The sequence below is a fragment of the Nicotiana tabacum genome, chromosome 10, assembly GCF_000715075.1.
Source record: "Nicotiana tabacum cultivar K326 chromosome 10, ASM71507v2, whole genome shotgun sequence".
Taxonomy (NCBI): Eukaryota; Viridiplantae; Streptophyta; class Magnoliopsida; order Solanales; family Solanaceae; genus Nicotiana; species Nicotiana tabacum.
Window position 1 is genome coordinate 18,031,808 of NC_134089.1, and position 72,089 is coordinate 18,103,896.

The 72,089-nt window shown below is 37.7% G+C and overlaps 1 protein-coding gene and 1 pseudogene across 6 annotated transcripts; both read left to right on the forward strand.

The window, feature by feature from the left end:
* The first annotated feature begins 11,999 nt into the window (after positions 1-11,999).
* Positions 12,000-25,199, forward strand: LOC107820224 (tRNA ligase 1-like; annotated as a pseudogene).
* A 1,845-nt stretch (positions 25,200-27,044) lies between these two features.
* Positions 27,045-46,457, forward strand: LOC107800984 (putative serine/threonine-protein kinase PBL7). Of its 6 annotated transcripts, XR_012695383.1 has the most exons (4): positions 27,045-27,272; positions 43,854-44,034; positions 45,076-45,832; positions 45,949-46,457. XR_012695383.1 is itself a non-coding variant. In XM_075222645.1 (3 exons), exons 1-3 carry the CDS (start codon positions 27,120-27,122, stop codon positions 45,264-45,266), a joined length of 525 nt encoding a protein of 174 aa, XP_075078746.1. In that variant the 5' UTR covers positions 27,045-27,119; the 3' UTR covers positions 45,267-46,457. The 6 variants fall into 6 exon arrangements, 4 of the variants coding, with proteins under 4 accessions (XP_075078746.1, XP_075078743.1, XP_075078744.1 ...); XM_075222645.1 differs by having other exon boundaries at positions 45,076-46,457; XM_075222642.1 differs by lacking the exons at positions 45,076-45,832; positions 45,949-46,457 and adding an exon at positions 44,302-45,069.
* Positions 46,458-72,089: the final 25,632 nt, after the last annotated feature.

Here is a 72,089-nt window from a genome sequence, read left to right on the forward strand (position 1 = left end):
TTGATATTGGTTACTCAATATAATACAAGAGGTCCTATTTATAGTTGTACTCTACAAAGTACATATTACTCTGATTCCAATGTGGGACTGCACATAACTAACAACCTGTAAAGCCTTTTGATGTTGCTAACCTGTAAAGCCTTTTGATGTTGCTAACCTGTATGTTTTCTGTCTTAGTTTACTGAGAGGACTTGTCAGGGATTTGGCCAAAACTATTCATTCTCCATAGAGTTAAGAGGATGCTTCTTTCTCTTCTGGAAGTAAATGAGCAGTCTCATTGCTGGTGCTTGAGATGACGTGAAACTTTCTGTTAGTCCAATTTAAGAACAAAGTTGTAGTATTAGAAAATGCATATAAAATTCTAATGCAAGGACAATTTTAAGACTCTCTTCTAGAAGAACAAAGACCTACATAGTCATCATGTCTGAACGATCTATTAGGGACATCAACCAATTCATCAGTGATCTGCATTTGATTTTTGGACCATATGGGAAGAAAGGAACAATGTTTGCTTTGAGGGCAAGAGGAATCACATTGCTAGAATACAAAATACTCGTCTTCAAAATTTATCTTTGGTGTAAGAAATGTTTAGTTGAAAGTCTAGATAAATATATGGAGTTTTTGGATGTGCTAAGCAACTTGTAACTGGAAGTATGCTATTATAAGTGTTGTCTGATCTTGGTGTAATCTTATGTACCATCTTGATATTTTTATAGATAAAATCTGGGAAAATGGTCAAATATACCCCTCTACTTTGGTATATTATTCATATCTACCCTCCGTTATACTATCCGGTCACATATACCCTTAACGTTAGCCAAACTTCTTAAAAATATCCTCCACCTAACGGAAAGCCACCAAATTAAAAAATAACCTGTTTTTTTAAAAACCCATTAATAACCCGTTAAATCCCTTTTATTTAATGCACTTCTTCCTTATAGATTAGTCATCTCCTTCGTAGTCATTTCTTGAACTTAAAAAGTGAGACATAAAAATACCGACAATCATATATTCTTTTATATATTGAGTCACGATTCTTTTAATATCCTTATTGTATGTTTATTATATTCTACCTTTTCAATTTCTTTTTTTCTTCTTCTAGCTTTTCTCTTTGTTTTTTTCCCCACCATGTCGAATTATGCCGAGTATTCACCATGATTTTTTCCCACCACGACTTGAATGTTTATAGCATCTTATTAGGTTATTATGAAGTCTTAAGGCAGTTACCGAGGTATTTCTTCCTCCAACAATGAGCCTTTGTTGATGAGTATTCACGCACCATATTTTCTTATTTTGCTTTAAGCATTTGAGCAACGAGTAATTGTCGCCAAATCACGCCTTAACAATCAAAGTTAGATTTCAACCTATGGGATGAGATACTCATAATTCTTAGTAACAACTGAACTCATAAGAAACAAAAGTTAGAAAATAATTAAAGGAGATTCAATTTAATATCAAGCTAGAGTCTAAGAAAATCATCAAGAATGAAAGAAAGTACACCAACAAGTTGGAAAGTAACTTAACAACCTAAGTACACTAACTTCATGCATTAACCAAAGTCCAAACACAAATATTGATAAAGTATATATTAGTTATTACCGACATACAAACCAGCTATTAAGTGTGCATTGCATTAGACAAAGGGATGCCATATTATAACCATAAAAAATACAACCAAAAGTGATAACATGACATTTAACGCCACCATGAACAACTAAGAACCAAAAATATAAGTTTTTACTGGTCCTATTGCCACCATTATTCTCGGTCTCTCTAAATGAATAAAATGTGTTAAGACGTCTCAGAAATTTGGGTTCCGTATTTTTATATGATGGGTTTAACGGGTTATGGGTTAATGAATTTTTAAAATTTTTTGTTAACGGTAGATGTGAACAATATACCAAAGTAGAGGGGTATCTTTGGCCCTTTTCCCATTAAATCTTTACGTTATCGAAAAAAAAAAGAGTAGAAAAGCTAGCTGAATATTTGCTCTCAGAAAGTTCATGATTATTTCTGTGGAGATATAAAGAAGTAGAAATTTAAATCGCCGATGCTCATACCTTTCTTGTCTTCTAGGTCATGAACCTTGTAAGTATCAGTTCGCAGAAAATTATCTGCTTTAGAGCTCTATTTTATCCTTCCTGCTCCCTCTGTTTCCTGCTTCATGGTTGATATCTTCATTCATTTTTTCCAGTTCTTCACCACCTATCTTCTTTTATGTTCATTAGAAGGGTAGGGTAGTCACCACTAAGTGAGGGTCCCCTCTTATTCATAGCATCACCTTTTGCACTGTGAGTTGCTGATGTAGGTTTTCACAGGGGTTTTCGTTGACCTGGATTTATTCAAGGCCAATGAGGAGAAAGCTGCTGAAATGGTACAATGTAGCTGGTGAAAATCTGATGGTCAAGTTGAAATTTCTTACTTACAAGGTAATGCAGTTCATTAACAATGAGTTGATGTCACGCTTGCTGTTTGTGAGTTGAAACTGGTCGTTCTGCTGCTACTAGGGGCATATATTTTCAAGTTGTAGTTATCTTTTTTTAATTCAATTGTTATATCAGAATGCATGGCTCATGCAGAATAGAGCAGTGGATGAAATAGGTTTCCAATATTTTGTGATTACCAACTATAACCAAAACAATTAGCTTATATGATACTGGAACCAAAGTTGGCCGCTCGGAGATAGTTAGATATCTTCCTAGTCTCAACCACAAATGTTGCTGACCAAGGATTCACAGTATGAGAAATCACAGTTTGTGGGTTCCAGGACGGAGTATGTCTCAAGGCTAAAACTTTAAGGAAATGACGAAGGGGTACCGCCAGATGTGGAACCTGCTACTTAATTTTTTTTAAAAGCTTAGGTGATACTGCATTAATCATGTCAATGCAGGGTAATTTTCTGATTTTGTAATTTGATGCCCTTGACGGAGGCTGGGCTGATGAGGGCGGTCAAACAGGACCGGCAGACTTCTAGGCTAGCAAGCTTTGAAGAAATGGTGTGTATGTCACCTTAGGCGAATCCCACATCGAAATGGGAGAGGAAAGTGAAGAGCTTTATGAGGCATGACATAAGTTCACATGGTATGCGCGCTTTTGGGGCTCAAGATGGTGTAGCCCAAAAAGACAAATCCGTGCGGACCTAGGCCCAAAGAGGACAATACGTACCATGTGCTTAGGCCGTGACAAATATGGTATCAGAGCTGAATCTCCCTCGGTGCGTTGGTGAGGCAAACCTCAGCGAGGACGCTGAGTCCCAAGGGGTGAATGTGATGCCCATGACAGAGGGTGGGCTGCTAGGGCGGGTCAAGCGAAACTGACAGGCTTCTAGGCTAGCAAGCTTCTGAAGAAAGGGTGCACATGTCACCTTAGGTGAATCCAACCTCAGAATGGGAGAGGAAAGTGAAGAGCCATATAAGGCATGAATTAAGTTCACATGAATGTACATAATCAACGCTTACCAATGAAATGGTTGTGGAGATATGACAAGGAGATTAGGAGGTTGTGGAGAAGAGTGATCTCTCCTAAGTACTGTAAACACTAAACAGAGAGTTCGATTACACGTACTATCGATTCACATGCTTTGTGTCTATGGAAACACATTTGCAGTTTATGGTCGGAGTTCGAAGCTTATACAAAAGTTAATGTTGGATATGGCTGGAATCAGGGATGGCAAATAGGCGGGTTGGACTGAATTTGGGCGGGTCAAGATGAATTAGGCCAATAAATGGGTCATTGCCCAACCCAGCCCAAAGTGTACTTGGGCTAAGATGGGCTGGGTCAAGATGGGATAAACAGTGAGTCATGGCCCAACCCGTCTAACTTGACCCATATTTTAGAACCATGCTCATCTTGCATAAACAAAACATTTTACCTTTTATACACCTACGTATAAAAAGTAAATAAATACTATTAGTATTTTGAGAATCAAAAATATATTTTTTTAAATAACAAATTAGTATTTAAAATGTGTAAGTTAAAAAATATTTTGTGGGTAGGGGTTGGAGTGGGTGGGTGGGGTAGAAAAACGAAAAAATAGAAAACAGAAAATTGAAAATACAAAAAAAGTAAAAAAGAAATAAAAATTGAGGGGGTTTGCGCGGGGTGGGGTGGATGAATGGTGCAGAAAAACGAAAAAAACAGAAAATTAAAAATACAAAAAAGAAAGTGAGGGGGTTTGCGGTGGGTGGGGGTGCGGGAAACGAATAAACAGAAAGGTGAAAATACAAAAAAAAAAAAGTAAAATTGGGGAAACTAAGTGAATTTCTAGATAAGTTGGGTTGAGATCCATTTGTTTTGGATGAGCTTCATAGGTTGTATTTGGGCTACTTCATGAGTCAGAATGAACTATAAAAAATAATGGGTTAACTTGCGCTCAACCCAAATAGACCCATGAGCTAAAATATTTGTAGCTCAACCATTAATCTCTGGCCGGGTTCGGTGGGTTGGATGGGTTGCCCTAGCTGGAATACAAGATTCTGGTAGGATTCCGGGAATGGTTATACTCTCTTATGATAGCATGTAATGATCTTTTTAGCTTCTCAAAGGGTTGTTTCTGAATCTTGGAATGGAAGCAGCTGGTGCATAAACTTTACAAGACTTTGATTTGACTGGGAAGTACAAAGGACGGCCCTTTTGTTAATAGAGCTGAAGCAGGTATCAGTAAGTGCAGAAGAAGATCATCTTAGTTGGAGGTGGCAACAGAAATTCTTTTCAGTGTCTCATGCTGTAGACAGTGGAACAAAGAGCTGCCCAGTAATCTCAGTTGCCACAAACAGTTATGGAAAACCATATGCCCCTCACAAGGTAGCATGTTTGATGTGGCGGCTCACTCATGATGCTTGTCTTACTCAAAGAGACTTGAAGCGACGGGGAATGATGATGTGGCAGATGCTATTTGTGTAACAAGGAGGAAGAGAGCAACAATCATCTTTTGAACAGCTGCACAGTAGCAAAACAACTATGGAGCCTTTTCTTCAACCTGTTCAGTCTGCCGTTTGTGATGCCTTGTTCTCTGTAACATTTGCTGTTAGGTCAGGGCTGTGGTGGTATTAGAAAGTCTCTGAAAAGAAAATGGAACAGAGTGCCAGCTTGTGTCTATTTGGTCACGTGGGGAGAGGAATATCAGGTTTTTTGAAGGGAAAGACAACCCGGTGAAGTTGCGAAGGTACAGATGTTTGTGGTTTTTGTCTTTGTAGTGTAGCATTCGAGATGTAAGTGATGAAGACAGCTGTTAGAGTTCATCAGCTCACTACGGGATTAGAGTTTCTTTTTGTGTACAGATGTGATCCCTTCTTTTCGTTCTTGTGGAAGGAATCCCAGAACTGGTAACTCACAAGCATTATCTTAGTGCTTGGCTGTTGTCATTTAAGAATTACTACATAACAGTTTCCAAAAAAAAGAAGAGGTGAAGTAAGAACGATGGAGAAGTAATGCCATATACTCGCGCATGCTTGTTGACTTCCCAAAAGAGGAGCTGCTTGTGCGCGGGGTTTCTAGTACCACATATGCATTTTTGGGCCTTCTGACCTAAATGTATATCATATCTATATTTCCTAGCTGGTATTGACAAAGTCTTGGGTTGTACATGAAGGATAAAGAAATGATGTGAACACGAGCACTCAAAGGTGCGCCAAATGTTGATGAAGTTGGAAGCCGACCACATAGACCAAGGCTCAAATTTTTGTGAAGGCAAAAGATAAAATTAAGCGATTTCCATCTCAAGTGTTTGTGAGTAGAGTTTCGCGGTGTTTGTACTTGTGGGAGAATGCTAGTGCTAGTGGAATATAGAGGGACACACAAGTTGCTTTAAACACCACAAAATGATGTAAAGGCGAGGAAGGGGTTAGATACAGAGTTCATGGTTAAGATCACATAGCTGGAAGCAGGATGTGCCCTCTATGGGGTTCTTTATATGTTAAGCCCGCGAAGTGAATTAAAATAGTGAAAGTGACAGTAGCGGAAACTCAATTTTATATTTTTGTAAAGTAATATGATACTTAATAAAATCAAAATTCTGAACATAATTGGTTAGCATGCTATGTTGCATTGAAAGTTATCACATGTTGAGCAAAGAAATTTCGTGTTATTTTTGTTTCTTTACTGTGCAGTTGAGAACTTTTCTGATCCGTGATGGCTTGTCGGCTCTTTTAAAAGAAGGTCCCTCTGCTTACAGTGATTATAACATGAGGTGAGGTTCATCTTATCGTGTAAGTCAAATGTATATAGTGTGAATAAGTCACAATTACTATACCAAAAATTATGACAGCCACCAAATAATAAATAAGACAATAAAGCAACAATAAAAAGAACACGAGAATTTACGAGGTTCGGCTAATTTTGCCTACTCCTCGGACACAACCAATATTTTATTACACTCCAAAATACAAGTGAAATAATACTAAAGAGAGAAGATACAAATGTCTTAAGAAGATAAGAAGGCAAATAAGAGGTGTGTTTAAATCCTAAACATTAGGCCTCCTTTTATAGGGAAAAATTCTCAACCCCAAATTGTCACCAACCGATGTGGGACTTTTGACAATCAACAAATCTCCACCTTGGCAAAATTCCACATCTTCAATTTTCTCTCAATAACAAATTTTGGTTGTGTCTTCATCTTCAATCTTCAGTGTTCAACAATGTTGATCAAATCCAAATAATGTTGAAACTTGACCGCAGTCACCACCTTTGTCAGCATATCAGCAGGATTCTCTGTAGTATGAATTTTCTTCACCGTGCCTCCACCTTCTTCTATGATTTCTCGTACAAAATGATATCGAACATCAATGTGTTTCGTCCTTGCATGATAAACTTGGTTCTTCGCTAATTGAATAGCACTTTGACTATCACAAAAAATTGTGATACTTTTTTGTTCAACACCAAGCTCCTTTAGCAACCCTTGAAGCCAAATTGCCTCCTTCACAGCCTCTGTAATAGCCATGTACTCTGCCTCTGTTGTAGACAAAACAACTGTTGACTGCAAAGTAGACTTCCAACTAACTGGTGCCTTTGCAAAAGTAAACACATAACCAGTAGTTGATCTTCGTTTGTCCAGATCACCCGCAAAATCTGAGTCACAATATCCAACTACATACTGATTGCCTTCCTGCTCAAAAACTAACCCAATATCTACAGTATTATGAACATACCGTATAATCCACTTCACAACTTGTCAATGCTCCTTTCCTGGATTATGCATATATCTGCTAATAACTCCAACAACTTGTGAAATGTCAGGTCTCGTGCAAATCATTGCATACATCAAGCTACCAACAACATTTGCGTATGGTACTTTTGACATATACTCTCGTTCAGCTTCATCCTTTGGCGACATAGTATTACTTAGCTTAAAATGGGGAGCAAGTGGAGTACTAACTCTCTTAGTATTTTCTTCTATGCCAAAACGTTGTAGTACTCTTTTCAAATAGTCTTTCTGAGATAAACAGAGTTTCTTTGAACGTCTATCTCTTATTATCTCCATGCCAAGAATTTTCTTTGTCTCACCTAAATCCTTCATCTCGAACTCCTTCTTCAGTTGAATCTTTAACTTATCAATTTCTTCCGAATTCTTTGAAGCTATCAACATATCATCAACATATAGGAGAAGATATACAAAGGAACCATCTTTAAGCTTGCGCAAATATACACAATGATCGTATTTGCTTCTCTTGTACCCTTGCCGCAACATAAACTCGTCAAATCGCTTGTACCATTGTCTAGAAGATTGTTTCAATCCGTACAACGATTTTTCAAGTTTGCACACCATATTTTCTTTTCCAACAACTTTGAATCCTTCTGGCTGAGTCATGTAGATTTTCTCCTCCAATTTTCCATGTAAAAATCCATCTGAACTAGTTCCAAATCCAACTGTGCTACTAAAGCCAACATAATTCTAATGGAGGAATGTTTTACAACTGGAGAAAATACTTCATTGTAATCAATTCCCTCCTTTTGAGTATATCATTTGGCCACCAATCTTGCTTTGTAGCGAACATCTTCTTAGTTAGGAAATCCTTCTTTCTTTGCAAATACTCATTTGCACCCAATTGCTTTCTTTCCCTTCGGGAGATTGGCCAATCTCCATCTATGATTCTGATGAAGGGACTGCATTTCATCATTCATGTCAATCCTCCACTTATCTTCTTCTGAACTTTAGACTGCATCTTTATAAGTGGTAGGAACATCATCAGCTACAATTGAGGTGACACAAGCAACTGTCTCTATGAGACAAACAAGTTTTGTTATTGTCCTTTTTGGCCTGCTGGTTGCTATTGATTCAAGTTGTTGTTGAGGTTCCTGAGTTGGAATCTCCCTCTCTACTGGCTCTTCTTCCAGAGGATAATCTTCATTTGTTCTTCTTGTGTAGGAAAAATAAATTTTCCCTCAAACTCCACCTGCTTAGAAGCACCCTCATTTTGTTTGGTATCTTCTGTTACCTTATTTACCATAGCAGATTCATCAAAGGTAACATCCCTGGTGAATATTACTTTCTTTATCATAGGACACCATAAGAGATATCCTTTGACTCCAGAAGTAATCCCCATAAAAATAGCCTTCTTTGCTCTTGGATCTAATTTTGACTCTGTCACATTTTAATATGCGGTTGAGCCAAACACGTGCAAAGAGTCATAATCTACAGCAGGCTTTCTATACCATTTTTCAAATGGTGTCTTGCCATCAATAACAGCAGATGGTAGACAATTAATGAGGTGGCATGCATATGTAATTGCCTCAGCCCAAAATTCTTTGCCCAAGCCAGCATTGGACAACATACACCATACCTTCTCCAGCAAGGTCCGGTTCATACGTTCTGCCATTCCATTCTGTTGTGGTGTATGTCTAACAGTGAAGTGTCGGACGATGCCATTATTTTCACAGACCTTATTGAAATGGTCATTTTTGTATTCACCTCCATTGTCTGTGCGAATACACTTGATCCTTCTGCCTGTTTGATTCTCCACCATCGTCTTCCATTTGAGAAAAATTCTCAGCACTTCATCTTTGCTTTTCATTGTATACACCCGTACTCTTCGGGAAAAATCATCAACAAAGGTTACAAAATAGTGCTTCCCACCCAATGAAGGTGTTTTGGAAGGACCCCAAACATCAGAGTGTACATAATCCAAAATGCCTTTAGTATTATGGATCGCTGTACTAAATTTAACCCTTGTCTGTTTCCCTTTGACACAATGCTCACAAAACTCCAAGTTGCAAGCCTTTACTCCTTTTAATAATCCTTGATCTGATAAAGTTTTCAAGGATTTTCCTCCAGCATGTCCTAAGCGCATGTGCCATAGCTTGGTTGCTTCTGCCTCTTTTTCGTCACTGGATGTTACTATCGCTGTCCCAATAACTGTACTACCGCGATAACGGTACATGTTATTGTTCTTCCAATTGGCCTTCATTACCACTAGTGCACCAGAGCATACTCTCATCACTCCATTTTCTGCAATGATTTTGAACCCTTTTGATTCTAGGGCTCCCACAGAGATGAGATTCTTCTTCAAATCCGGTACATATCGAACATCTGTTAATGTTTTGATCATTCCATCATGGTTCCTTAATCGTATTGAACCAATGCCATATGAGGTAAGAGGGCTGTTATCCGCTGTGTGGATGACTCCATATTCTCCTTCTTGAAATTCCACGAACCAGTCCCTGTTGGGACACATATGATAGCTACAAGCTGAGTCCATCAACCATATGTCTGATGATGTTGATGACTCTTTTGTAACTAATGAGAAGTCTGAATCATCACAATCAGCTACATTTGAATCCATAATGGCCTTTCCATTGTTATGTTTGGCCTTATTCTTCAACTTCGGACAGTCTTTCTTCTAGTGCCCTTTTTCTCGACAAAAGGCACATTCATCTTTGTTGGGTTTAGATTTTGACTTGGATCTTCCCTTCTTTGTCCTCATTTGATTTTGAGGACGACCCCTCACAACCAGTGCTTCTCCTTCTCCACCCTTTTGTTTTTCTCCCTTTCTTTGTTCATAGCTGTACAAAGCCGAACAAACTTCTCTGAGAGAAATTTCGTCATTCCCATGGAGTAGAGTAGTTTCAAGGTGCTCGTACTCATCAGGAAGTGACCCCAATAACATCAAGGCCAAGTCACCATCATCAAAAGTTGCATCCATATTTTGCAAGTCTGTGACCAACTTATTGAAACTGGTGATATGTTCGTTCATTATGGTACCAGGAACATAGGTGAAGCGAAACAGTCTCTTCTTCATGTACAATTTATTTTGACTGTTTTTCTTCAAAAATTTATCCTCCAGTGCTTTCCATAATTTACTTGCAGAAGTTTCCTTTGTGTATGGATATTTCTGCTCTCTAGCAAGGTAGGATCGAATGGTACCGCAAGCAACACGGTTGATAATTCTCCAATCTTCTTCTCCAATAACATCTGGTCTTCTTTCTTCAATGGCAAGATCTAGCCCTTGTTGAAAAAGGACATCTAGAACCTCGCCTTGCCACATCCCAAAATGTCCTAATCCGTCAAAAATTTCTACTGCAAATTTCGCATTTGACACAATTCTTGTCATAAGCGAAGATGTCAACGATGACGTATTATTGACAATTGATGTAGATTCTTCTTGTTTATTGTCTCCCATTTTGACACGAATATTATTTAATAGCTGATGACACAAATCAAGATTATTTCCTTTCTGGTGTGGAAGATCAGACTAAGCTGCAACCACAAAGCATACTAAGACAGAACCTTGACACAGTTACCAAGATAAATCTTTTCTGATGTGGAAGATCAGACTATGCTGCAACCACAGAGCATACTTAGACAGTACCTTGGCTCTGATACCAATTGTTGCGGAAGCCAAATGTATATAGTGTGAATAAGTCACAACTACTATACCAAAAATTATGACAACCACCAAATAATAAATAAGACAATAAAGCAACAATAAAAGGAACACTAGAATTTACGAGGTTCGGTTAATTTTGCCTACTCCTCGGACACAACCAATATTTTATTCCACTCCAAAATACAAGTGAAATAATACTAAAGAGAGAAGATACAAATGCCTTAAGAAGATAAGAAGGCAAATGAGAGGTGTGTTTAAATCCTAAACGTTAGGCCTCCTTTTATAGGGAAAAATTCCCAACCCCAATTTGTCACCCACCGATGTGGGACTTTTGACAATCAACACATCTTGTTGGTCCTTTGTTCTTCAACTGTCAACATCTGGTTTGGATTCCTTGGTGGCTTCATATGTGTTCTGTCTGCATTTCAATTTGTTGGATAAAGAGCTGCTGCTACATTGTAGGTCGACATAATTCAATAATTATAAGTTGTTCCATTCACATCTTAATTGGTCTTTTAAGGAGTGTTTATCATCACATAATTAAGTGCTACAGTCTTAAATGAATTATCTAAATTTTCTGAAATGCTCATAATGATTTGTCATGATCAGCCTTCACTTTATGGTATTCTACAACCATATTTTTATTGAATTTAGCAGGTTAGTAAACTTTTGTTGAATTTCTAGTTTTGAGATCTTATATGTCCAACACATTCTCAAAAATAAAAAAATCATTCTCAGAAGATCTTATATGTCTAATCTGGCTAGTGTAACTACTGTGAATCTAGACTTCATTATTTTGTAATAGTTGTGTATAACCCAAGTTGTAGAGGGTGTCTCTAACAAAATCTTCCCTTTGTTCGTGTGTTGGGACTATCAGCCTGTATTTACATTCTCAAGCTTGTGTTTCTATGGCCGACTTGATTCAGTGATACAATGATATGTTTCGAGTGCATTTCTTCTCAAAATGAGAGAGTGCTGTTCTACTTATCAGAAAAAGAAAAGAAAAAGAAATGATATGTTTCGAGTGCATTTCTTCTCAAAAAGAGAGAGTGTTGTTCTACTTATCAGAAAAAGAAAAGAAAAGGAGAATGATGTTTTCTGGATGTACTTTCTCATCAATCCTCAATGATAAATGATAACGCATATTAATCTTTATAATAATATTATCTATCTAGGCAAATGAACAATTGGAATACATCAGCAGCCAAGCGACAGGAACTCAGCAAGATGCTTGATGAATGGTAATACTAAATGAAGTTATGATTTTCTATGATGAGTCACTTTTATTTTCCCAGTGTAGCATCTTACGAGGACTACATTCTCCAGGGCAGTATATATGCACAGAAAAAATTGGGAACAAACCATTATCATCATCCACAGCCCCAAGTGAAGCTAACACTTGCCTAGTAAACCTTTACCTAAGTGAAGCTGAGCCCTTCCTTGAATAATATGCAAAACGTAGTCCACAAAATCAGGCTTTGATCGGATCTGCTGGAAATTTTGTCAAAGTTGAAGATTTCATTGCCATTGTTGAAGGACAAGATGAAGAGGGTGGTCTCGAGCCTGAGAAAGATATTGCACCTTCAAACTCTAATATTTCCACCAAAGACATGGTTGCGAAGAATGAGGGTCTCATTGTTTTCTTTCCAGGTAAGATAGAACTGGTTTTAAATTTCCAGACTGTATACAATATCTGAATCTTTATGGTGGTTCATGTTCTCTAGTAGTTTGCTTGTAGTTGCTGATATAAACCCTGGAGTCTTTTATGTTTTTTGTACGTAATGCACCTCTTTTGTTTATAGAACACCCTGCAAGTATTAAATAATGCATTCTTTTTGACACGCAATGCTAAATTTCAGGAATACCAGGTTGTGCTAAATCTGCTCTTTGTGAGGAAATACTGAATGCTTCAGCAGGGTTTGGAGATGATCGACCGGTTCATAGTTTAATGGGTGATCTTATTAAAGAAGGTGATTTTCATCATCTTTTGGGATGTTCCTTATTTATAAATGAATTTGATTTTGCATGTCCATGTATCTTGTGCTGTTAGGTTGTGTCGTCAGTATATCATATATTCCCTCCGTCACGTCTTGTAAGTATTTGACAAGCACAGGGTTTAATATGTGAATTATCTTTATATATTGAAGCAGTAATGATGGAAGAATATCATTAAAGTAATGGTTGAAAGTTAGTTGATGGAAAAACCACATCAAATTTTAATAAGTTTGAATAGTTTAAGGTATTTGAATTCTTAAAATTTTTATAGAGGTAGAAGGGCGTTAAATATTTTGGGAAATCCCATAATGGAATGAATTTTGAATAAACTGAGACAGATGGAATATCTATTAGTTGTTCTGACAAGCATTTACTTTGAATACAGGTGGGAACTAATTGAAAAAAGTTGTACTTAGAACTAAATGGATTGTGATCTGGTTCCTTCTTGCCAGTGTTGCGGAAGCCAAATGTATAGAGTGTGAATAAGTCACAACTACTATACCAAAAATTATGACAGCCACCAAATAATAAATAAGACAATAAAGCAATAATAAAGGGAACACCAGAATTTACGAGGTTCGGCTAATTTTGCCTACTCCTCGGACACAACCAATATTTTATTCCACTCCAAAAATACAAGTGAAATAATACTAAAGAGAGAAGATACAAATGCCTTAAACAGATGAGAAGGCAAATGAGAGGTGTGTATCAATCCTAAACATTAGGCCTTCTTTTATAGGGGAAAAATCCCCCCAAACTTAACTCCCAACCAATGTGGGACTTTGGCATTTTGCCAAACTTCAACAAATCTCCACCTTGGCAAAATTCCACATTTTCAATTCTCTCTCAATAACAAATTTTGGTTGTGTCTTCATCTTCAATCTTCAGTGTTCAACAATGTTGATCAAATCCAAACAATGTTGAAACTTGACCGCAGTCACCACCTTTGTCAGCATATCAGCAGGATTCTCTGTAGTATGAATTTTCTTCACCGTGACTCCACCTTCTTCTATGATTTCTCGTACGAAATGATACCGAACATCAATGTGCTTCGTCCTTGCATGATAAACTTGGTTCTTCGCTAATTGAATAGCACTTTGACTATCACAAAAAATTGTGATACCTTTTTGTTCAACACCAAGCTCCTTTAGCAATCCTTGAAGCCAAATTGCCTCTTTCACAGCATCTGTAATAGCCATGTACTCTGCCTCTGTTGTAGACAAAGCAACTGTTGACTGCAAAGTAGACTTCCAACTAACTGGTGCCTTTGCAAAAGTAAACACATAACCAGTAGTTGATCTTCGTTTGTCCATATCACCCGCAAAATCTGAGTCACAATATCCAACTACAAACTGATTGTCTTCCTGCTCAAAAACTAACCCGACATCTACAGTATTATGAATATACCGTAGAATCCACTTCACAGCTTGCCAATGCTCCTTCCCTGGATTGTGCATATATCTGCTAATAACTCCAACAGCTTGTGAAATGTTAGGCCTTGTGCAAACCATTGCATACATCAAGCTACCAACAACATTTGCGTATGGTACCTTTGACATATACTCTCGTTCAGCTTCATCCATTGGCGACATAGTAGTACTTAGCTTAAAATGGGAAACAAGTGGAGTACTAACTGGCTTAGTCTTGTCATCTATGCCAAAACGTTGAAGTACTCTCTTCAAATATTCCTTTTGAGATAAACAGAGTTTCTTTGAACGTCTATCTCTAATTATCTCCATGCCAAGAATTTTCTTTGCCTCACCCAAATCCTTCATCTCGAACTCCTTCTTCAGTTGAATCTTCAACTTATCAATTTCTTCCGAATTCTTGGAAGCTATCAACATATCATCAACATATAGGAGAAGATATACAAAGGAACCATCTTTAAGCTTGTGCAAATACACACAATGATCGTATTTGCTTCTCTTGTACCCTTGCCGCAACATAAACTCGTCAAATCGCTTGTACCATTGTCTAGAAGATTGTTTCAATCCGTACAACGATTTTTCAAGTTTGCACACCATATTTTCTTTTCCAGCAACTTTGAATCCTTCTGGCTGAGTCATGTAGATTTCCTCCTCCAAGTTTCCATGTAAAAACGCAGTTTTTACATCCATCTGAACTAGTTCCAAATCCAATTGTGCTACCAAAGCCAACATAATTCTAATGGAGGAATGTTTTACAACTGGAGAAAACACTTCATTGTAATCAATTCCCTCCTTTTGAGCATATCCTTTGGCCACCAATCTTGCTTTGTAGCGAACATATACTTGGTTAGGAAATCCTTCCTTCTTTGCAAATACCCATTTGCACCCAATTGCTTTCTTTCCCTTCGGGAGATTGGCCAATCTCCATGTATGATTCTGATGAAGGGACTGTATCTCATCATTCATGGCAATCCTCCACTTATCTTCTTCTGAACTTTGAACAACGTCTTTATAAGTAGTAGGAACATCATCAGCTACAATTGAGGTTGCACAAGCAACCGTCTCTATGAGACGAACAGGTTTCGTTATTGTTCTTTTTGGCCTGCTGGTTGCTATTGATTCAAGTTGTTGTTGAGATTCCTGAGTTGGAATCTCCTCTACTGGCTCTCCTTCCAGAGGGTAATCTTCATTTGTTTCCTCCTCTGCTTCTTGTGTAGGAAAAATAAATTTTCCCTCAAACTCCACCTGCTTAGAAGCACCTTCATTTTGTTTGGTATCTTCTGTTACCTTATTTACCATAGCAAATTCATCAAAGGTAACATCTCTGCTGAATATTACTTTCTTTGTCATAGGACACCATAAGCGATATCCTTTGACTCCAGAAGTAATTCCCATAAAAATAGCCTTCTTTGCCCTTGGATCCAATTTTGACTCCGTCACATGATAATATGCAGTTGAGCCAAACACGTGCAAAGAGTTATAATCTACAGCAGGTTTTCCGTACCATTTTTCAAATGGTGTTTTGCCATCAATAGCAGCAGATGGTAGACGATTAATGAGGTGGCATGCATATGTAATTGCCTCAGCCCAAAATTCTTTGCCCAAGCCAGCATTGGACAACATACACCGTACCTTCTCCAGCAAGGTCCGGTTCATACGTTCTGCCACTCCATTCTGTTGTGGTGTATGTCTAACAGTGAAGTGTCGGACGATGCCATCATTTTCACAGACCTTATTGAAATGATCATTTTTGTATTCACCTCCATTGTCTGTGCGAATACACTTGATCCTCCTGCCTGTTTGATTCTCCACCATCGTCTTCCATTTGAGAAAAATTCCCAGCACTTCATCTTTGTTTTTCATTGTATACACCCACACTCTTCGAGAAAAATCATCAACAAAGGTTACAAAATAGTGCTTCCCACCCAATGAAGGTGTTTTGGAAGGACCCCAAACATCAGAGTGTACATAATCCAAAATGCCTTTAGTATTATGGATCGCTGTACCAAATTTAACCCTTGTCTGTTTCCCTTTGACACAATGCTCACAAAACTCCAAGTTGCAAGCCTTTACTCCTTTTAACAATCCTTGATCTGATAGAGTTTTCAAGGATTTTCCTCCAGCATGTCCCAAGCGCATGTGCCATAGCTTGGTTGCTTCTGCCTCTTTATCGTCACTGGATGTCACTGTCGCTGTCCCAATAACTGTACTGCCACGATAGCGATACATATTATTATTCTTCCGATTAGCCTTCATTACCACTAGTGCACCGGAGCATACTCTCATCACTCCATTTTCTGCAATGATTTTGAACCCTTTTGATTCTAGGGCTCCCACAGAGATGAGATTCTTCTTCAAATCCGGTACATATCGAACATCTATCAATGTTCTGATCATTCCATCATGGTTCCTTAATCGTATTGAACCAATGCCATATGAGGTAAGAGGACTGTTATCCGCTGTGGGGACGACTCCATATTCTCCTTCTTGAAATTCCACGAACCAGTCCCTGTTGGGACACATATGATAGCTACAAGCCGAGTCCATCAACCATATGTCTGATGATGTTGATGACTCTGTTGTAACTAATGAGAAGTCTGAATCATCACAATCAGCTACATTTGAATCCATAATGGCCTTTCCATTGTTATGTTTGGCCTTATTCTTCAACTTCGGACAGTCTTTCTTCCAGTGCCCTTTTTCTCGACAAAAGGCACATTCATCTTTGCTGGGTCTGGATCTTGACTTGGATCTTCCCTTCTTTGTCCTCGTTTGATTTTGAGGACGACCCCTCACAAACAGTGCTTCTCCTTCTCCGCCTTTCTGTTTTTCTCGCTTTCTTTGTTCATAGCTGTACAAAGCTGAACAAACTTCTCTGAGAGAAATTTCGTCATTTCCATGGAGTAGAGTAGTTTCAAGGTGCTCGTACTCATCAGGAAGTGACGCCAACAACATTAAGGCCAAGTCACCATCATCATAAGTTGTATCCATATTTTGCAAATCTGTGACCAACTTATTGAAACTGGTGATATGTTCATTCATCATGGTACCAGGAACATAGGTGAAGTGAAACAGTCTCTTCTTCATGTACAATTTATTTTGACTGTTTTTCTTCAAAAATTTATCCTCCAGTGCTTTCCATAATTTACTTGCAGAAGTTTCCTTTGTGTATGGATATTTCTGCTCTCTAGCAAGGTAGGATCGAATGGTACCGCAAGCAACACGGTTGATAATTCTCCAATCTTCTTCTCCAATAACATCTGGTTTCTTTTCTTCAATGGCCAGATCTAGCCCTTGTTGAAAAAGGACATCTAGAACCTCGCCTTGCCACATCCCAAAATGTCCGGACCCGTCAAAAATTTCTACCGCAAATTTCGCATTTGACACAATTCTTGTCATAAGCGAAGATGCCAATGATGACGTATTGTTGACACTTGATGTAGATTCTTCTTGTTTATTGTCTCCCATATTTGACACAAATATTATTTAATAGCTGACGACACAAATCAAGATTATTTCCTTTCTGATGTAGAAGATCAGACTAAGCTGCAACTACAGAGCATACTCAGACAGAACCTTGACTCAGTTACCAAGATAAATCTTTTCTGATGTGGAAGATCAGACTATGCTGCAACCACAGAGCATACTTAGACAGTACCTTGGCTCTGATACCAATTGTTGCGGAAGCCAAATGTATAGAGTGTGAATAAGTCACAACTACTATACCAAAAATTATGACAGCCACCAAATAATAAATAAGACAATAAAGCAATAATAAAGGGAACACCAGAATTTACGAGGTTCGGCTAATTTTGCCTACTCCTCGGACACAACCAATATTTTATTCCACTCCAAAAATACAAGTGAAATAATACTAAAGAGAGAAGATACAAATGCCTTAAACAGATGAGAAGGCAAATGAGAGGTGTGTATCAATCCTAAACATTAGGCCTTCTTTTATAGGGGAAAAATCCCCCAAACTTAACTCCCAACCAACGTGGCACTTTGGCATTTTGCCAAACTTCAACAGCCAGAAACATCTGATTCTTGGATCTTCCATTAATAATCTCCCTCTTTTCCTTGCTTGATGGACATAGCTTTTCCTTAGATAATAAAGTTTGATATCTGTACGTCCATCATATTAATAGGTAGATATTGGCAAAAAGTTGCTGATGAATGCCGAAGAAAACCTAACTCAATCATGCTTGCTGACAAGAATGCACCAAATGAGAAAGCATGGAGACAGGTAATTTTTGTATTTGCTAAACTGTTCCCGGGTAGTACAAATCCTCTAACACAATTTTGAATTTAACGCACTTGTTAAGGTTATTTTCAGTTCCAAATTAACATAAAATGTAGTGGTTGTGCTTCAAATCATGATATCGCACAAGATTACAAAGTATAGTTGTATCAGATCTCTGTACTTTGCGTACAACTTTCTATAATGCCACAGAATGCAAGAACTTGAGTTTTTAAGGTTATTTCAGTTCGGAAATAACATTAGATGTAGTGGTAGCTTCAAATCATGATATCCAGATTTGCTCACAGGGTTTTAAATCTCATCTTTGCAGATTGAGAAGATGTGCCTAAGCACCAACGCATCTGCTATTCCAGTTGTACCTGATTCAGAAGGTCTTGAGAGATGGTTCTTTTGTAGTTTCTGTTGCTTACATTTTCGATAACCTGTTATGCTGCTTCTCATGCAAGTTTGCTTTAATTTACAAAAAGTTGGGTCAAATGATTTGGTAATTCACCCAGTCTGATGGCTTCTTTTTGCATTTCTTACTATGTTTATTCAGATTTGTGTTATTGGCAATTCTAGTTTGTTGGTGTGAAAAATTTATGTCTGATTCAGGTGGAAGCATGACAAATGCTTCCCGACCTCTGAGCTCTGACTTTGCAGTTCTCTTGTCTGTTTAACTTAGAGTGATGAAAACTCTGTCATCTTGTTATATGCTTTTGTTTCTTGGAGATGAGGCAGATACTTCCCACCTACACTCCTGGCTTTGCAGTTGTGTTATCTTTAACTTAGACTGGTGAAACTCGGTATCATCTTGCTGTATGTTTTTGTTTCTTGGGGAACAATTATTGGATAAATGCTTCATGTTGCTTGCACAAAATGATGTTTTAGATTACCTTTCTTTACAGTTAGTGATATTGGTAGTGGTAGTAAGAGAATTGCGTGTTTGAAAGTTCATTTCTTTTTTCTTGGGTCATACTAATCCATGCGTATCCTAAATGGGGTCTTAGTTACTGCCTGGCTAATCATGCAGGAACTGAAATCAATCCATTCTCTGTTGATGCACTTGCGATTTTTATATTCCGAGTACTTCACCGAGCTAATCATCCGGTACTTAACTCTTCATTACTCCGTCCTTGTAAACTGCTCTCGCCCATTTACTCCCTTCAACTTGGATATTGATGCCTCAGACCTCTCTTTTATGCTTGATCCTGAAGGGAAATCTTGACAAGTCATCTCCAAATGCTGGATGTGTGCTGCTAATGTTTTATCACCTTTATGAGGGAAAGGTGCAGATTTTTATTCAGCTGACAAGATTATCTGAGATCTTTCTCTGTACGAACTGTTAGTTGACGAAGTAAATAAATAAACAAACATGGGATCTGTATCTGATTCTGTTGGTTCACTTTTCACTCAGAATCGTCAGGAGTTCGAGAGTGAGCTTATTGAACGTTTTGGCTCACTTGTCAGGATGCCTCTACTGAAACCTGAAAGGTTAGTAAGATTTCTTTCTTCTGAACCCCCTTAATGATGTTGGCCTCTTCAGCTTGATTTGAGAAAAAAGAGAAGGTAAATAATTGATTAAGACTATAACATTTGATTTGATATTATAAGTGAATCCTCTTCATAATCGTTTTTTATTCCGTGCTATCGAGTGTGATATTTGTAATGCAATTTTGAACAAGAGGGTTTTGGTGTAATTTCTTATGCTAGGGGAAGCGTGCATAATGTTGCTGAACTTGAGTGGAAGTACTTGAAATTTTCTCCGAATTTATCTCTCCATAGTTTGTCTTAGTACTATGATACCTATCAAATAAAAGACTTGAAAGGTTAATTCTCATATTCCTTGACAAACAACAACCTAAAGTCATTTAGAACAATGATGAACGATTGTAAAGTATCTAAAGTGATTCTAATGGATATATTAATATAATCCCAAACATTGAATGTCTACATTTATTGGTGAGGTCTTTTCCAATTTAGGGCTAGGTTGTTCGATTGAAGTATTTGTTTGGTCATAAGACTCATTTTAGAAGAAAATAGAATTTGTTCTTATTTTTCCAGCCAGATAAAAAGGAAAACCATTGTTATTGTATAAGACATGATGACTCAAAGGTTCTGCATAGTATCATCATATAATCGAGTATATTGATGTTTGACATGCATCTGAGTTGGCATTCAATGATCAAGTACGGTTTCACAATGTAGCCAAACTGGTTGTTTTTGCTTTCACCTAATCATTAATTTTCATTAACTAGAGTGAATATAGCTCTAATTTAGTTAAGCTTAAATTCTAACTCATACAATATATCAACGGCCTTCCAAAATTTGAAGGAGATTGCTAACTTTGAACACAAACTCCAATATCGTCGCCGTACTTTCTTCACGGCCAAAAAGAAAAAAGAGCAAAGATTAAGGAAAAGAAAAAGATGAAAGTGGGTGTTATCTATAAATCCAATTGTTTTGTATAAAGCTGGGGTTTTGAATACATGTATGCTAATTACAGCGAGCTGTGTGTTCCACAATGTTCAACCCTAGAGGATATTAGACACAACTAGAAGTTTCAGTGATATAGCTTATTGATGAAGTTGTGTCACCATCTCATTGAATAGCTTAAGTTGTTAGAGTGAGCAAGCACAATTTTATTTTATTAATTATGTCTTCAACATGCTCCTACACGTGCGGGCTTGATTCCTTTTTCACAGGCCAAGCACGTGGAAATTCTTGTTGATAATGGGTGGCGTTGAACCCAGGACCTCTGGCTCTTAAACCATGTTGGAGTTGTTTAACCATCTCATCGAAAAGCTTAAGCTATTAGAGAGAGCACACTTTTATTTTCTTAAATACGTCTTCACCACTTGTCTATAACAATTCAACCAACAAAATGCCGCAGGTAACGTTGGAATCTGATAATATTCTACTATCATGTCAGATGACTTCCTTAATATCGTTAAAGTCTGTGCTCTGTTGGCATTGCTGTCGGCGGTATTTGGTATTTGACCTATGTAGTTTGAAACTGTTTCCATTCTAGGACATGTTGGTCTTTCCTTGTTCATTTTCTTTACTTGCTGTTGATATTGTTATGATCATATGAAGGTCTCCTTTACCAGATTCTGTGAGGTCTATTATTGAGGATGGAATTAATCTGTACAAGCTTCACAAGAAATCGAAGGTAAGTGTTACATTCAGATACTGTCAAAATGTGTAGTTAATGAGTTCCTCCACACCCTCTCCCAGTTTTTGCATTTGAGTTATAGTGTTCATGATGAGAAATAGTATTATGCCTTCCTATATGTTGCACCATATGGAGCTCTCTCTATTACATCCTCAGCTTAGATATTTTCAAAGTAAAAGTGTATGTTGAAGCAATTATGAGTTGCTTTTGAAAATTCCACTTCTTTCTCCAGAATGCGTTATTAAAAGTAAGGATATTATGTGTGACAACTTTCTTCCAACTTCTTCATACGAGAGGCTTCAACTCTTTTGACTTTGTGATGACTGCGTTCTGTTATGATGCATAGAGGTCTTGATAGTTAATGGTTAGCTGAATAATTCTGGTCGGTGGAGAAAATTAAAAAAATATTACAGCTTACAACAGTTATTCTGCCAGTCCAAATATTGGACCTTAATTCCCTCTTTCTTTGGGCGCAATACTTTTCTTATTCCTTTAGTCGATTGAATATGATGAGCCGTTCCATTTGTTGTTTGTCTGTTGATTATTGCTTTGCTGTCAACTTTACGATGGTTTGTATGATCCAAAGCGGCACAGATTTGGGGTTGATCAGGGGTAACAGAAATTTAGGGCTTAAGGGTTCTATGATTCTTAATGGCATTGGGAAGTTTCCAGCGTCATATGGCCAGGAAAAAGATGGATATCAGGGGCTTATAGGCTGGAAAAGCATTAGTGAAAATCTGATATGCTCATTGATTTCCAGTGTCCTGACTCGCATGATCCGGAGCTATGAAACTCCTTTTTACGATTCTGCTTTTGTTGTATTGCTTTTGCCTAATGATAACTTTGTATTCCACATTTATGTATGTATACACACACCACGTGCGCATGTATTTGTGTATAGTGCACTAAATTTATTGCAACATGAATATGAACCTGCATTTTGTCTGCATGTTTCAGTAGGTTTAAGACCACTTATATGCTTTTTCTTTTGGGGCTATAAGATCTGTTTTCCCAACCATGCAGAATCCTCGAACTATCCCCCCCCCCCCCCCCCCCCGAAAAACCAAAATAAAATAAAGTTGTGTTAAATAACTTGTTAGGTTTATGATATTAATTGTTGGAGACCAAGAAAGTTGTGTTTGGTTATACATTGATATAGTTCAATTTTGTGTATTGGAGTGATGAAGCTAAGTTCACCCACCATTCTATATATACAAGTTTTCTCTTGATTAAAAATGTTCTAAGGTAATGGTGTTTGTTTCCAGTTGATTGATTGTTACTAATGAGTTTTTCTCGTTGTGTGTGATTTTTTACATTCAATCCTGTAGATTGGAGTCTACTAAAGGGACATATGCAAAAGAGAGAGTGAAATGGGAGAAGCAATTGAGGGATATTCTACTTGGAAATGCCGACTATATCTCAATTCAATACAGGTAAGTTTGTGCAGCTTAGATCTCTCAAGGCACGTAATTCTCTGATCTTACCTTCCACTGGAAATAAAATTATGATTGCTATAATTGTTATTCAAGCCCTTCGCTTCAGATGTTACCCATGACACGTAGATGTACTACATGCATACATTATTTGAATTGACGTACCTGTGTAGTAATTGTGTGGTAAAGATTGGGGTACTTCGTGTGGGTTCTTCAAATACGCCAAAAATCAGCAACAAATTTGGCGCCATACCAGATACATAGACTCACCCGTATAGGATATATATATATATATATACCCGTAAACGAGTTCATATAGCATAGCCAATGACAAAGCACAGAAGCTTCTTTACCTGCGCTGTTTGCATAGATGTGTTTTTTCTGTATGTAACTCTTCTTTGACATGGGGAGGCTGTAGGGATTTGGAGGAAAGAGTGGCTTAGGTAGGATGCCATGTCTGTAGAAAAAGAATGAATTACTTGCCTTAAAGTGAGCTGGTATGCCAAAGAAGATCATACATGCTGCATGAGCAACGCCTTTCTGTTATTTGGGTTAGTTGGATGATTCAATATTCCACCCCCCCCAACCCCCACCCCCCTCCCCCCCCCCCCCCCGTCCCAGGAACCCCGAGGTGCAGCAGAGTAGTGACAGTTCGAAAGAAATCGGCCACATTTTGGTAGGAGAATATTTGGCTAGTGATTCTGCAAACTTCTATTTCAGGTTCCATTTGAATTTGCTGTTAAAGAAGTCTTGGAACAACTGAGAGCTATTGCGAGGGCCGAGTATGCAGCGCCTACTTCTGAGAAGAGGAAGCTAGGATCTATTGTGTTTGGTGCTGTCAGCCTACCAGTTCCAGAAATTCTTGGTCTTCTGAATGATGTAAGTGAATTTGCAAATTTATATGTTGCACTTGTGGAGTCTTTGATGGCTGGAAATTTTGTATCTTGCTAGTTGTATTTAGTGGTCTATGCTCTTATCATACTTAAGGGTTTGTGCACAAAACAATATATTACTCCTTGTGGCTAAATTGTTTTCTTGGCAGGTTGAAGAGAATGATGGTCTTTCTTGTTTATCTGTTTGTTGCCTTCTGTGTCGTTCAATTAATAATCTCTTTATCCGAGAAAAGCAAATATTCTGCTTCCGCTCTATTGTCCTCTCAATCGTAGTGATTTCCTATCTCATCTGAAATTTCTGCATTTCGTTAAAAGTCCTTCATGTCAATAAAGTATTCGCATAAAGGACCCGACTATGTTATCTCATGCTTCTCATTATTTTGTGGACAGCTAGCCCAGAAAGATCCGAAAGTTGGTGATTTCTTGAAGGACAAAAGCTTAAAGAGCTGCATTCAGAAGGCCCATTTGACCTTGGCTCACAAGAGAAGTCACGATGTCACTGCAGTTGCCAAATACGCTTCCTTTCTTGACCAAAGGGTGCCGGTAGAGTTGGCTGCTTTGTTGTTCTCCGAAAAACTGGCTGCACTAGAAGCTGAGCCTGGCTCTGTTGAAGGTGAAAAGGTCAATTCCGAAAACCAATGGCCTCATGTCACAGTATGGACTGGCGAAGGAGTTGCAGTCAGAGAAGCCAATACACTGCCACAATTACTTTCACAAGGGAAGGCTACTCGAATTGATATAAATCCACCGGTCACTATAACTGGCAATCTCGAATTCTTTTGAATTCTACCTGTAACAATTTTGTAGCATCGTGTGCTTTTGGTGGAAACATTTTTATTTTTATTTTTATTGCAAGGGTGTGGCCTAAGTCAATGAAGTGGGTTAGAACCATGAGGTCTCATGCTCAATTCTCAACGGAAACAAAAAACACTAGATGATTTCTTCCTATCTGTCCAAGCCTTGGTGGATAGAGTTATCTGGTACCTGTTGTTGGTGGGAGGTAGCAGGTATCCCATGGAATTAGCCGAGGTGTGCGCAAGCTGGCACCATGGTTATTTAAAAAACAGTTTTGCAGGATAGAGTTAGATTTAGAGAAATGTATAATGTCTATGCATTCTAGAGCTGCAGGTACTTTGACGCTGCAGGTAGCAGATTATTGAATAAAATAAACTATTTTCTACCAGTGTCTTAATATATTAGTTCTCTTCTTTCTTGATGTGTCTGTGTTGATCCTAAGTTTGCTTAATATGGAGTATTAAATTATATCCCTGTTGAGACTTTACTCAATTGCGTTTGGTTGCAACTGTGAGTGAAGATGCAAACCATTTGGACATTGAAATTTGGCATGCGAAACATCATTTAAGGATTGATGACATGGAAATAAGAAATATTCTGCTGAATATAATCAATTATGCAATGGGAAACACACTTGTGATATTTTAATCATGAAGCCGAGGTATTACTACATAGTTGACGGTTGACACCTAAATTGAAAATAAAAAAATACAGAACTACTATGATTTAATATGCCACGCAAAAGCATTAATCTGTACTTTTTTCTTTTTCTTTTCTTTTTTGCCGCTCTTTTTCTCATTTTTTTTTTCTTCAGAGATGAATTGTTTCTCGTGCACCGGACTGTTTAAGAAAATGCCAAAGAAGAGAAAACCATTTCTGGTATATAATAATCCTACATATTTAAATTGATTCTCCTTTTTTTCTTTCTTGGGTAAAACGAATATTGTGGGGAAAAGGCTTTGCTCTACGAACCAAGTCTTTCTGACGAGGCCCTAGCTTTCTTTTTTTGATCCCTGATTAGCATTTTCTTTTGGTGAGTAATGGGCAGATATTTTAACATAAGTGGATATGGGACACAGAAAGAATAGATTCATGTGTTCCGGGATGACCGAAGGAGTACGTATTCGAGGAAATAAAAGGAAAGTATGTACATAGGCGTATCCAAGATATATATGTGAAAATTACTAAATTTTCAAAGAAATATAATTTTGAACCTATAATTTTATAAGTATAGTGGATCATGGTAAGTGACTAAAGTTAAACCGGTCAAATATATTTCTATATTCACCTCTTCACAATAGTGCATTCATCCTCTTGAAATTCTAGATCCGCCTCTGAGTATGTAGCTATTGATTGGATAGCGGTTCAATTCCTAGGTAGCTTTTCATATTTCAATTTTGCATGTGTGTTTAAGGCAAAGTTATGTCATTTCACTTATTCTGATGATCTTGAGCCTGCCCTTAATTTGACTTGTTTTTTTTCATATGCTAAGAAATCTTGTTTATGTTGAATCATATATTCACATGTTGCCTTATTTGTTTGAGGTTAAAGCATTTGCGCATGAAGATAGTTTCATATTTAGGGCTGTTAATTTTTTTAGGAGGAAGATGCTTACTTGGACGTGAAATGTTTAACCAAAAAAAAAAAGAATATTATTTTAATTAACTCAGGATGGTTGATTGAATAAAATTCACTGGCAAGGACCAGCAAAAACTAAATATTAATTTTGTATAATCAATATATAATGTATGTATATGGTTAGAAAAAGTAAATACTGAATATGAACGGCTATTTGTGTAAAATCCCTTTTGTGTACCTGGAAGCATCATAGATAAAAAAAATCTTTTTAATGATAATTGTATGTTAAAGTCCCTATGTATATCTTATGAGAATTTGTGGCCAGTGTCTTAGCTGAAGGTAAGAAGATGGTTCAATTGAATCCCCTCGTCTTAAAATTATAATGTATAAGTACGCTAAATATATATTGTTTAATCCCATTAAAATAAGGGAAGCTTCTTTGTATAGCACTTTTGCATTTACTTGTTAGGATTCTTGGCTCTACCACTGTTTGTGATTTGACTAATTTGGAATAGTGGTCCGGTTTGACCTGTTCAAAAAGTAAAGGAAAGATAAATGTCACATTCAGAGGAAGTTTCATAGAAAAGTGCATAGGAAATTACTTTTCTTCCAACAATTGGACCAATGAGAAGCTGAATGCTGAAAATTGTTGTCATTTTGTTAGTATTTCTACTATTGCCATGTTAAAACCATTACATTGGTTTCTGTTATAGTCATATCTTCCCCTTTGTAACATAAGGCTAAGAACTCGATAATATACCTTATGGAGTCTGCTAATATTGCAGGATCTAGTAGCATTGTTGCAAAAACTTTTACATTCGAGGAATTAACCAATACAACCAGAAACTTTCGAGATGATTGTCTTCTTGGAGAAGGCGGTTGTGGAAGAGTATACAAGGGGCAACTTCACGAACAGGTTAGCGCAAAGTAGTGGTTTTTCTTAAATATCTTAATCCTTAGAATTAATAAAATTCTCAGCCTTGATGAATTTGTAAACTCCTTTATGAGACTTGCTTCTCAAGTTTTTGTGTTTTTCGTTTCTTTACAATCTTTACCTCGCTGAGCTCAAAGCAGAGGTGGAACCAGAAATTTATAAAAGAGGATTTAAAAAACTTTTAGGATGTTACGGTTGGGGTTTAAACTGTGGGGTCCATCCCATCAATTAAGAAAGACTTTCTTCCTTTTGTTGATTGTTCAAAATTGGCAGCAAACATTTTTCTTTTGCATTGTCAAAAAGGGTAGTTTGCAGAAGGAAAATGTTAAATGTAGTAGGCGTGAGAGAGAAAAGCTCTGCCTATAAAAGGAGGGCTTCGGCTCTCATTTCTACACACCAACAAAGAGAGAAAAGAGAGAGAGAGCAATGTATTCCATAAACTATAAGAAAATAGTTTGTGAAGAAAAATAGAGTGTGAGAGATATTGTAGTGAGGTGGAAAAAGCAAAAGAGTGTTTATTTCTTTTGAGGGTGTAGTGGTCTTAGGAATATTCGTACTCATTACTACATAGTGTAAAATTCCTCGCTATAGTGATATCAGTTGCTCTTCTTGGCCGTGGTTTTTCCCTTATTCAGAAGGGTTTCCACGTAAAATCTTGGGGTCATTATTGCTGCATTTCTGTTCTTGCTGATTTAACCATAACTTAGTGTTCTGCGTTTATCACTAATACCGTGAATATTATTTTTACGGGGTTTATTCCCAACAAGTGGTATCACAGCCATGGTTCTGTCTGAGTATGCTCTGTGGTTGCAGCACATTCTGAACTTCCACATCAGAAAAGAATTACTTTGGTCTCCTAATAAATAGTATTTGTATTTGTGATAAACGATTGAAGCAAACACTAGTAGAATGTTTACTTTGAATGGCACAAATTATGCCATTTGGAAGGGCAAACTGTAAGACTTGCTCTATGTTAAGAATTTTCATCAACCTGCCTTCACCACTATAAAGCCTGATAATAAATCAGATGAAGAGTGAAATTTGTTACACGGGCAGGTTTGCGGCTTTATTAGATAGTGGGTTGACGATAATGTTTTGAACCATATTTCTGGGAAAACACATGCTCAGACCCTATGGGAGCACCTTGAAAGTTTTTATGCTCGGAAAACCGAAAACAATAAGATGTTTCTGATTAAGCAGATGTTGGGTTTAAAATACCATGATGGTTCCGCAATGACAGATCATCTGAATAATTTTCAGGGGATTATGAACCAGTTATCTGCTATGGGCATTAAATTTGATGAAGAAATTCAAGGTCTGTTTCTACTTGGTTCCCTACCAGATTCTTGGGAAATTCTTAGAACTTCATTATCAAATTCTGCTCTGGATGGTGTGATCTCTATGGATCTTGCCACGAACAGCCTTTTAAATGAAGAGATGAGAAGAAAATCTCAAGGTTCCTCCTCATCAGATGTCTTGGTGACTGACTCTAGGGGGAGAAGCAAGAACCGGGGTTCTCAAAATAGAGAACATAATAGAAGCAAATCCAGAAGCAGACTTAAAGATATTGAGTGCTATCATTGCGGGAAGAAAGGGCACACAAAGAAGTTCTGCCGAATTTTGAAAAAGGAGAATAGAGACAAGGAAGAACATAAAGAAGATGGCAGTCGTGTGGCCACCGTCACTACAGAAGATCTTGTCACTGTCCTTGATGCGGATTTGATAAATATTGCTTGTGATGAGTTAAGCTGGGTTGTGGACGGTGGTGCTGCATCTCATGTGACATCAAGGAAGGAATTTTTCTCATCCAATACTCAGGGTGACTTTGGAACTTTGAGTATGGGTAATGAGACTATATCTAGGGTGGCTGGTGTTGGAACGATTTGTTTGGAAACTAGTATTGGAACTAAACTAGTTTTAAATAATGTAAAGCATGCACCTGATGTGTGTTTGCACTTGATCTCTGTTGGTGTTTTGGATGATGAGGGATATGTCAGTACCAATGGTACTGGAAAGTGGAAGCTCACTAAGGGCTCCATGATTGTGGCTCGTGGGGAAAAACGTCGTGGTCTATACTGGACTACGGCCTCTACCTGTGTTGATATGGTGAATGTTGTTGAGAGCTATAACTCTTCAAAGTTATGGCATAAGAGGCTTAGCCACATTAGCAAGAAAGGACTAAATGTTGTGGCCAAGAAGAAATTGTTGTCAAATTTTGAAAGTGCAAAATTAGAAAAATGTGAGCATTGCTTGGCTGGAAAACAAAAAGAGTTTTTTTCCAATCTCATCCTCCTTCAAGAAAGACAGAGTTACTTGAGTTGGTGCATTTTCAGATTTATGTAGCCCAATAAAGACAAAAACTTTGGGTGGTTGTTGCGACCAAAACACTAACGCAAGTGTACGCAATCTTCAAGTAATATAGTAATAAGTAGAGTATCGTTCCCACGAGGTTTTGTGATTAACTTATCAACTGATGCAAACTCAAACAATTATCGATTCAAGTTAATTCATCACAAAATACTTTAAATAACGGATTTACAATTTAATTAGTAATCAAACAATAATACCACACAAATTTACTACGTCACTTATGCAATTTTCTTTTAATAATTAATAAGAGAGATATTCCAGGGTTATGGGCTTGGTAGAGATCATGCTACGCTTTTAGCTTAAAAATGATTTGTTGAATTATCTGGGTTATTGATTATAGGGTTGATAGTATCCATAAGAATCTGTCAAATTCTTATGCACCTATTCAAGTTAAATTAACACCTATATTTCTATGACATCAATATTAACTCAAATGCATTTACAATTTCTATTTTTCAACCAAAAAAGGCAATTAAGTATAGTTCTATCTTAATCGCGAATCTTTCACCCGATGCCCAGGATTCAGATCTTGTTCTATTTGATTCTATAGGCAATCAAGAATTTCCTTTTTCAAGTTTAACTCAAGATTCATAAATAGTATTTCACTGTTAGCTACGCAGTAAAATAATTAACAGTAGAATCAAATAAACAACCCTTGACGATAAATTCAAGATCATCAATTTAAGCTTCAAACAACATAATCATCTAACACCCATAACCCCAGAATATTTGGTTTTTTAGCTACTCATAATCATACAAACAACAACAATATAAGTTTTAAACATAAAATAAATAGATACTAGAAGAAAGTTTAGAAGAACTCTTTTAATCCTTGCTCCAAAGTGTTGTCTCCTCTTGATTTTTGATCCTCCCAGATGGATCTTCTCATCCTTTTCTCTCTCAAAACAGGTCTGGTCCGTCAATAATGGATGCTTTACCCTTTTTAATCGTGTAGGAAGGGGTTTTGACAATTATGCCCTTTTTAGACCGAAATAGAGTAGTTCTGCGATTTTTACACGTCTGCGGCGCCCCGTGCGATGCCCACATGGATTGGACAGAGGCAGAATGCATTTTAACGGAGAAAAACAATGCAACAAAGATTTTTGCACTGCCGCGGTGCCCCACGGCGCGCCGCGACAGTGTATTTTTCTGCGCTGTTTCATTTTTTCTCTTGTTTTTCTATCTGGGCTTGCTTTGCGACCCCCGAACATGATCCCGACTTGATTTATTTAGCTTTTACTCAGACTTCAAAGCCCCAAATTAATCAAATTCATTCCAAAGTTAATTCTTAAGTTGGATTAGCTTCCTGCAAGGCATAAAACATGAATTTAGTACAATTCATTATCATTTAAGCTCAAACCTTTGTAAAATGCAATAATTAAAGTGTTGTTACAACGACTAAAACACAAGTTTTTAGCCTATGATCAACACCCTACACTTAGACCATTGCTCGTCCTCGAGCAATTAACATACATTTCACATAAGGACGACCTTTTTATCAAGCAATTTTTCTAACAACACATGCCGACACTTAAGTACCAATTCATAATAGTTCAACCTCAAGACATGACTCACAAGTGCCACGTATTTTCATAACTTTCTCACTTACTCTAACACAAAGGTCAAAATGTTTCCTTGCTTTCACAAATCATGTGTCCTCCCACAACTAATATACACTAGTTCCTCTCAACATAGTATTCACAAATAATTAGGAACTCAAAATAGGAAGAAGTAACTCACTCTCAGAATTGAAATTCATGTGCAACAAATGACATACCATATGCTTTGCCCCTAGTGTAATACTCTACTAATTGAGCTTATTCAATCAAAGATCAAATAGGACTTTAATTGGTTGTAATGCAGGCTGAGGAAGGGTGTGATAAATATAGAATGTAGTAGCTACATCTCTTTGAGCACTTCATACATACACCATTTCATTTCACAATTTCAGCATTACTCTTATGTTAAACCATCTCCAACCTTTTTGAGGTTTTACATAATAACAACAAATCTCATTCTATTTAAGCACCATAAGCTAGGGAATGTTACTAATGAAAATCCATCCCCTATATATATACACACATACACATACATATATACATGTTTTTTTCCTATTTTTATTTTATATAAACCAACAAATCTCTTCTCAACTTTAACAACATTAAAACAACACTAAGTGCTCATGAGAGATAGAGGTTCAAACAACTGATATATTTACATAAATTGGTAAAGTTCATAATGTGGATGCCAAAGAAATAGGATTAACGGCTCAAAAGGTTTGACTAAGATATATATATAACTAGGTGGGAACAATTATGAAACTGGTTTAACAAAGAAATGCCTATATCATCTCCTAAACTGAATAATGCTATTATTTCGCTTTGCAAAACACCTGAGGACAAGTTCTAGATATCAACTGTTACGCACAGAATTTTTCGACAACCTCACTTACAATTGGCACACAGCTCATTCAAGCTTGGATCTTTCTTGACTCTCTAGTCAAAGTAGTTAAGCATTGTTATAAATACACAATTTAAGGCACTTACTTTAGAATCAAGAACTGAGATTGGGCATCACAAATAAGGTACATACAACTTCTGAAGCATGTGCATTTGAGGAGATTAACTTTGTGAGTTAGGAACTTTTTATTCAATTGAACAAAATTTTTTTTACACTATACCCGGTTCAAATACACCCTTGGAAAAGAACCGTGGTGTAAATAAAAACCAAGGGAAATGTTTTAATTTAAACAAAAACTAGCATACACTAAACTGAAATTAAAAAAAAACATTTTTTTTCGAGTTTCAACTTTATTTCCCTCAAGAAAATCCATCGTTGGGAAACAAAATTGAAATTAGTACCACTACTACCTACAAACGTTATAGTCTACCAAACCAAAAAGTTTAACAGACTAAACAAAATAAAACAACCATAATACAAAAAATACTAAAGTAATTACATTACAATAGGAGAAAATCACCCCACACTAAAAACATTGCATTGTCACTAATGCAAAAAGATCAAAAATAGATCAGAAAAGACTCCCTGAGGCCATTGGCCTAAGCATCGTCATCCTCAAAGGTGCGCAAATATTCCTCGTCATCTGAGGGAATAGAGTTCACATCTTCATCCTGTGGGATTTGACCTTGCTGAGCCATTCCTAACCACTGTTGTGTGAAAGGAGATAGAGGGTGATTTTGTTGTAACTCTTCCAAGTTCACTTCCCCTCTAGAAGCGCGAAGGCGCAGGTAAGCAAATAATATTTGCAAAGTCTCTTCCAGCCTTTGATCGGGATTAAGTGCAGCGGCTGGCGGATCTATCACAGTCGTGACATCAAACGCCCTGATAGGATATGTTACTTTTATCTTCCGATCATAGTGATACTCTTCTTCAATGTAGTGCGTCCGCAATAGCCGAGTGATCATACTCGGATAGTGTAGGCGGCGTCCCCCAAAAGGTCTCACGTTTGACATGTGTTCCAGCATAATTTTCCCAAGATCAACCTGCATTCCTGTTAAAAATGCATAAATCAAGCAAACCTTTAGTTTTGATACGTCTGTATCACTTTGTGTTGGCATGATTCTGGCATTTATTATCTTCAAAATGACTCGTGCAGGACGCTGGAATGTTCCTTTTTACATCTCATTGTGAAACTCATTTGAATCTCTAGTCCACAAGGCAAAGGAATCTGCACCATATAGCTGCCTGCGAATGTCTGGGTAATCAGGGCCAAGCAGGAACCTCTGGAACAGCTTATGTGAATGTTCAGTGAAACCCATTATTTGATTTATGACCTTTGATGAAAATGGGATCACTCTGTTTCTGACCCTGACTTGATAGCTGGCATCTAAATCACATCCTGGTTGCCAATTGGCATAAAATTCTTTTACCAAGTGATGTTCACATTATCACCTTGGCGAAACAACCCTTCAAACCCCAAAGCTCGAATGTTAGTATATATGGCATTATACTTACGAGCAAGCTTTCCTTCATCTATGACAACTTCTGGGATTGGTGGCACAACAGGGACAAAGGATTGGAACCATTGTATTGTATGGGCTGGAATAGCCCTGATGCCATATTTGCACTCTGGCACCTCATCTGCATCAGGGTTAAAGTGTTCCTCTTCCTCCTCAACTGGTGCCGGAGGTGGTGCCCTTCTACCTCCACGTCGGCTAGTAGATGCAGCCTTAGATAGGCCAGCGTTTGATCTTTTGCTTGGGCGCCGAGACATTATACCTACACAACTTGATATATTAGTTAAAAAGACACAAAATCATTTTAAGAGCAAGTGGAGTAAATACCCCACACTTATGTTATATCATGTTGATACTTAGCATGTATAACAGGGATTCAGACTACCTTGTTCTTCAATTAGAATAATATAATGCTTATCGGCCTACCCAACATTAGAGACAATTGCAACAATAAAAAATAAAATAAAAATTAAAAACTAAGCTAGATTTTACAAGCTAGATTAATATTAAACATAAGAATAAATATTAAACAAAATTAAGCTAGATTATTATTAAACATAAACATAAAAAGAAATTAGTCTATTTTATAAAATTCAAAATTATTATACAAAATATACTACATAGGCACATTAGCATGAATCATACACCTCAATTTTACATAAAGAAAGCGAAAAAATATGGTTTAGCCTAATGTTATAGTTGTTATAAATAATAACATCTCACAATGCAATTTGTTTCTTATTTTGCGACATTACTCAATTTCATGTCACTTAGAAATTTTAACAAACATATTGTAAGCATGTCTCGTATTCTTAAAATTTCAACTTCAAAAGAGGCATAATCACCATGTCAACAACACAAATATGCCTCTCATCACAACTATAACATCATTACATATTCACAATAGTATTCCATACACAATTTTTCACTTTATTATATGTATTTTCAGATTAGTACACCCCCAATAATCTTGCACAAGAAACTCAACCCATTTCACCTCAACACACCTTCAAATCCTCCATAACCACAAAAAGAATAGACATTCTAAGTTTCTAATACTATTTTTAACAATATTAACAAAAGAAACTAAAAGAAAATTATGAACACAATTCTTGCTAGGGTTTATACAAACATATTTGAAAATAAGAGAGAAAGACAAACTGAAATACTACTAGTTTGAAAGAAGAGAAAGAGAAGACTACTTACCTTGCAAGAAAAATAAAGATTTGAGGATGCATTGTTGAGTGGAATTATTGGGTTGGGGTTTTTGAGTTGAGAATGGGAGAGGCAGAAGTTGTGAGATGAAATAATGAAATAAGGGAAAGGGGTTCGGTTATTAAGGGGTTAAATTTTAAAAAAAAAATTAATTAAAAATGGCCTGCCGCGGCGCCCCACGCGGCGCGGTAGGCCAAAAATCCTAGCTGCTCCGAAAATTTTGTATTCTACCTCATCTGTGCAATTTTGCCTGGCACGGTGTGTGGCACGACGCCCAATGCGACGCGGTAGGCCAATTTTTCACAGAGTTAGCCTATTTTTCGTTTTTAGCTCACAATTTACCCCTACATCATTGTACACTGATTTTAGGCCAAATTCATGCTTGCACCTGACTAAAAACATTATAACATCTAAAATCTAATATTTCTAAACTACAATTAAAAGTTAGTGATGTTAGTCATTGGGTTGTCTCCCAATAAGCGCCTAATTTAACGTCGCGGCATGACTCAACACTTCATCATGCATCAACCAAATCTACCGAGGTCTTGTGACGTTTAATATCACCACCCCAATAGTGTTTTACTCGTTGCCCATTCACCAAGAATGTACCACTTGAATTTATGTCCCGCAATTCAACTGTTCCATGAGGAGTCACACTTACCACAACGAAAGGGCCTGCCAAACGGGACTTAAGCTTTCCAGGAAAAAGCTTTAGCCTTGAATTAAACAAGAGAACTTCTTGACCCGGCTCAAACTCACGATGTTGGATGTGATTGTCATGCCACCTCTTGGTCTTTTCTTTATATAACTTGGCATTTTCATAAGCATGCAACCGAAACTCATCAAGTTCATTGAGTTGTAGCAGTCTTTTTTTACCGGCTAAGTCCATATCCATATTTAGCTTTTTGATTGCCCAATAAGCTTTGTGTTCTAGCTCAACATGCAAATGACATGCCTTTCCATAAAGCAACCTGTACGGAGAAGTACCTATTGGAGTCTTGTATGCAGTTCGGTAAGCCCACAATGCATCTTCTAACTTACCGGACCAATCTTTTCTATATGCACTCACTGTTTTCTCCAAAATCTATTTTACCTCCCTATTTGACACTTCAACTTGACCACTCGTTTGAGGGTGGTATGCAGTAGCAACCTTGTGTCTTACCCCATATTTTGCTAGAACATTTTTAAACAATTTGTTGCAAAAGTGTGTTCCTCCATCACTTATCAACACCCTTGGAGTTCCAAAGCGTGTGAAAATATGCTTCTTTACGAAACTTACCACTACCTTTGCATCATTAGTAGGAAGAGCAATGGCCTCAACCCACTTAGACACATAATCGACTGCAACCAAAATGTATCTGTGCCCATTAGAATATGGAAATGGTCCCATAAAATCAATTCCCCAGACATCAAAGAGCTCTACTGCCAAAATATTTTGCAAAGGCATCTCGTCCCTCTTCGTGATTGTACCTATTCTTTGACACCTGTCACAATTTTTACCAAGAGCACGTGCATCTTTAAATAATTTTGGCCAGTAAAAACCTTATTGCAAAACATTTTGTGCAATTCTGTCTCCACCATGATGACCTCCATAAAGAGATGAATGACAATCATGCAATATTGCATTCATCTCCTCCTTAGGGACACACCTTCTTACCAATTGATCTGCGCATTGCTTGTATAGAAAAGGCTCGTCCCACATGTAGAATCTCACGTCATGTAAAAATCTTCCTCCTTTCTTTGGAACACATTGGACTAGACTTACCCATTTGCTATCAGAGATTGGAAATACAAGACCTGCATCAAGCCATTTAATCACTTCTTTTTTCACCACCTCTTTTATGTTGGGATTTAGGCGGCGTTGTTGTTCTATGCTCGACTTGTGTCCTTCCTCCATAAGAATTTTATGCATGCAAAAAGCTGGACTAATACCTCTTATGTCAGACATTGTCCACCCAATTGCTCTTTTATGCTCACATAGTACGCTCATCAATTTTTCTTCCTACAATTCAGACAAGTCAGAAGAAATAATAATAGGTAACGTATCAGAACTACCCAAATAAGCATAATGAAGGTGAGAAGGTAAAGGTTTTAGTACCAATTTTGGAGCTTCTTCAATTGATGGCTTCGGAGGAGGACCATTTGGCCTGTTCAAAGGTTCAAAGGGATTTAAACCTTTCATATATTCACATGATGCGTTCAAACTATGCTTCATCTCTTCAACCTCATCATTAATCTCCAAACTCTCGAACAACACGATTGCTTTCTCTAAAGAATCCTTCAAATATACACTTGTGGCAATAAGTTGCTCATTCATCTCTATGACAGATATCATAGACAATTCTTCATAATGACGAGGAAGTTGAATTGCTTTGTATACATTAAAAACAACTTCCTCATTTTCAACTCTCATGATCATTTTCCCTTCTCTTACTTTAATTATAGCATCACCTGTAGCCAAGAGAGGTCTTCCCAATATAATAGGAACTTTTTCATCTGCTTCAAAATCCAAGATAATGAAATCAGTCGGGAAAAATAAATTTCCCAATTTTCAGCAGCACATCTTCAATCACCCCTTCCGGGTAAGCTATGGACCTGTCTGCTAGTTGCAACATCACAGTGGTGGGTTTTGGAGCTCCCAAACCCAATTTTTTGTACAAAGACAATGGCATCAAATTTACGCTCTCTCCCAACACAAAGTGTGGCCTATATCAACATTACCTATTCTCACAGGGATTGTAAAGCTGCCAGGATCCTTAAGCTTTTGAGGAAGCTTATTTTGGACCCTTGAAGTGCACTCCTCAATAAGTGCAACTATTTCGAATTCAGTCAATCTCCTCTTGTTAGCCACAATATCTTTTATATACTTGGCATACTTTGGAATATCACGAATCGCGTCTACCAATGGAATATTCAATTGAATCTGACTCAACATAGAGAGAAATTTGTTGACATGCGATCATCATTTTTTTCTGCAATCTTTGTGGAAAAGGTGGTGGCCTCCTTGGAACATTCACAGGTGCTGAAACTGTATCATCTTTCTTTGCTTCTTGTGTTGCTTTGGGAATCAATTCACCCTCATGTATAGGCTTGTCTTTTCTCTTCTTTGGAACTTCTTCTAATTCCCTTCCAGTTCTAAGTGTAATTGCACTAACTTGTGGATTTTTCTATGTATCACTTGGAGGAGCACCTGCAGGCCTAGTATTTTGATTTGCAACTAGCTATCCCATTTGTCTTTCAAGATTTCTGAAATCAGTTCTGAGTTGATGATTGTCATGAAACAATTTCTTCAACAAATCATTTGTACTTTCTTCTACCTGCTGGGGTGGCCTTTGAGGTTGCTTAAAATTTCCTTGGGGTCTATATTGATTCTGATTTGATTGATTTCCACCCCAAGAGAAATTAGGATGATTTCTCCAATTTGCATTGTAAGTGTTCCCATATTGTGCTTGTTGGTTCATCGGACCTCTGCTTTGCATTGTAAGTGTTCCCATATTGATTTCCATTGTCTCATCTAATCCATCAACAAAGGTATGGACCAATACCTCATCAGTTTGACAATGATGTGGATAGTCTCAAAGTAGTTTCTTGTATCTTTCCCAAGCTTGGCGAAGAGTCTTACCATCCCGTTGTTGAAACCCAAGAATCTGGCTCCGCAAAGACTTTGTCTTTTTAGTGGGGAAAAACTTGATTAAGAATTTCTTTGCTAAGTCATCCCAAGTATGGATTGAATTAGCAGGCTCCTTTTGCAACCATTCTTTAGCTTCCCCCAACAATGAAAAAGGAAACAAGGTCATTCTGACATAGTCCTTGGAAACATTTGGATAGTTGTAAGTATCCGTGATTTCCAAAAATTCTGAATGTGCCTCTACAAGTCTTCATGAGATAGACCTACTTATTTCCCAGTGGACTGAATCAGCTGTACCATGTACTGTTTAAGCTCAAAGTGACCAGTGATATCAGGCTTCACAACAGCCTGAGTGATATTAGCAAGATTTGTCCTTGCAGCTTCTATCACCTGACGCCCTCCATTACATGCCATCACTGTTGGTTGTGGTTGAACTAAAATGTCCAACTCTCTTTCTGTTTTGTATCTAGCTTCCAACTCCTTCCTCGCTCTATGAAGTGTTCTTTCAATTTCAGGATCAAGAGGGAAGAGATTGCTTGTGCTTCTACCCCTTCGCATTCAAGAGAAGAGCCCACGTGACACAAACAAAGTGAACTGAAAATTAATACTTAAACCAATAGCTGATAAAAGCTTAACTCAGTCAAATAGCTAATTTTCAAGTCCCCAGCAACGACGCCAAAAACTTGTTGCGACCAAAACACTTACGCAAGTGTACGCGATCTTCAAGTAATATAGTAATAAGTAGAGTATCGTTCCCACAAGGACTTGTGATTAACTTACCAACTGATGCAAACTCAAACAATTATCGATTCAAGCTAATTCATCACAAAATACTTTAAATAACCGATTTACAATTTAATTAGTAATCAAACAATAATACCACACAAAGTTATTACGCCACTTATGCAATTTTCTTTTAACAATTAATAAGAGAGATAGTCCAGGGTTATGGCCTTGCTAGAGATCATGTTACGCTTTTAGTTTAAAATGATTTATTGAATTATCTGGGTTATTGATTATAGGGTTGATAATATCCATAAGAATCTGTCGAATTCTTATGCACCTATTCAAGTTAAATTAACACCTATATTTCTATGGCATCAATATTAACTCAAATGCATTTACAATTCCTATTTTTCAACCAAACAAGGCAATTAAGTATAGTTCTATCTTAATCGCGAATCTTTCACCCGATGCCCAGGATTCAGATCTTGTTCTATTTGATTCTATATGCAATCAAGAATTTTCTTTTTCAAGTTTAACTCAAGATTAGTAAATAGTATTTCACTATTAGCTACGCAGTAAAATAATTAACAGCAGAATCAAATAAACAACCTTTAACGATAAATTCACGATCATCAATTTAAGCTTCAAACAACATAATCATCTAACACCCATAACCCCAGAATATTTAGGTTTTTAGCTACTCATAATCATACAAACATCAATAATATAAGTCTTAAACATAAAATAAATAGATACTAGAAGAAAGTTTAGAAGAACTCTTTTAGTCCTTGCTCCAAAGTGTTGTCTCCTCTTGATTTTTGATCCTCCCAGATGTATCTTCTCCTCCTTTTCTCTCTCAAAATAGGTCTGGTCCGTCAATAATGGATGCTTTACCCTTTTTAATCGTGTAGGAAGAGGTTTTGACAATTATGCCCTTTTTAGACCGAAATAGAGTAGTTCTGCGATTTTTACACGTCCGCGACGCCCCGTGTGACACCCCGTGCGCCGCGTACATGGATTGGCACCGCGACAGTGTATTTTTCTGCGTTGCTTCATTTTTTCTCTTGTTTTTCTATCCGGGCTTGCTTTGCGACCCCCGAACACGATCCCGACTTGATTTATTTAGCTTTTACTCAGACTTCAAAGCCCCAAATTAATCAAATTCATCCCAAAGTTAATTCTTAAGTCGGATTAGCTTCCTGCAAGGTATAAAGCATGAATTTAGTACAATTCATTATCATTTAAGCTCAAACCTTTGTAAAATGCAATAATTAAAGTGTTGTTACAACGACTAATACATGAGTTTTTAGCCTATGATCAGTGGTGCACTTTATTTTGCTACCTTTATTGATGATTGTTCAAGGAAATTTGGGTCTACATCTTGAAGACTACAGACTAAGTGTTGGGTGTCTTTAAGCAGTTTCAGGCTTCAGTTGAAAGAGAAACTGGAAAGAAGCTGAAGTGTATTCGTATTGATAACGGTGGTGAATATTGTGGACCGTTTGACGAATACTGCAAGCAACAGGGTATCAGACACCAGAAGACTCCTCCTAAGACTCCTCAGCTTAATGGTTTAGCAGAAAGGATGAACAGGACCTTGATGGAAAGAGTCAGATGTTTGCTTTCTGAAGCAAAGTTGCCGAATTCCTTTTGGAGTGAGGCTTTGTTGACCACCGCACATGTTATTATTCTATCCCCTGCGGTTGCTTTGCAAAGTGATATTCCAAACAAAGTTTGGTATGTCAAGGATGTTTCCTATGACCACATGAAAGTGTTTGGTTGCAAAGCTTTTGTACATGTGCCTAAAGATGAGAGGTCAAAATTAACTACCAAGACAAGGCAGTGCATCTTTATTGGTTATGGCCTTGATGAGTTTGGTTACAGGCTATATGATCCAATTGAGAAGAAGGTCATGAGAAGCTGTGATGTTATCTTCATGGAAGATCAAACCATTGAAGATATTAACAAAGCGGAGAAGCTAAAATTCCCAAGTTTTTAATGTTTAGTTAATCTTGATCAAGTTCCTCATACAAATGCGGATGACGTTAGTGGGCTCAATGAGGATGGTGATGCCCAGAACCATATTCCAGATCAACATATTGATGGTGATGTTGATAACAATGCTAATGTTGATGAGGTAAATGTTCCTACTCACGAAGTTGTAGACGAGTTAGATATTCCACTCAGGAGATCTTCTAGACCTCGTACTCCTTCCTCCCTCTATTCACCCAATAAGTATGTATTACTCACTGATGGGGGAGAACCTAAATGTTATGCGGAGGTCATAAAAGATGAGCACAAGGATCAATGGATTGAAGCCATGCAAGATGAGATGAAATCTCTGCATGAGAACCATACTTATGAGTTGGTGAAATTGCCTGAGGACATAAGAGCTTTGAAAAACAAGTGGGTGTTCAAAGTTAAAGTTGAAGAACATAGTTTGAAGCCCAGATACAAAGCTAGATTAGTTGTCAAAGGATTTAGTTAAAGGAAAGGTATTGACTTTGACGAAATATTTTCTCCTGTCATGAAAATATCCTTCATTCGGATAGTTCTTGGTTTGACTGCTAGTCTTGATTTGGAGATTAAGCAGATGGATGTGAAGACTGTTTTTCTTCTCGGTGACTTAGAAGAGGATATCTATATGGAACAACCTGAGGGCTTCAAGGTAAAAAGTAAAGAAAATCTTGTATGCAAACTTAAGAAGAGTCTATACGGATTGAAGCAAGCTCCCAGACAGTGGTATAAGAAGTTTGAATCTGTTATGGGGGAGCAAGGCTATAAGAAGACTTTTTCAGATCACTGTGTATTTATAAAAAGATTTTATGATGATGACTTTATCATCCTTTTGCTATATGTGGATGATATGTTGATTGTGGGCAGAAACGCTTCCTAGATTGACGAGTTGAAGAAATAGTTGAATAAGTCTTTTGCAATGAAAGACTTGGGTCATGCTAAGCAGATATTAGGCATGAGAATTACTCGTTCGAGAAATGAAAGGAAGCTTTACTTGTCACAGAAGAAGTACATAGAATGTGTACTGGAGTGCTTCAATATGAAAAGTGCTAAGTTGGTTCACACACCCCTTCCTATTCATCTGAAGTTGAGCTAGAAGATATGTCCTACAACAACAGAGGAAAAAGAGAGAATGTCCAAGATTCCTTATGCCTCTGCCGTCGGAAGTTCGATGTATGCAATGGTATGCACTCGACCAGATATTGCTCATGCAGTCGGTGTTGTTAGCAGATTTCTCGAAAATCCAGAAAAAGAGCATTGGGAAGCTGTAAAGTGGATACTCATGTATCTAAGAGGAAGCTCACATGAATGCTTATGTTTTGGAGGATCAAATCTAATTTTGAAGGGCTATACAGATTCTAATATGGCAGGTGACGTTGATAATAGAAAATCCACTATTGGATATTTGTTTACTTTTTTAGGGGGAGTTATATCATGGAAAACTAAGTTGCAGAAGTGCGTCGCACTTTCTACAACTGAAGCGGAGTATATTGCGGCTACTGAAGCTGGCAAAGAGATGATATGGCTCAAGAGATTTCTTCAAGAACTTGGATTGCGACAGATAGAGTATGTTGTCTATTGCGACAATCAGAGTGCAATAGACCTAAGCAAAAACTCCATGTACCATGCGAGAACAAAACACATCGACGTTAGATATCATTGGATTCGTGAGCAAGTGGAGAACGGATCACTTCAGGTCAAAAAGATTCACACGAGTGTAAATCCTGCTGATATGTTAACCAAGGTGGTACCAATACACAAGTTCGAGCTTTGCAAAGAACTCGTCGGCATGCGCTCAAACTAGAATCTCCGGTGTTACATCCTTCAGGTGAATGGGACTAGAGGGGGAAATTTGTGGGGTCCATCCCATCAATTAAGGAAGACTTTCTTCCTTTTGTTGATTATTCAAAATTGGCAGCAAACATTTTTCTTCTACATTTTCAAAAAGGGTAGGCTGCAGAAGGAAAATGTTAAATGTAGTAGGCGTGAGAGAGAAAGGCTCCGTCTATAAAAGGAGAGCTTCGGCTCTCATTTCTACATACAAACAAAGAGAGAAAAGAGAGAGAGAGAGCAAGGTATTCCATAAACTATAAGAAAATAGTTTGTGAAGAAAAACAAAGTGTGAGAGATATTGTAGTGAGGTGAAAAAAGCAAAAGAGTGTTTATTTCTTTTGAGGGTGTAGTGTTCTTAGGGTTATTTTTACTCGTTACTACACAGTGTAAAATTCATCGCTATAGTTATATCAGTTGCTCTTCTTGGCCGTGATTTTTCCCTTATTCAGAAGGGTTTCCACGTAAAATTTTGGTGTCATTATTGTTGCATTTCTATTCTTGCTGATTTAACCATAACTTAGTGTTCTGCATTTATCACTAATTTCGTGAATATTATTTTTACGGGGTTTATTCCCAACATAAACCTATGATCTGATGCAACTTTTGAACCCCCTTCAATATAATACTTGAACTTTTTTCTTTATGTCAAGGGGATTCAATAGCTCACATATAACAAAAAAATCGTTCTTACCCTATTTGCATAGTGTAATTTTCCAGCGAAGAATATTTTTAAGAACAAGGTTATACCCATGCACCTAAGCTTCATTGATTTGAATGTTGACCCTTCATTTAGTGCAGGTTGTTGCAATCATGCAGGTTGATCAAAATGGCAACAGGAAATTTCTTGTTGAAGTGCTGAGGCTAAATCTGTTACACCATCCTAATATTGTAAATATAATTGGCTACTCTGCTGATAGAGATCATAGACTTCTGGTTTACAAATACATGCCACTAGGATCATTAAAAGACTATATTCAAGGTAAATTACCACTTTATTTGATTACTACTTCAAATAAAGATAAAAGGTAGCCCGGTGTACTAAGTTCCCGCTATGCACAGAGTCTGGGAAGGGTGAGACCACAAGGGTTTGCTGTACGCAACCTTACCCTGCATTTCTACAAGAGGCTGTTTTTATGTTTCAAACCCGTAACCTCTTTGATCACATGGCAGCAACTTGACTAGTTACGCCAAGGCTCCCCTTCACTTCGATAAAGATATGGTTTTAAAATTATTGATTTTTCTGCAGATCCTTCACCTAGTAAGAAACAACTTGATTGGGACACTAGAATGAAAATTGCTATTGAAGTAGCAAAGGGATTGGAATTCTTACATGATAAAGCACAGCCACCTGTAATACACTGTAATATCAACTGCTATAATATCTTGCTTGATGAGGGATATCACGCCAAGCTATCTGGGTTTAGTTTGGCCAAACTCGGGCCTATAGGAGGCAAACACCATGTATACATAAAATTCCAGGGCGTGATTGGGTATAGTGCACCTGAGTATGTCATGACTGGTGAGTTGAGTGTAAAATCAGATATTTACAGCTTTGGAGTTGTCCTTCTGGAGATCTTTACAGGGAGAAAAGCAATGGAAAACTCAACAGATGGAGATGAGCACAATCTGGTTGAATGGCTAAGATATTTTTGCTCTTATAATAATTCTCAAAACTTCAATGGGATGCTTATTTTTCCTTTTTTCCTAAAATTATCGTTCAAGTTAGTTCCACTACATTTAGTTAAATGGTGGACTCTTAAAAATGTCGTTGAGTGTCTGTCGAATCCTCCAAAAATGCACGTGTCGAGTCCTCCAAAAGTAGTGCATTTTTGGATGATTTGACACGGGTGCAGCTGTATTTCTGGAGAATCTGAGCAACATATCTTTAAGAGCGAATTGTTTTAATTAACCAACTTGCTTTCTGCTATACAAATTTGTACAACTTTTAATTTTCTGATGTACAGTAGGATTTTATTGGGTATGTTGTTATTGATGTAAACATTGATATTCTGCATATTAGGCAAGTTTGTTGATCAAAGATCAGAAATTCTCCGAAATGGCAGATCCAACGCTTCAAGGCAACTATCCAGCAAAAGGTTTACAACAAGCTCTTATAGTCGCAGAAATGTGTGTTCAAGAGCAACCTACAAAATGCCCCGGCATATCAGAGGTGGTCACATTTTTGACTCACATTGCTTCAGGAAAGTATGATTCTGAAATGTCAGGATGTTCCAAACTCAATCTAAACATCTCCTAATGCTCGTCGAGAATGTGGGAAACTGACAAATGCATATGAAAAGTATGAAAAACTCTAAGATTTAGTTGGTGTTTTGTTATGAATAAAAAAAGTCAATAGGCCATGATGAAGAACGTGTTTAAGAAACTAGCAAACTTTGTGTGGGATCCGGGTTGATGGGCCCAAGTGCCGAAATCAATTAAGCGAATTGGTTAAATAAGGTTGGGTAACAATAGTATAGGTAGGCTGAATATTGTTAGAAACTTCCCCTCTCTGGTCTCTCTCTGCCTCGTCTATTTCTCTATGTGGCTCTGTCTTCTCATCCCTTTCTTTTTATTACTATCCTCAGTTATTGTTCCTTTTCAGTGTAATTCCTTTGTTATCATATCAATATGTTATTTTTGTATTTGATTGTGGATATTGGATCCATAACATTGGTGCTTTCATTGTCTCCATCTACCATGGTGGACCTATCTCAAGCTCCAGTAATGGGTCGTTTCAGCGGTGAGAATCCTTTGAATTGGGTTCTTCAGGCAGAGAGGTATTTCACCTTTTACAATATTTCATCGGAGCATAAATTGTCCCAGGCTTCATTCTATTTGGATGGAAACGCTTTGGAATGGTATCATTGGTTATTTCGAAACAAACAACTTGCAGGCTGGGACCATTTCGTGAACAAATTGTTTATTCGTTTTCGACGTCGCAATACGGAAGCACCTGGTAGGTGTTTAGCTTTTCTTCGGCAATTTACCATAGTATTGTATTGGGAAAAATTGCATTTATATATGCAAGTGACATGTTGAGACATGTGGACTAGTCAAATAGTCAAAGAATTATAATTAGTCAAGAGGCACGGGCAGTAGTAGAAACGAGCAAAGGCAAAGTAAGAGGCACGGGAGGATATTTGAAGGATTCAACGCTCGTACCTATTTAAATCACTTATCAGAAGGAATGGATCTGACCATAATAAAGAGCGCAGATACGGAATTCGACAGGCATTAAATACTGGATACGTTAGAGAATTTGTATTGATTACAATGACTGTGTAACGTAGCATTCAATGTCTTTAATTATTCATAATAGATTCGTTATGATTTGGAGGAAATGCATATCTTCAAGATACCTATAAAAGGGAGGTATCTGGTCAATTGTAAACACAAGACACAATCGGAATATACTTTGATTCACTTGTTTTTCTCCTGATTACACTATGGTTACTCTAAATTACTTTCTTCTACATATTCTTTTGATTATTAGTAACCCGCGTTCTTCTAAATTCTAACTTTGACTGAAATTCTATTTTTTTGGTTAAACAAATTGGTTCTGTTACCGGGAATCTAATAATCTATTTTCTTTTCACTTGACCTTCCTTGTTACATCAATTATGTCGAATAACAATGACAACACCCCAGGAAACCAAGAGAACCAACAAAGTTAGGGAGGCCCACAAAATATTAACATTCAAGTTCCTACTCCGTAGGACTCTCCACGGCAATCTCGTGAGGGTACTCCTGATGGATCTCAAATAAACGAGTATGGTCAATTTGAAAATACTGAAGTTGTTAATGAAGCTTTGCAGAAATTAATTACTGCTTAGGTCAACAAAGCTGTTGAGGTGCTTGTTAACCAGTTACCTGTTGCAACACCCACACCTTCTCCAAATAATAACACTATAGAAAACCCTCGTTCCGGGCTTGTTAACTCAGGCAGCGATGGAACTCCTAGTAAACCGCAGGAGAGAGAACCAGGTAATGTAATTAATTCTGATTTACAAAATTTAGTACTAACCTTGCAGAAATAGCTCAAGGAGCAAAGTGAACGCATAGAGCAGATACCCGGGGTACCGCCCATAATCAAAGGGGTAGACATGGACAGATATTCGCAACAACCCTGGAAGCCGAGTGCTGCCCCACTCTTAATTCCAAAAAAGTTCAAAATGCCTGATATTTCAAAGTATGATGGAACAACAGACCCACGAGACCACGTGAATGCATTCACAATGGGCGTAAAAGGCAATGATTTGACGAAGTAGGAGATCGAATCGGTATTAGTCAAGAAATTTGGTTAAACACTCACCAAAGGAGCACTAACATGGTATTCCCTTTTACCTGAAAATTCAATAAACTCTTTTGCTGAGCTTGCAGATTCTTTCATCAAAGCACACTCGGGAGCCCAAAAAGTGGAAAAAAGAATGGAGGATATTTTCAAAATTAAGCAAGGAGATTCAGAATTGCTTAGAGAATTCGTGGACAGATTTTAACGCGAAAGAATGATATTGCCGCGTGTACCTGATAATTGGGCAGCTATATTTTTCACAAGCAATTTGAATGAAAAAAGCTCGGAAGCTACGAGAAGACTCAAGGAAAGCCTTCGAGAATTCCCAGCTACAACATGAAATGATGTTTATAACAGGTATAGCACGAAGTTGAGGATTGAGGAAGATACTGTTCCCCAATCTCAAAAAGAGGAAAGCATACGTTTAAGACGTGCAGAGAATGAAAAAAGATCTGGTAAAAACAAGTACGAGCCCTATATGGGACCTGAGGGGAAAGAGTCACGGTCAAAACAAGATAATCAAAGGCATGATCACAGATCAAAAAACAGAGAATCAGGTTCTTCATCAAGATTTAGGAACGAGCGAAACAACTATGAGTCACGGGATGATGATAGAAATTTAAAAGCGAGATTCGGAGGTTACAACTTCAACGTCAGCACCTCCGAGCTCGTAGCTGTTTTGAAAAGCATGGGAGATAAGGTTCGATGGCCAAAGGAAATGAGATCGAATCCAAATAGGCGCAACCCTGACCATTGGTGCGAGTTCCATAATGATCACGGGCATAAAATAGCAGATTGCAGATTGTTACAAAGTGAAGTTGATCATTTATTAAAACAAGGATATCTTACTGAGTTGTTCAGCGAGAAAGGCAAGCAAGCTTACATGAAGAACAGGCAGGAGCCTCCAAAACCACCTTCTCCCAAAAGAACTGTTAACGTTATAAGTGGGGGTGAAGACATCAATGGTGTGTCATATACTGCAGCTAACAAAACTTCCAAAGTAACTATTGCCCAAGGGAAACGGGTGTGACATGTTCTAGAAGAAGACAATATTACATTCAATGATGCAGATATAGATGGCATATTAATCCCTCATAACAATGCACTGGTAATATCTTTAATCGTGCATGATACTAATGTGAAACGAGTTTTGATTGATCCAGGTAGTTCCGTGAACATTATTTTGCTAAGAGTGGTACGTGAGATGCAAGCTGAAGATGGAGTAATACAAAAGGTGCATACTCTATTTGGATTTGATAATTCCAGTGTCGTCACAAAAGGAGAAGTAACACTCACCACTTTTGCTGAAGGGGTCGTCAAAGATACAAAGTTCCAGGTAGTAGACATGGAGATGGCTTACAACATGATTCTGGTGAGACCATGGATCCATGAAATAGATGTTGTTCCTTCAACCTTGCATCAAGTTATCAAATTTCCATCGCCATGGGGAATTTTTAAAATTCGCGGAGATCAACATACGTCCAAGGCTATTAACTCTGTTGCAGATACAAACACAAGAAGTGGAGGCAAATAGCAATCACAGAAGGTAGTTGAGGACATCACAACACAAACCTCAACTGAACAAGGGCAAACAGATGTGGACTCAAGGTCTGATACCATTCAATAACCAGAAGAGAATGAAGATATCAAAACAACAATAGAAGAATTAGAACCTGTCGTGTTATTCGCTCAATGGCATGATAAAAAAGTCTCTGTCGGAGCTAATCTTGACCAAGGAATGAAAGGTAAGTTAATTGAATTTTTGAAAACTAACATGGACTGCTTTGCTTGGTCCCACTCCGACATGACATGAATACAACCGGAGGTGATGACTCATAAACTAAATGAAGATCCGTCATATCCTCCTGTGAAGCAAAAGAAAAGAAAGCAGGGAACTTTCAAGAATCAGGTGATTCAAGAAGAAGTCCAAAAATTGCTAAAAATTGGTTCCATTCGAGAGGTAAAATATCCTAACTGGTTAGCCAATACTGTTGTGGTTCCAAAGAAAAACGGTAAGTGGCGGGTTTGTGTAGATTATACATATCTTAACAAAGCCTGCCCTAAAAATTCTTTTCCACTACCACACATAGATCAATTGATTGATGCAACTGCAGGTCACGAATTGTTAAGTTTTTTAGATGTATATTCAGGTTATAATCAGATTAAAATGGATCCGACAGATGAAGAAAAAACTTCATTCATAACAGATAGGGGGACTTATTGTTATAAAGTAATGCCCTTTTGGTCTAAAGAATGCAGGTGCAACGTATCAGATGTTAGTTACCAAAATGTTTCAGGAACATTTAGGAAAGACAATAGAGGTTTATATAGATGATATGATTGTTAAAACTCAATACTCAAAAAATCACATATCACACTTATTTGACACATTTTCAATTTTGCGCAAATATAATATGAAGTTAAATCCCGAAAAATGTGCATTTGGTGTTGCATTAGGCCAGTTTTTGGGTTTTCTTGTTTCTAACCGTGGAATTGAAGTAAATCCTGCACAGATTAAAGCCATTGAGGAAATTCGTAACATACTTTCAAACAAGAAAGAAGTTCAAAGATTAACAGGGAGAATTGCGGCCTTGGGAAGATTCATCTCTAAATCATCAGAGAAGTGTTTTAAATTCTTCTCAGCTCTTAAGAAGCAGGATCATTTTGAATGGAATGAGGAATGTCAACAAACACTTAGGAATTTGAAAACGTACTTATCAAATCCACCTTTGTTGGCAAAACCAAAGGATAGGGAAAAGCTACTCCTCTACCTTGCTGTTTCGGAGGTGGCGGTAAGTGCTGTTTTGGTCCGAGAGGAGCAAGGTAAACAATCACATATCTATTACGTAAGTAAATCTTTGTTAGATGCAGAAACGAGGTATCCTCAGTTAGAAAAACTTGCATTTGCGTTAATCATGGCATCTAGAAAGTTAAGACCTTACTTTAAGTGTCATCCTATCGTTGTGGTAACTATCTACCCTTTACGTAACATATTACATAACCATGAGTTATCAGGTAGGTTAGCTAAGTGGGAAATAGAGTTAAGTGAATACGAAATTGAATACCAACCTAGAACTGCTATAAAATCACAAGTATTAGCTGATTTCGTGGCTGATTTTAGTCAGGGAGTACAGTTAGAAGCAGAAAAAGAATTACAGGTGTTCAATGGAGCTAACCCAGGAACTTGGACTTTATTCACTGATGGCTCATCTAATGTGAGAGGAGCAGGTTTGGGGATAGTATTGGTACCACCTACGGGTGAAACCCATTCGGCAAGTTATTAAATGTCATTCCATAACTAACAATGAGGCAGAATATTGTCACGACCCCAAATCCCCGGTCGTGATGGCGCCCAACACGATGCTAGGCAAGCCCGACCAATTCGTCACTCACAATCCCTTATGCAGAATTCAGTACTAATTAATAGGATTTAATGCCAAATTAACATGGTTATAACTCTGCAGTAATAGATAAACAATACGGAAAATCCATAAAATATCAATATAAATCCCACCGATCTGGTGTCACGAGTCTCGAGGCTCTAGTACAAGTTTAACGACCTAATACATGTCCATCTAGGGAATACTAATTAATAACAAGGATAGAAGGGAGAGATCAGGGCTGCGGACGCCATGCAGCTACCTCGATGCTCCCAGATATGCGCTGCTCAACTGAAATAATCCTCACTCAGCCTCAAATGCACCTGGATCTGCACGCAAGGTGCAAGGAGTAATGTGAGTACTCTGACCCAGTGAGTAATAAGCATAAATAATAACTAAGAATAAGAAATCACGGAAAACACAGAGTAATCTACACTGCGGAAGTTTAAAAGCAAGTAATATGAGAGTAATAAAACAATGGAAGCGAAATGTAGAAATACTACAACAAATAAGCAGTTAAGTGACAGACATATAAAGAGAAATCAACACATAGAACGGTACCCTATAGTACCCGCTGCGGCGTGCAGCCCGCTCCATTTATTTATCGTCGACGGCGCTCACTAGGGGTGTGCAGACTCCGGGAGGGGCCCCTTGCGGCCGAAGCGCAATATCAAGCCATCTCGTGGCATCAAATCTAGGTCCTCAGCCTCATGCCAATATCAGTATAAAACTGCTGCGGCGCGCAGCCCGATCCCATAGTATCCTCACATCTGACCCTTGGTCGTACTCAGTCCAGAAATCATATAAGTTCCTTGGGCAATAGTAAAATAGTAGCTCTTGTGAGCACGTGATTTTTGTTTTGCGCGACAATCACTCCAAAAGAAACAAAAATAATAGCAATTGGTCTTGCTGTACAATTTTTGGATTTTTACGTGGCATTTCGTTAGTTATTTGTGATTTTATCCATTTTTATTTTTATCAAACAAAATACAAAAAAATGTGTGTGTCATGTGTAGTTGAACCATAGTCCGGTTATTAAAAGAAAAATCACGAAATATGCATGTTTGGTCCTATTTGTCGCCTTGTTGATTTTACCTATTTTTAATATTTTTGATACGTGTGTAAATAATTGTATTAAGTGTCTAATTAATGGGGTTTAATTTTGTTTAATTAGGTTTTGTTTTAAAATGGAAAAAATAAAAGAAAAAGAGTGCAAAATTGGCCTGAAATCAAGTTTGGGCCGGTACCCATTTAAAATCCGAGGCCCAAATCGAGCCCAAAACGCGTGATTGCCCCGGTCCAGACCAGCTGATCTCAGGAGCGTCCAAACGACGTAGTTTTGATCTGGTCTGATCTGGGCCGTTGATTTCAGAATAATCAACGGCCAAGATTGCATACCCTGTACCCACGAATAGATCCGATCCGTTCTACCCGAACCAACCATGACTCTTAGTAAGTTAAACTACATCGTTTCGTTTAAACTTCCAGATCTAGGCCGTTGATCTCGATTGATCTAACGGTTGAGATCAAACCATCCACCCCATATATAAGCTTTCCACTCATACCCCACCCCCTATCCAAATACCCTTCCTTCGTCCTCAACCCTTTCCCAGACCTCAAACCCCGGAACCCTAGCCGCCCTCTTTCCCTTCACCATTAATCCCGGCGGCATGGACGCCGATCACCCCCACCTTAACACCATAGATGCACCTCACCATCCTGAACCCAAATCCACTAACCACTTAGCTCGAATCCCCTCCCACCTTCTCGAATCTTCATTTGAGGATACGAGTCGGAACCTGACTTACACCGATTGACCCCAGCTTCACACCAGACAGTCCCCGGACCTCCCTCGTGACCAAACCATGCTTGGTTTGGTCCGAATCTAACCAGGGAAACATAAATCCCAGATCTGCTTTTAGGAGCCCTAGGGTTCCTCGTGACTGATCTGTGTCTGTTTGAGCCAAGTGATTAGGGTCTAATGGACCTTAATCGAAGTGTTTCTCATTTGAGAACATTTCGATTAAAGTCCGTTCAACCCTAAGAAAGATCAATTCGAATCCGAGCTAGGGTTTGCTGATTTTTCAAGATTTCAGGTATTTTTGTGTTCTTTTCTATCAGTTCATGAGTTTTGTTGTAATTGAATGTTTGTTTATTGCCCCAAAATGTTAGTTGATTTTATTTCTGAATTGTTGGTCGACTGTGTCCTGTCCACCTTGCCTGGACCTCTCTGTTTGATCGAGTCTTTCTTTCATTTACTGATAATGTGTGTATGTGTAAGCTGTACAATCAACCGAATTTGAAATGAGTCGATTAATTAGTTCCCAGGTTCATTTTCGTATTAACAGTGCAATCTGAACCCCTTGTTGATACTGTTAGATTTCTGATCATTAGCTTCGACTGTATGTGTTACCATTAGTATAGTCGAGTCGATACACATCGTCAATAAGTTCAAAGCTTTGAATGACAATAATTTGATTGGTTTTTCTGCTGAAGTCCTACTTAAATCAAATTAGGAATTGAGTATAACTACTTATAGTTGTTGTATTTGAATCAGAAATTTAAGGGTCTGGTCTGTAACTGCAGTCTGAATTGGGGGGCATGTGCACTTGTGCACAACATGTGCATAAAGGCCTTTGTTAAGATTAAAATAGTTTGACAGCATATGCTGTCAGATTATATTCTTGCTGCCCATGTCTGCTTTTAGTTTAATAAGCCAATTAAAAGGGCTGTCAGGAATCTCATGGGAATGTTTCATATTTTAAAATGTTGAATGGAAAAACAGCAAGAAAGATAGGGGTTCTGATGTGTTTTAACAGGCTGTGAATAGCCTGATGTTAGGCTATAAAGGGGAGAAGAACTTCCATTAGTTAGGGGGGACTGAATTTTGGAAAAGAAAAACACAGACAGATTTTAGACTGAAAAATTTAGACTGTGCCAGGAGATTGATTTTTAGAAGGCATAGATACAGAGAGATATCACAGAATAGGCATATACAGACACATACACAATAGAGAAAAACATACAAAAAATCAGAAACTGTTTCTTCCTACTGTTGTTTGGGTTTCATTTGTTCAATCAATCCTGATTTCTTCCAAGTCTCGACTAAGTCTATTGTTTGGTTTGCATTGTTTCTCCTGGACTTGGTCTTGTCTTGGAGCATTGTTTCTACTGCACTGTATGTTGCTGTCATTTGGCTACCTTTTCTATCGGCTATAGTTGCATTCTTGCACTCAAGCCTATTCTGCTGTGTCGTTTTGTTTGCCGCTGCTACTTTGTCTACTGTTGTTACTTTGTTTCCTGCTGTTGCTGATTTTCCTATCTCTTTCTTCTTCTCCTCTGCATTTTCAACATTCCAGGTACACATTTCGAGTCCCATATTGGTGTAACTGAAACAGTTTGAAAGCATGAAATGAAAGATGTTGAAGAAGTTTAAGTATTTGTTGTAATACTCATGGTATATTGATGGGCTCGTATAATTGATTAGTTTGTAATTCAATAGCATGAAAGGATAGTTAATTGATACTTAACTGAGTTTTAGTCTCTTGTGTTTTAGTTTATAGTTGTTTGTTGGTACGAGGTATGTAATTGTACAGTACACAGAATGCACGGATAATTGACATAGTGACTGACCAGATTCCTTTTTAGCTATAATGATATGCATAGGATAGAATACTTCAACTTTACACAATGCTGTTCTGTTTTATTTTAGTTCTTTTATCGGGTCCCGTTAGGCAGTATATAGGATCACATTCGAATCTCCATTAGTAACAATGCCTAGTAGTTAATTCCCTTAATCTAGTCTAAATAAGTTCAGTTAAATTCAATTCAAGAAATGTTTGGATGTAAGTGTAGCGCTTCATCAGCTTGTATGTATTTTTTATCAAATTAAAAGCAGGTTCCACGAGGTATGGCATTCTTCATCTTGGAAACAACTAATCAGATGATTAACAGGAAATCCGGATTTGGCTAAAAGCATGCAATTGAATTAGCACGTACCTTTTCCTTTCTATTTTTAGAGACAAACATAATAGAAATGTAGCCACTTTAGGATATCCCTTTTAAAATAATGAGATGAGCCTCGTTCAAATAAAGATATACATTGCGGAGACCTCAATAATTAATCATAATAAATATTTAGAATTTGGGATGGGTTGTCTAGTGAATTTCCCCGCCTTCTCCAAAGACAATAACACGTTAGACTCTTTAGGCGCGGTTTAATTAAATTACATTCTTAAATTCGGGTGCACATTGATGTGACCCAAATCCCAATCTCAACGGAGCCGAAATATGTTAACAACTACGGGTGCATTGACTGTGACGTGGTTCGAGATGCATTTTCACGACGTTGCAATTCTATAAAAATATATGATAATAATAAAAGCGGTTTTAACTTAATAAAAGCACCTAAGTCGTAACATGTATTTAAATCAGATATTTAGCCATCATAACAATTTAAGAGACCGTGCTAGAACCAAGTGATTCGAGGGTGCCTAACACCTTCCCTCGGGTCAACAGAATTCCTTACTTAGAATTTCTGGTTCGCAGACTTCATTTGGAAAAGTCAAAAATTTCCTCGATTTGGGATTCAAGATAAACCGGTGACTTGGGACACCAAAAGCCAAACCTTTCCCAAGTGGCGACTCTAAATTAAATAAATAATCCCATTTCGAATATTGTCACTTAAATTGGAAAAACTCCCTCGCGCATTTTTACCCTTCGGGGCGGGCGCGCAAAAAGGAGGTGTGACAGCTCTGGCGACTCTGCTGGGGATTTTAACCCAGAACCTCCGGTTCAGGGTTCAAGAATTCGAGCTTAGAATAATTGTTATATTTGGCTTTATTATCTGATTTTGACATAACGTGCTGAATGTTTGTTTTTTACTGCTTTGATATTATCTGAGTTGTATATAAACTGTGCCGAAACCTTTCTCTTCTTACCTCCGGGGAGAAGCTCTCTGGTCGAGACCCCCTATTCTGTTAGTGTCAATACCTGAAATAAGAAAGAGGCCGGACAAGTTACAAAGCCGGACGATCTCGCGGGTCCCCGGTACGTAGCCCCCTCCTCGACTCGAGTTGTCCGCTCGGGTACACAGTCTAGAACATATACCCAGGTTATAAACCTAATATAACGAAACCTCATGCCGGATCCCTAGTAGGAACGTTTATTTGCATCATGTTGCATTTGACATAGGGGACTCAACACAGGGGTTGGGTCCGTCTAGGACAGGCAACCTGAAATAAAAAGACCATCCTGCTGCATCCCGTTTGTTTTGCGCATTTATTTGCTTCGGACCTGCATGTTGACCGGTTTCTAAAAAAGGGAAAAAATAGCAGCATAGGGAGATAATTACTTATTTTGGAAAAATAAAACCAATGTCCAAGTAGTGTCAAAACCTCGCCGGAATTTTTTCTAAAAAAAAAACAAAAAGAATAAAAACAAAATTTGTCTTCTAGTTTGATTTATTAAAAAAAACATATAAAAAAAATAATAAATTTTTTTTAATCACTTTCAAAATCAAAAAAAAAAAAAAGAAAGAATTTATTTAAGAGTAAAAAGAAAAAAATGGAAAATTCATAATTCAAAAAATGTGTTGTTTCCTTTGTAGTATCTCTTTTATAAGTTCAGACTAATAGTCCAGGTACTTCCTTAAAAGATTTTCGAAATTTCAAAAAAATGAAAAGAAGTTAAAATTCAAAGAAAAATATTTTTTTTAGTCATCGTCTCTTTTCAAAAATAATAAAAAAACATATATAATAAAAAATCTAAATAAAAAAAAATATTTTCTCCTTTTCTTTGTAAGTAGTTTATTCAGAAAAAAAAGGGTTAGTTTATTACCTCTACGCCCGATCGACCGAACTACGCCGGTTTGATTCTCACACGGTGTGAGATACGTAGGCAACTCTCATCGGGTCCAACCTCCCATTTTGCAAAAAAAAAAGAAATCTCTTAAAAAAAAGATCTAGATAATTTTTAATTTTTGAGTCTAATAAAGGTTTTTTTTAATAATCACCCTAAATAAATGTGCAGGATGAGCACAATGCAAAATGAACACTTTTCGATAATGACTAAAATCCCTGTCAAGTTGCGGCTATGGTGGAATGATCTAGGTGTTGAAGGACAAGATGAAGTCAAGAAATATCTGAAAGGTCTCGTGGGTTTATTGGAAATCCAGCCTCGGGGAGATATCATAAGAGCTTTGGTTACCTACTGGGACCCGGCACACAATGTTTTCCACTTCTCCGATTTCGAACTCACTCCGACTCTGGAAGAAATGGCTGGGTACATCGGAAATGCTGAACTTCCTTTAAGGCAAAAATACCTGGTCGCCCCAAGAGCTGTCACGGTACATCGATTCCTGGACTCACTGAAAATACCCAGGACGGTCCGCAATTCAGATTTGGCCGCCGGTTTTTGTAATCCATGCTTTATATACGACAGGTATGGTCATATAGGAGGATTCAACAATTCGATTAACAAGCTATGCAGCAAAGGTAGTCGTCAGAAGTGGGACAAGCACAGACGGGTGGCTTTCATGATAACATTCTTAGGCCTCATAGTATTTCCAAGGAAAGATGGGAATATTGATTTGAAAATATCCGGGGTAGTCAGCACTTTGCTCACTCAAAACGATAGCACTCTCGCGCCTATGGTAGTATCTGATATTTTTCGAGCTCTCACAGCTTGCAAAGCCGGGGGAATTTCTTCGAAGGTTGTAACTTGCTGCTACAAATGTGGATGACTGAACATCTCTGCCATCGCTCCGAGATCTTGAGCTATGGTTCTTCAGAGAAAACTTGCATAGAAGAATTTTACACAAGAACCAAAGAGATCAGTCTGCCCAAAGGAGTTATGGCATGGACCTCATTCTTTCAAGCTCTTACTGCCAGCCAAATACAGTTGACACTGGGATGGCTGCCTGTTGATGAGGTCATATATATGCCAGCAACTGAAACTCATTTCCTGCTGATGGGACTTAAGAGCATTCAACCTTACGCGCCCTGCCGAGTCTTGAGACAGTTCGGAAGATACCAAATGATACCATACGAGGAGTGTGAGCACGTGATTTTTGTTTCGCGCGACAATCGCTCCAAAAGAAATAAAAAATAATAACAATTGGTCCTGCTGTACAATTTTTGAATTTTTACATGGCACTTTGTTAATTATTTACGATTTTTTCCCATTTTATTTTATTAAAACAAAATACAAAAAATGTATGTGTCATGCGTAATTTGAACCATAATCCGGTTGTTAAATAGAAAATCATAAATAGGCATCTTGGTCCGTGATTTTTATTTTATTTGATTTTACCTGTTTTGAAATATTTTAATGTGTATGCAAATAATTGTATTAAGTGTTTATTTAATTTTAATTTGATTTACTTAGGTTTGTTTTTAAAATAAAGAAGAAAATAAAATAATAAAAAAAAATCTTTTTTCCGGACTTGGGCCAATTTGTTCAACTAAGCCCAAAACCCAGGCCTGCCCGGTCCGTGACCAGCCTACTCCAAGAACATACAAACGACGTCGTTTTAATCCAGGCTGATCTGAGCCGTTGATCTCTAAAAGATCAACGGCCAAGATCTCTCACCCCGAACCCACTAACAGACCCGACCCGTCTCACCCGGACCGACCCCAACCCTTTACCCTTGAAACGACGCCGTTCCCTGTTAGTCGAAGGATCCTGGCCCTTCATCACATCTCATCCAACGGCCAGGATCCACCTACCCACTAACTATATAAGCTCGTAACCTTACCCTGCCCCCCTATCCGAACCCCAGCCTTCATCGTCTTCACAAGAACCCCAAACCCTAGAGCCGCCTCTGTACCCCTTCACCATGAAAGCCGGCGGCATGAACGCCGATGACCTTCACCTTAACACCCTAAAACCACCTTGACACCCTGAACATGGATCTGTAGTCCGTTTAGTTCGAATCATCCTCTAGGTCCTCGAATCTTCATTTGAAGATTCGAGCAAAACTCGATCTACACCGATCTGCCTTAGATTCATACCAGACAACCCTCGGACCCCCCTCGTGACCAAACCATGTTTGGTTTGGTCCGAATCTAACCCTGGAAGCCCAAGTTCCAAATCTACCTTCCACAAAACCTAAAAACCCCAAGCCTGGTCCGTACCTGTTAAGCCAAGAGGTTAGGGCCTAATGGACCTTAAGAAAGGTCTGTTCGAATCCAAGTTAAGATTTTTTGATTTTTCGGGTTTTAAGGTGAGTTTGCTTTCTTTTCTTTATTTTGTTTTAGTCCATGTGATTGTTCTAAAAGCTGTTCATGTTTGGTGAAATCTGTTGTTTTGAGTTTTATTAACTGTGTCCTATCCACCTTGCCCGAGCCTTTGTGTTTGATTGTTTCTTTCTTCTACTTGTTACTGATAATGTGTATATGTGTATGTGCTGTGCGAATAATTGAGCTTCAAATTTGAACTGATTAACTGATTCCTCGAGTACAATTCTGCTTAGTCAGTATAATTCAAATCATGTGCTTGATACTTTTAAATGTCTGATTTTGGCTACGATTGTACCTGTTATGATTAATATAGTCGAGTCGACATATGTCGTCAATTAGTTTTAACTATCTGAACAATAACAAATTGACCTGCTGCAGTTAAACATTGCCTGAATCAATTAAGAACTGAGTCTAGTGCTTATAATTGTTAATTTGAATCAGAAATGTAAAATCAATGTTTTGTTTAGTTACAGTTTTGAAATTGGAGGGCATGTGCACTTGTGCACAACATGTGCATTTGTGAACAGCCTGTGCCCTGCCTAAGGGCTTTTTGAATTAAATAGTTTGACAGCATATGCTGTCAGACTACATCCTGCTGCCCACACCCTACTTTAGTTTCAGAAATAATAAACATTACTAAAGGTAAGCCTGCCAAGGGAATATCATGGGGTTTTGTTTATACTTAATTAGCTAAGTGGAAACTGAAAAGGGGCAGCACATGGGAGGGTATTCTGATGGTCTAAACAGGCTGTTAAAGGGATGACTTTAGGCTTATAAAAGGGGAGGACTTCCATCAGTTTTATAGATAGAGATAGGAGGGAGGACATCTGATTAGAGAGACAGACATAGGGGATTCAGACTGAATCATTGAGGGCTGAAGTTCTGAGAAATAGAGACACACACAAAGACAGACATTGATAAGAACAGAGTGAATTGAGAGGGAACACTTTTAGAAGAGTGAAGTTCTGAAAACAGAAAACTGGAAAAGAACTTTGTCTGATTAACTCAGACAGACAAAACTAGAAATTGCATTCTTCTCTGCTGTCTTGATTTCACTAGCCTTGATCTGTTTGTTCAACACTGATTTCTTCTAAATCCAATTGAGTCTGCTGGTTGTCTGTTGGTTTACTCTGGAACTTGGTCTAGTTGTTTTCTTAATTCTACTTGCCTCGTTTGTTGTTGCTGCTGCTGTTCCGCTTTCTGCTGCTGCTGACCCCTTTGCTTCCACTTCTTCTTTGCATTTCAGTATTCAATATTCAGGTACACATTTCAAGTCCCATGTTGGTGTAAACTGTAACAGTTCGAAAGCATGAAATGAAAGGAGTTTGAAGAAGTTTAAATGTCTGTTTGTAATGCTCATGGTCTATTGATTTCTTTGTATAAATTGATTAGTGTGTAATTCAATAGCAAAAAAATCTAGTTAGTTAATACTTAACTGAGTTTTAGCCTCTTGTATCTTAGTTTATAGTTGTTTGTTGATATGAGTTAAGTAATGGTACAGTACGTAGAATGTACAAATATTTGACATAGTGACTGACCGGATTCCTGTTTAGCTATAATGATATGCATAGGATAGAATACTTCCACCTTACACAATGATGTTCTGTTTTATTTTAGTTTCTTTCATCAGGACCCGCTAGGCAGTATATAGGAGCACGTTCGAACCCCCAGTGGTAATAATGCCTAGTGGGTTAATTCCCTTAATCTAGCCTAAATGAGTCTAGTTTGAATTCAATTCAAGAGATGTTTTGGATATAAGCATAACATTTTGTCATGTAATTTCTTTGTCAAATTAGAACATTTCTCATAAAGTATGACGTTTTTTTTACTTTATAAATAATTAATCAGAAATTGATAAGAATTAGGCCCAAAGCATATACTTGAATTGACATGTATCTTCCTTCTTCTATTTTAGACTGAACATAGTAAAGATGTAGTTACTGCAGGTTTATCCTTTTGAATAAAATGAGACGAGCCTCGACAAACAAAATGCACAAGCTGCGGGGCCCTCTAAATGTATATATTAAAATACTTAGAATTCGGGACAGGCCGTTTAGCGAATTTTACGGCCTTCCCAAAATAACAATACGCTAGTTGCTTTAGGCGCGCCTTTAATGATTTAACCTTCTTAAACACGGGTGCACATTGATGTGACCCAAATTCAAATCTCAACGGAGTCGAAATGTGTTAACAACTACGGGTGCATTGATTGTGACGTGGTTCGAGATGCATTTTCACGACGTTGCAATTCTATAAAAATAAATGATAATAATAAAAGCGGTTTAAACTTAATAAAAGCACATAAGTCACAACATGTATTTAAATCAGATATTTAGCCATTATAACAATTTAAGCGACCGTGCTAGAACCACGGGATTCGAGGGTGCCTAACACCTTCCCTCGGGTCAACAAAATTCCTTACTTAGAATTTCTGGTTCGCAGACTTCATTTGGAAAAGTCAAAAATTTCCTCGATTTGGGATTCAAGATAAACCGGTGACTTGGGACACCAAAAGCCAAACCTTTCCCAAGTGGCGACTCTGAATTAAATAAATAATCACATTTCGAATATTGTCACTTAAATTGGAAAAACTCCCCTCGCGCATTTAACCCTTCGGGGCGGGCGCGCAAAAAGGAGGTGTGACAGCTCTGGCAACTCTGCTGGGGAATTAACCCAGAACCACTGGTTCAGGGTTCAAGAATTCGAGCTTAGAATAATTGTTATATTTGGATTTATTATCTGATCTTTATTACATGTTTTTGCATAACGTGCTAAATGTTGTCTTTTACCGCTTTGATATTATCTGAACTGTATATAAACTGTGCCGAAACCCTTCTCTTCTTACCTCCGGGGAGAAGCTCGCTGGTCGAGACTCCCTATTCTGTTAGTGTCAATACCTGAAATAAGAAAGAGGTCGGACAAGTTACAAAGCCGGACGATCTCGCGGGTCCCCGGTACGTAGCCCCCTCCTCGACTCGAGTTGTCCGCTCGGGTACACAGTCTAGAACAAATACCCAGGTTACGAACCTAGAATAACTTGACTTCATGCCGGATCCCTAGTAGGAACGCTTATTTGCATCATGTTGCATTTGACTTAGGGGACTCAACACAGGGGTTGGGTCCGTCTAGGACTAGCAACCTGAAATGAAAAGACCATCCTGTTGCATCCTATTTGTTTCCGTGCATTTATTTGTCTCGGACATGCATGCTGCCTGACTTTGGAGTATTTGAAAAATATAAACAAAAAAAATAATAATAAAAAATAACAGTGTATAAGGCTAATTTTCTACTTTGAAAAATAGCAATGCCCAATTACTGTCAAACTCTGCCGAAATTTTGCGATAATAAAAGGGAAAAATGTTTTATTTACTCAGAAAAAGAAAAACAAAAAGATAGAAAAATAGTCTTTTATTTTTGGGAAGTTGTTTGTTGAAAAATAAAAGGAAAGAATTTTGTTCTAAATTAATTCGGTTAATTTGACCGAACTACGCGGGTCTGATTCTCACCGGATGTGAGATATGTAGGCAAACCTCATCGGTTCCGGCCCCAATTTTTAAAAAAATCCAAAAAAATATATTTTTCTTTAGTTCTTTCTTTATAAATGTTTCTTTAGAAAATACAAAAAAAAAGAAATAAAAAATAATATAGAAGTTTTCTTTAAACTCAAATAAAAAAATAAAAAAAAATAAATAGTCTCCTTCTTTCTGAAGTCTTTCATATGAAAAAATGAAATAAGAATTAAAAAGCAGCAATAAAAATACAAAAAAAATACTCTCTGCTTTTTAGTCTCTTTTTTGTAAAATGTAAAAAAAAAATATTTGAAAAATTGAATTCCAAAATATTAGGATTTTTTTTTAGAAGTGCTTTTGTAAATAAATAAAACTCAGAATTCCACATCATTTTCTTAAAAGTCCCTCTTTCAAAATTTAAGAGGCAACATCATATACATTCTTTCTTCCGTAGAAAAGGTAAAACAAACAAAAAAAAATCAACCAAACACATTTTCTTTTTGTTTAAAAAATAATAAAGAAAAAAAAATATTTCCAAAGTTCAAGTCAAAAGCAAATAAATTTTTAGAAGTCTTTCTTTAAAAAATAAAATAAAAATCAAAATAAACAAAATTTTCTTTCTTCTTTTAAAGCATTTCTTTCAAAAATTCCAAAAAAAAAGGGTTAGTCTAGTTACTCCATTTTCGATGCCCGAACTACGCGGGTTTGATTCTCACCGGATGTGAGATACGTAGGCAACCCTCATCGGGTTCAACCCCACCTTTTGCTAAAATAGCCAAAAATCAATAAATAAATAAAAACGTGTCAAATTTTAAATTTTGCCATAAATAAGTTGAGTAGTGTCCAACCTTCCCTTTTGCTAAAAATAGCCAAAAATATATGTCAAATTTTAAATCAGTCATAAATAAGTCAGGTGATGCTGTTTTGTCATAAATAGCCGAATGTTCCTGAAAGGGACGCCGGAAGGCTGACTTTGCATAAACAGCCACCTTTGGGTCATTTTTTAAGGTTTGGTCCAGTTGACCCACACAACCTTAAAATCTTCGTCACTGAGGCGTTGAAAGGTCGTGTTGGCAATATTGAGTTTTCTAATTTGAAAAAAAAATGATAAAAAGAGTCATAAATAAGTCAGGTGATGCTGTTTTGTCATAAATAGCCGAATGTTCCCGAAAGGGACGCCGGAAGGCTGACTTTGCATAAACAGCCACATTTGGGTCTTGTTTAGTATTTTTTATCCAGTTGACCCACACAGCCTTAAAAATCTTCGCCCCGAGGCGCTGAAGGGCCGTGTTTGCAACACCAGGTTTTTATTGTAATTTGAAAAAAAAACAAAAAAAAAACAAAGAATCAGCGGTCGGGTGAATACCGTTTGAATTTTGTCATAATAAGCCGAGCCAGCTTCGGTCGCATCTTAAACCGTTCTTGCCGAAGTAGCCTTAGAGTATCTTTCAGTTGTCGAAAGGTTATTTTCGTAAAAGAACGGACAAGTTTGTAAAATGATCCTCCCCGGCCTCAAAATTCATGTGAAATTTGGAAGGGGCCACGTTTGCAAAAAATAACCGTTCGGTTGCATTTTGTGAGTGTTGAAACCCAATTTTTATTATGAAGAAAAAAAAATGTTTCATTACTTTTACCTTTCATTTGGCCCGAACTACGCAAGATCTGATTCATGCGGGGTCATGATACGAAGGCAATCTCCATCGGATTCGATCATAGCTATAAAATAAATTGAGAAAAAAAAAACTGAAAGAAAAGGAAAAAGAAAATCGAGTGAAAAAGAAAATAGAAAAAAAAACAAAAAAGAAAAAAAAAAGAAAAAAAGAGAGTGCAAAAAAATAAAAGAGCGGCACAAACAAGATCAAGAGTGACTAAAGAGAGGCAAGAATAAAAGAAAAGAGGTACATAGTGAAGAGGGCTAGTTTAGGGTCAGGATGAAACATGCAACCCGTTCAAACACATGGTAAAAGCATTTAACTGTTTAGGTGCATTGCATCCCATCTTGCGATTTCCTATATGTTAAATGCTTCAAAACTAACAAGGTTGTGTGTGTGAGTAAATTAGCCAGGTTCTGTTCAGGTGATTGGTTTTGTTGGTATGCAGTGATGAGCAGCCTCGCACGCGCCACAACATTATACACAAAACTGAGCTCCACCTCCCAGAAACGCCCATCCTTACCAAGCTCCATATAGTCCCCCAATCAAATGTTCATCAGTACAATCCTCACCCAAGAGAGTCTTTCAAAAGGAATCAGTTCACCTCTATTGGTGAATCATACTCAGGCTTGTTCCAAAAGCTAGTCAGGCGAAGTCTGCTGCAGCCAGTGGCCCCAAATCGGCCAAACACCGAGTCACCCCTCCCCGCATCGAGCTAATACTAGATGTGAATGCCACTCTGGAGCAGTGGGGCACGATACAAAGGACTGTTGGTCATTAGACCCTCAAAATAGCAGTTGAGGACTTGATTGAAGCTGAAAGAATCGTTCACCGGGACGAAAAGGTTCCTAATATGATGAACATTCCCCTGCCTACTCTCACAAATGGGCCAATAGATGGAATGATATGTGAAGCTGAGGAATTTGATCCGGCACTGAAGGCTATTGCAGCCATTGCCGAGACAGAAGAAAAGCCAAAAAATGATTGTCAAGCTTGAAAGTTCCCCATCAGACGGGAGTCTCGGTAGCCAGTCTTGCTATCCTTTCTGCATTTGGATTGTCTGAGGGTGTGATCCAGATGTTTTACTTTATTGTCTTACTTTCCAATGTAAACCCTTCTATCTTCAAAAAATAAAAACAAAAAAAATTATCAAAAAAAAAAAATCAAAAAAATCAAAAAAAGAAAATCAAATGAAATTGATATTTCATTTTCCCGGAATGTCTTTTTTCTTAAATCTTGTCAATTTTCTCATTCTCCTTTAGTTATGTTAAATGCAGATTTCAATAATATGACATGCTTGCGGACTTCATACCCGGATCTTAAAACTCTGTCAGATCTCGAAATAATGAATCAAGAATTGGGTCGCAATGAAGAATAGCTTAAGGAAACAAGACAAAGAGTTGGAACAACTGAAGGAAAATTGATTCCCGAAATTGGAAAGGTCCATATATTACAACAAGAGTACTACCAAAAAAGAGTGTGTTGTACTTGGGACACATCGAAGGAAATGTCCTTGAAATAACTGTCAATGCAAATGCAGTCAAAAGGTACTATGTTGGATCCTTTATATAATAAAATCTTTTCCGGTTGAGATGATGAAGGCTTTCATTCTTGCTACCCAAACACTATCAACCCTTTGCAAAACCCATTTGAGCTGGTTACTCTTCTTTGATTACCCTCTTTGGAACCTAAAAATATTATTGAAAATAAAATGAAAAAAAAATTGAAATGAAAAAGAAAAATGAAAAAAGAAGAAGAAAGAATTGGAAAAATAAGAAAATATATATACAAAAAAGCAAATCAAAAAAAAAAAAATCCAAAAACAAAAGTTGCCTGAACTACGTTTGACTTAATTCCGAAAGAATACGTAGACAACCTCTCCTTGGGGTTCAGTCACACCAAAACAAAAATCCAAGAAGTCCCCCAAAAGTGAAACTGGGGCAGAAGTTATAACGATTCAGCAATAATCCCGCCCAAAAGGTTCCAAAGTTGTAGTTCAATCCAAATTCTTTTCACCCCAAACCTTGTTCAAGTCCTTCTAATCAATCGGCAAAGCGGTTCAAAATGGGAGGATGGATTTATTTGGGTCTGATACAACAAAATGAGAAGAATAAAATGAGAGAGTCTTATTGGTGAAAACCCACACGGGCACTGTAAGGCGACGGTAAGCAGAGAAAATCAAAATGAGAAGTCTTGTTAATGCAAACCCACACGAGCACTATAAGGAGATGGCAAGAAATAAAATGAAAAATGCCAGCTCGTGAAAACCCACAAAGGGCGCCCGTGATCGAAAACAAGATCCTCACAGCCATCAGCATCAATAAAGTCCTGGCAAGGTTCCTCGGTATTCAAGGCAAAGTTGTGATGAATTTTTGAGAGTCGGACGGTTTACACAGATCATGCATCCAGTCCAAAAGGCATGTCATGTTCATTGAAGTCCGCATGTACTCCAGATAAGTCCTTCTCTCCTTTGCCCTAAAGGGACACTTCTAGTTTTTAAACTCTTTCTCCATTCAATTATTTGTTTCTCTTTGAATCCCTTTTGGTCTAACACTATTCCAAAACCAAGACAAAGAAAGATTGGCAAGACTGATTTACAGGGCTTTCATTTGATACACGCTAATGTGCAAAAGGCACCCAGCCTCAGCAGGTGCATCAAGTCGACCTCAACTGGCCATGGTGGCCGATGCTCAGGAATCAAAACTCTTGGAAGGATAAAATCAAATTAAAGCGCCTATAAAGGCAATTGAAGTTGAAAGGGTTGAGTTTCACATGGCTAATCGCCTCAGCAAAGTCGAAGAAACCAAGGTACCCCCAAATGCTCTAAAATTGAAATTGGAAGAAAGAAGACAGAAAAGAAAGGCCTACAAAGGCAAAATAAAGTTGGAAAGGTTAAGTCCCACACGACTAGCCATTGCAGTTAGGTTTGAGGATCAAAAAAAAAATCCCTGATGCTCCGAAAAAAAAAAGAAAAAAAAACAAAACAAAACATTGATTGAGGCCTGAACTACGTTTGACTTGATTCCGAAAGGATACGTAGGCAGCCTCTCCCTGAGGTTCAGTCACACCAATAAAAAAATCCCATTCACCCTGAAATTGAAACTGGGGCACGTCGAGCAGTTTGGAAGTTAGTATCATCTGCCACTCTTTACCAAGCACAAGCTTTCAGATCAATTGCCAAAGATAGTGGGAAACCAATCATCGTCGCAAATGGAGACCGGCACACTCGGAATCGAGAAAGAAAAATGAGAGAGTCTCGTCGGTAAAAACCTTCGGGCACCACGAGGCGACGGGAGTAGAGAAACCAAAATGAGAGAGAGCTTGTTTAGTAAAAACTCGCAAAGAGTGCTATCAAGCGATGACAGGAAGAGAAATGAGAGAGGTCAGCTGGCGAAAACCCGCAAAGGGCGCTGTTGGCCGAAAAAGAATGACTCCACCCCAAGAAGGTCTCGGCAAAGCTCCACCGGTTTGGAATCACAGATCCGTTCTGGTTCAGGGAAACGCAAGTTCATGGAAGGTCAGGCGTCCAGTCCAAAGAGCATGTCATGTCATTTAAAGCCAGCGTTATCTTCCTCAGATAAGTCTTTCTCGTCCCAAAAGGGACACTCCCTTCCTGAAATTTGTTTTATCTTTTCTTTGTTTTTCTTCGAATCTCTTTTATGTTTAAGCCCAAGTTCTAGAAGTACCAGAAAGGACAGGTGGCAGGTTTGGTCGCACGGAATTCCGTTTCATGAAGGAAAACGCCTCATTTCGTTGGTACGATTGCCCAAGCCTGATGAATCATGATGTTTGATGGTGTTTAAAGTAAAGAGGAAAGAGAGAAATCTCCCCCAGCAAGTCCGCCTTCGGACGAATCCCCACAGAGTCTCTCCTTGTACAATCTCCCACAGAGTCTCCCCAAAATCAAAAAAAAAAAAAAAAAATCCCCGTTGGAATTTCCCCAGCACATCCCCAGCGAGTCCCTTTGTAAAAATTCCCCAACAAGCTTACCCCAACAAATCCTAGAAAGCCCGCTTTGAAACAAATCCCCAGCATGCCCCGTTGTACAAAAATCCACACAAAGAATCCACTTTGTAAATATTCCCCCCACAGAGCTTCCTTTTGTACAAATCCCCACAGAGTATCCCCAATAAAATCCCCGTTGAGAATCTCCATGCAAGATGGGACACAAAAGAAAGAGAAAAAAAAAAGAGAAAAGCCTTACGAGGCAAATCATCACAGAATCTGGAAATACCAAGCCTAAGCAGTCAAAAGAGTTTCGCCATCTGAATCCAATCAACAGAGGGACTTCGCGACAGAAATAAGGACGCAACAAAGCAACAGGAATGATCAAGGTCACCAAACCGACCGTCATTTCCGAACTAACAATTGTTCTTTGTCTGAAAAGTTGAAACAGGTTTAATCCAAGACAACCATGCAAAAAGCAGGTGTCGCCCAAAGAAGAAGGTACATGGGTACAAGAAATATTTTGGCAATAAGGAATTCACTCGAAAGGTAAGTTCCACGAAACTCCCTTTTATCTTTTACTAAAAAAAGGAAATTCAAAAAAAGAGGTCAGTCCCTAAACTGAGCTTTTTCCACGCAATCAGCATTAGGGTTTTAAACCCTAAACTGAATTTTTCCTTTAGTCAGCATTAGGGTTTTAAACCCTAAACTGAACTTTTTCCATTCAGCCAGCATTAGGGTTTTAAACCCTAAACTGAGCTTTTCCATGCAATCAGCATTAGGGTTTTAAACCCTAAACTGAATTTTTCCTTTAGTCAGCATTAGGGTTTTAAACCCTAAACTGAACTTTTTTCCATTCAGCCAGCATTAGGGTTTTAAACCCTAAACTGAGCTTTTCCATGCAATCAGCATTAGGGTTTTAAACCCTAAACTGAATTTTTCCTTTAGTCAGCATTAGGGTTTTAAACCCTAAACTGAACTTTTTTCCATTCAGCCAGCATTAGGGTTTTAAACCCTAAACTGAGCTTTTCCATGCAATCAGCATTAGGGTTTTAAACCCTAAACTGAATTTTCCTTTTAGTCAGCATTAGGGTTTTAAACCCTAAACTGAACTTTTTCCATTTCAGCCAGCATTAGGGTTTTAAACCCTAAACTGAGCTTTTCCATTCAGCCAGCATTAGGGTTTTAAACCCTAAACTGAGCTTTTCCATGCAATCAGCATTAGGGTTTTAAACCCTAAACTGAACTTTTTCCATTTCAGCCAGTATTAGGGTTTTAAACCCTAAACTGAACTTTTTCCTTTCAGCCAGCATTAGGGTTTTAAACCCTAAACTGAGCTTTTCCATGCAATCAGCATTAGGGTTTTAAACCCTAAACTGAATTTTCCTTTTAGTCAGCATTATGGTTTTAAACCCTAAACTGAACTTTTTCCATTCACCCAGCATTAGGGTTTTAAACCCTAAACTGAGCTTTTCCATGTAATCAGCATTAGGGTTTTAAACCCTAAACTGAATTTTCCATTCAGCCAGCATTAGGGTTTTAAACCCTAAATTGAGCTTTTCCATGTAATCAGCATTAGGGTTTTAAACCCTAAACTGAATTTTCCTTTTAGTCAGCATTAGGGTTTTAAACCCTAAACTGAGCTTTTCCATGTAATCCAGCATTAGGGTTTTAATCCCTAAACTGAGCTTTTCCATGCAATCAGCATTAGGGTTTTAAGCCCTAAACTGAATTTTCCTTTTAGTCAGCATTGGGGTTTTAAACTCTAAACTGAACTTTTTCCATTCAGCTAGCATTAGGGTTTTAAACCCTAAACTGAGCTTTTCCATGCAATCAGCATTAGGGTTTTAAACCCTAAACTGAATTTTCCCTTTAGTCAGCATTAGGGTTTTAAACCCTAAACTGAACTTTTTCATTTCAGCCAGCATTAGGGTTTTAAACCCTAAACTGAGCTTTTCCATGCAGTCAGCATTAGGGTTTTAAACCCTAAAGTGAATTTTTTCCATTCAGCCAGCATTAGGGTTTTAAACCCTAAACTGAACTTTTCCCCAGTTGGTCAGTAATTAGAGTTTCGACTCTAAACTGAACCTTTCCCCAGCTAGTCGGTTTAGGGCCTCAACCCTGAACTAAGCATGCATATCCTCTTTCATCAATCTTATGAACTTCCTGGTGAATAATTCACGAAATTTTCCTAGTGAAACTGGGGCAGAAAATTTCGTTCGTTTGTTTGTTTTCTCCCGTAGGTCTAACCTCGAGCCCCACGGATCGAAATGACCCACGAGATGAGTCTCAACTCAGAATCTAAGAAGAAAAAGACAAAAAGAAGATGTCCCGAGATATTCGGAAAGGCGAGAGGCGGATCGTTCAAAGGTTTGATCAAGGTCCCGAGTTCTACCAATCGCGTCTCACTGAGTATCCCAGAGGTTAAACAAGCGCTTACAACTCGCAAGCATCAAGATTCGGATCAGAGTCTACAAGCAGAATCAGCTAAGACCCAAGATCAAGTCGCAAATGAATCATAGATAGGAATCTTGTAACTAGCAGTTAACATGCATATAAGTGTTTAGTTCAGTTTCAATTTTTCTTTGGTTGTAATAAGGCGGTCAGTAAAGCAGCGGTGACAACAACAACAGCAGTAACAGCAAGCATTGCAATCCCATGGTAGTCCCAGCTACCAAAATTTTCCCGAACTACATTGACCTGATTCTTGTTTAGCCCGGGATATGTAGGAAATCTTTGAAGCAAGATTCGGTCAGATCTTTCAAAAACATGCTTCACACGGAGTAGTCCATAGGCAAAAATCGCTCATACACGCTCACTTTATCTTTGCACGAAAACTCTTCGTGTTTCCGAACAAAGAGGGGCAGCTGTGAGCACGTGAATTTTGTTTCACGCGACAATCGCTCCAAAAGAAATAAAAAATAATAACAATTGGTCCTGCTGTACAATTTTTGGATTTTTACATGGCACTTTGTTAATTATTTACGATTTTTGCCCATTTTATTTTATTAAAACAAAATACAAAAAATGTATGTGTCATGCGTAATTTGAACCATAATCCGGTTGTTAAATAGAAAATCATAAATAGGCATCTTGGTCCGTGATTTTTGTTTTATTTGATTTTACCTGTTTTGAAATATTTTAATGTGTGTGCAAATAATTGTATTAAATGTTTATTTAATTTTAATTTGATTTACTTAGGTTTGTTTTTAAAATAAAGAAGAAAATAAAATAATAAAAAAAAAATCTGTTCGAATCCAAGTTAAGATTTTTTGATTTTTCGGGTTTTAAGGTGAGTTTGCTTTCTTTTCTTTATTTTGTTTTAGTCCATGTGATTGTTCTAAAAGCTGTTCATGTTTGGTGAAATTTGTTGTTTTGAGTTTTATTAACTGTGTCCTATCCACCTTTCCCGAGCCTTTGTGTTTGATTGTTTCTTTCTTCTACTTGTTACTGATAATGTGTATATGTGTATGTGCTGTGCGAATAATTGAGCTTCAAATTTGAACTGATTAACTTATTCCTCGAGTACAATTCTGCTTAGTCAGTATAATAATCATGTGCTTGATACTTTTAAATGTCTGATTTTGGCTACGATTGTACCTGTTATGATTAATATAGTCGAGTCGACGTATGTCGTCAATTAGTTTTAACTATCTGAACAATAACAAATTGACCTGCTGCAGTTAAACATTGCCTGAATCAATTAAGAACTGAGTCTAGTGCTTATAATTGTTAATTTGAATCAGAAATGTAAAATCAATGTTTTGTTTAGTTACAGTTTTGAAATTGGAGGGCATGTGCACTTGTGCACAACATGTGCATTTGTGAACAGCCTGTGCCCTGCCTAAGGGCTTTTTGAATTAAATAGTTTGACAGCATATGCTGTCAGACTACATCCTGCTGCCCACACCCTACTTTAGTTTCAGAAATAATAAACATTACTAAAGGTAAGCCTGCCAAGGGAATATCATGGGGTTTTGTTTATACTTAATTAGCTAAGTGGAAACTGAAAAGGGG

What these genes read in the sequence shown, in the direction of transcription:
- LOC107800984 (XM_075222642.1), top strand. Translation starts at nt 27,120, where the DNA reads ATGGAGTCTGCTAATATTGCAGGATCTAGTAGCATTGTTGCAAAAACT. An exon ending in AGGGGCAACTTCACGAACAG is followed by an intron (nt 27,273 to 43,853) that starts GTTAGCGCAAAG and finishes CATTTAGTGCAG; the next exon opens with GTTGTTGCAATCATGCAGGT. An exon ending in ATTAAAAGACTATATTCAAG is followed by an intron (nt 44,035 to 44,301) that starts GTAAATTACCAC and finishes ATTTTTCTGCAG; the next exon opens with ATCCTTCACCTAGTAAGAAA.